Genomic DNA, 62,023 nt, shown 5'->3' with positions numbered 1-62,023 from the left:
TATATTTTGACTTATATATTTTGACTAAGGAACAACAACAACAACAACAACAACAACAACAACAACAACAGCCATTGCGTATAGAGCGAGGTCTCCCTGATTCAGCTGCACTGGGGCCACACACAATGAATTGAGGCTGAAGCCAGCATTCTCGTCGCCCGAGAGTCCGCTGCGCCTTAACATCGCTGATGGGGAACTACTGTCAGCGTTGCCGTTGCTGTTGCACAGGTGCACCAGGGCCGACAGCGTACGATGTGTCCTCTCGCCGAGGCGGGAGGGCTTGGAGTAGCTGCGCTTTGTATGCCTTCCGCGCAACGCGCACGGAACGTGGAAGCCAGCTGTGCCCGGTCCTCCGCCGCGCTCGTTTTGATCTGTAGCTGTTGTTTCTTCCGTTAATATCAGTGCCTGAATAGCGCGCTTGAATGCTGTCGCTATATAGTGGCTGTGAGATTTGCGCCTTGTGAACGGACAGAGAATGCCCGAATAAAGGCTACTTTATTTTTCATCCTATATTATCAAGCGAAAACGCGTAGCCGTTGCCAGTAAATGGCGACAACTCCTCTGCCTATTTTATCTTAAAACAAGAGTTGAAGTGCTGTTACTGAAGCTTTATTGCATGAGCATGCGAATGCTTTTGGTGTTGTTGGCTTAACGTCCGCCTGCGCATTCTCAAAACAAGTACCCTCAACTCCGCCGCCACAATACTACTCAGATTATTTCAGCTTAAATTTTTCTCGACTTATAGCTCCGCCAATATTCCATACAAAACTAATTTCTGGTGTTTTACGTGCCAAAACCAGGATATTATTATGAGGCACGCCGTAGTAAGGGGCACCCGGTTAATTCTGATCACCCGGGGTTCTTTAACGTGCGCCGTACACGGGCGTTTTATATAGCTGCGAGTCTCATCAACCCATCACTTGGAATCCATGACGCCATTTTCTGCCTGCGTAGTAGCCGCCATGCACATTTTTAGAAAAAGGAAATACATAGGTACCAACGAAGGATAGTCTTACTTTCTCGAACGTGCCTTGCGAATATTTCATGGATGCGCTGTTGAAAAAGACGCATACGCATCGAAGATACGGCTTTCGGTGTAACGATGAAACTTCCGTGGACTTGTAAGGTATGCACGTACTGTGTTTGCTGAAAAATTAATGGCAACACCACACCTGAACAGAAACTTGGTGTTTGCGACGGCTATCGTTTCGTTGACAAGTTGAAAATTGACAACGGCATGTCCAGATTCGTATACCGTATGGGCTATTTCTTTCTTTTCCATCACCACACTGGCTTTGGCCTTGCTGATGAGGAAAAAGATATTTCTTTTCCATCACCACACTGGCTTTGGCCTTGCTGATGAGGAAAAAGATATTGAAAAAAAGAAAGTTGAAGGGCGAAACACACACACACACACACGCACGCACACACGCGCCCACGCAGACGCGCACAGACACACGCGTACACGCACACGCACGCACACACGCGCACACGCACGCACACGCACGCGCAGACGCACACACACACACACGCACACGGGCGCACAAAGAAAATAAAACACAAAGTTAACTTCAGCCGAAATTGTTTACAACCAAAGATCTCTGGCCATCACATCGTTTCCGCGTGTGGAATTTTTTTTTTTGATGGATTGATGTGTATGTCTGTAGAGCTACACGTATAGAAGCAGAGGAATATCTTAATGAAGGACCGCGGCTTCGATTACCTCGTACCGGCTTTCCTCACGATACACCGAGATCACGGTGCATGTATTTTGCAATCTCTATCGAAATTCGGCACCCGCTGCCGGGGATGAAATTTTTGACCTATGTGCTCAGTATAGCAGAACACCGGAATGGCTGAACCAATGCGACGGGTACGTGCCTTCTTTAATTTTTTTTTCGAAACTAGCGTATTATCGCGATAGAAGCGACTAGCGCGACGGAAAGGGTTAGCGTGAGGGAAGAAGCCAGACTGGGACCGCTGTTCGGGCCTTCATGTTTGTTCTTTCCCGCAGGGATTTCGCTGTGCTTCGGGTCACAGCCGTAGACGCTGAAGAAGGCCGACGAAAGTTTCTTCGCAGTATCGACGTCGGGTTGACAGAGCTTGCGGCTTTTCTCGAAGCATTCGTTGACTGAAGAAATTGAGGCTCTAACGGGAAGAAAAAGAGAAGAGGACAAATATGTTGAAAACAATTGGACAAGTCACCGGCTATTGTGTGGTGATTATTTTTCAGTTTTACGGAATTAAAAAAAATCGCCGGTGGCAGATAGCTTAATTCTTCTCCTTGAGCGCTAATATTCGAAGAGGCGGACATTACTAGCACGAGAAATTGAAACAAATATTCAAGTAATTAACGATAATTCACTAATTACATTCCCAATTAGTTACGTTACGGAACATGTTGCAAATTAGAAATTGCAGCCCGTGAGTTTGCAAGGCGTATGCACGTGAAATTAATTTCCAGGATTATACCAGTTTCGGGATATTATTTCTCAAAGTGGGGACGAAATACATGGGCGGTCCAATTACTTTTGTGTTTTAATGCACAAAAGAGCATTTTGCTAAAAAAGTAAGTGGAACATTGCGTTTTTACGGCGAGTTTACGGCACATATCTACAAACTGGTCTCATACTGGAAATTCTTTCCAAGTGGATACGCCTTGCAAACTCACCGGCTACAATTCGTAACTTGCCATATGTGCCATCAAGCAATCAGTTAGGAAGTTAATCAATGATTCTTTGTTAATTAGTCGAACATGTGTTTCGATTTCTCGCCCGAGTAATGTCCGTCTCTCTGAATGCTCTCCAGCTCAATGACTAGAATTAAGTTATCTGCAACAGGCAATTATTAATAATTCCATAAAAGTTACAAATTATCACCCTGTAGCTATATCTATACGTGTTGGCAGAGAGTGGGACTTCGAATGTTCGCAGGCGGCCCGCGGGAAGTGGGCCGGGCGAGAGGCAGAGAATGACGCCAACAAGGGTTATTTGCCCCTCCACTATATAATTTTGCGGAAATCTGAAGTGAAGGCATCGTTGCCAGGGCTATTTAGAGGCTGCACGCTACTTGAATGGGGAAGGGGAGGCGTAATGTGTTTATGCACAGGACATTGCATAGCGAAATATAGCCGCAACGGCTTCCGGTACTGCATCATTCTTAATTTACTGCCGCAATAGCGCATTGAAGGAGGAAAGCTTTTAATCTTCTTCGGCTCTCTTATTTGAACGTGCGTACACACGGAAAACGCGGATCTGCACGCTTAACCAGTTGAGGTGATGCCTGTTGCGCTCAACGTAAACGAAAGATCAAGGAAAATAATAATAAAAAAATAAAGAAAGCTGAGGGAGTCATCAGTTGCGAAATTTCGACGTATGGACTTTTAGTCCATTGAAAATGAAAGTGGACTTAGTACGTCATGAAAAATTAATATTTAGACTTAGGAACTTAGGTTAGAAACATTAATATCGTGGATTGCTGCGTATATATGTCACGAATCGCAAGTAGCTCTTTGAGAGAGACGGGCAACTTTGGAAACGTCTTCCAGTGACATATCTGGGCTAGTTTGGATAGTATCCTTGGTCCCGCCCTTCTGTTCCTAGTGTATGATAATGATATCGTAAAGCGTTGTGGAGTCTAGTATCAATCTATATGCAGTTTTCTATCAATGAATGCGTTTTGTAGAGCGAGATTTTTTTTGCCAGCAATGACCAAATTGCACAACAGCGTACTGTATTGGTGCGCATGGCGAGTAGTCATAGACAAAGAAAATTATTTCTTCATTTCAAGCGGAAAGAGTTAAGCATGTCTTTGCCCTCACAGTCGATGGGATCTTCACCTTTGCAGGAAGTTTCAATCTACATTTAATATCTGGAGGATACTGACACTTATAAACCACCGTAATTATTTTAATGAAATAATTATTTATTTAATTCTGGTGCTTTGCGCCCCACGACCTCATTATGAGGCATGCCATGGTGGGGGACTCCGGATCAACTTTGACCGCTTGGGGTTCTTTAACCAGCACTGTTTGGCAGCACGCGAGTGTCATTCCATTCCGCACGCGGCCTCCGCGACCCGAATCGAAACCAGCACCTCGTGGGTTGCAATGTGGGCTTGTTGGTAATGCATCTTCAAGGGGAGTACGGTAGCGCGATTAAAAGACGGGACAAAAGAAGACACATAGGGACACACACAGCGCTGTGTGTGTCCCTATGTGTCTTCTTTTGTCCCGTCCTTTAATCGCGCTACCGTACTCCCCTTGAACAGCACCTCGTGTTCGGAAGCGCAACTCCATAGCCAGAAGGGCTACCGCGGCTTGTTAACACACCTTGGAGCGTGCACACTAACAACATCTGCGCGTCAGCCTTTCTAATTTGCCAAGGCATAAACTACGCAACGCCTCTCCGCGCGCTCAACTAATCAGTTACGCTACTATGATTAGACCCATGCTTGAACACGCTTGCGTCGTCTGGGACCTGTATACCGATGACGGCATCAATGAATTTCTATGAGTACAGAGAAAAGCCACAAGGGGCGGCTTGCACGAACATTTGATAACGAAAATAATAACGAGTTTAAGAACGCGTTCTTACATGTTCCCTAGACAACTCCTAGTCCGCACTAGAACGCGTTATTAAATTCGTTATTATTTTCGTTATTAAATGTTCGCGCGAGCTGCCCCTGGTTAAGTTGCCCTAAGTATTTGCGACAAGACTTCTCTTCCCAACTAATGAAGCTGATGCTATAGCCAATGTTACTCTTCACGTAGCAAATGTCAGCGGTCACAATTTTTACCTTTACTCCTAATTACCAACTTTTCTCGACACCAGTCAGCACCTGTAACCCGCTAACAACGAGATACACCCGCCACACGCATTAAGTCGCACTCCCTGGTACTGTGTTTCGCTCGAACCAGTACGTTCAAGCACTTTTTTTTCTTTCCAAGAAGTACATAACGGAATGAAATAAGTTTACCAAATGTTCGCATTGTGCACCCTGCCTGCAACATTCGCTATGTTTTCTTTCGTTGTCTACCCTGCTTGGATACTCGCAGGGTAATCTGTACGTAATATAAATAAAAGAGCAAACAAATTGCCAAATAAAAATAAAAATTCAGACGTGTTTTTGGCCGCTCTGTATATCCGTGACGAAAAGATAGTAATGTGGCCTACACATGCTAAGATTGGATAATTCGAACGAAATTGACGTTTTAAACTTGGCTACGTGTTATTATTACTTTATATATCCCCCCCTCTTCCTCCCAAATTCCTGCATTAGTTATGTTAGTTCGAACACGAACGGGCACCGGATAGCGAACGCTCATTATCGTGTAGCTAAGGCGGCCGGTCGGTGGCAGACATTTTCTTTAAAATACGAACTGCTTTGTGAATTCTGCGTCAGGCGCTTTGGATACTGACCTGCACTCCTGTTCAGTGAGCATGGTTTTGCTGATGTCGATGTGAGATCCGTTCACACAGCGCTTAAACTCCTCCACGTTCCAACAGGAGGCCGTGCGGCGGATGGCTGGGGAGAAAACGGCAGGCAACAAATTTCACTAATTGTGTCTCGCTATCGCCGGCTTAATATTCAAGCGTACGCCTCTTCTACATCCAGCTTACCAAATTTACCCAAGTAAAAATAAAGCACGAAAAAAAGGTGTTTCATAAACCATACAGTAATTCATATACTAAGCGCACTTTGTGCGATTTCTTAGCAAAGCGACAAAACGATCCTTTATGGCCCCACCTACACTCCTCCTCCTACTCTCTTTATTGCTGACAAGTAGTGGGCTTGCCTAATACAAATGACAACCATATCATGGCAACTCGTATAAATAACAAGTTGGATCTTGTTCTAATGTCCGCGCCTGAGAGGGTTAACACTATCACTTTTTGCGGATGGGTTCGGTGACCACCGATTATTACAGTTCACGGTTCATACAGCTTCATGCTCACGTCACCTGAAGACTAAACAAGTATTGGATTACAAAAAAAGACGTCAGCGTTATTAACAATGGTTTGAAAACCTTCATGTCGTCATTCTTGGCAACTTTTTCTGAGCGGACAGGGAACGAGAATTTTGCCTTTAGAAGGAAACGTTAATGGAGCTATAGCACATGCGCATAGACCAAAGGTTTCATTTCGCGTAAACGAATCAAAACCGTGGTTCAGTAAGACACTTCGTCCTCTAAAAAAATAATAAGAAGCGTCGCTACAGGACTGCCAAACGTGAAGACACACCTGAATCTTGCAGAAAACACAGAACTTGTGATAGAGCCTACTGCAATGCTCCGCGTCAAGCTAAGCATATACTTCTCTTGCGATCTGCAATCTCTGCTTCAAGATAACCCCAAAACACTTTGGAAAGCGATCTCCCCTGCCGAACATTCCGACATTTCACCACTGCTTGATAGTTCTGCCTCGCCGATGGCGCGATTGCTTTCTGCATCTGTTTTTAACAATTACTTCAGGGCCGTATCTACAAAAGAAAACAATTCGCTAATACCAACACCAATCTAACTCGACTATACATACATGACCCCTATCAGTGTAATAAGCACTGTTGTTGCTGAATTGATTAACAACCTCAAGATGTCAACTTCAAACGGCATGGATAGGATAAACTCAAAAATCTTGAAATATGCTGTAGTACACTATAGCACAATCCTTTCTCGCTTGTTTCATAGTTGCGTATGACTGGGAGGTCGGTAAAGTTATACCCTTTTTTAAGACCGGTGATAAGATTGCTGTTAACAATTGCCGCCTAATATCACTAAAAGCGTTCCCGGTAAACTACTAGAACACATAATCTTTTAAAATGTAGCACATCACTTGGACACTAACAACTTCTTCAAACATCAGCATGGTTCCAGAAAAGGACTATCGTGTGAAACACAAATAATGGAATTTACTACAGATATTTTTATAAACATGAAATCGGGCCCACAGATAGACCCATTTTTCATTTATTTCGTTAATGCTTCTCATCGCGTTGCTCATTGCCGTCTCATAGCTAATCTTTCAGGCTTAAACATCGATTCCCTAACGGTACCTTGCATAAGAAATTTTTGTTATTCCCTAAGCAATTCACCGTCGTCGATAAGTGCATTTCCACTGTTAGCGATGTAACATTTGGCATACCACAAGGAAGAATACTCGGACCATTACGTTTTTCTGATTTATATTAACGACCTGCCATCCGAAATAACTTCATTAATTCGATCATTTGCAGACGACAGCGGGTCTATCGTCAAATCTGCTCATCTTCCAGTTATATCGCTCTTCAACGAGACCTTGAGCGTATTACTCACTGGGTCTGCTCTTGGAAGATGACCTTAAACGCTGATAAATGCAAACTAATAACGTTCGTTCACAAAATAGACATTTGCCGCTTTCGATTACTTACTGGATAACAACCCCGTTACACGAACCAACTCCATACAGGTACCTCGAGATTCTCCTTACACCGAACCTGTTAAGGTCTGCGCACGTCGAAAAAATGACTGCTAATGCTTCAAGTACGCTCGGTTATCTTAAACGTAACATTCGCGGCACTCCTGCCCTCACCAGACAAATCGCCTATCAGACATTCGTGAGGCCTCAACTCGAATTTGCGGCCCCTTTATGGTCACCTCATCAAGCTTACCTAACCGCGACTCTCGATTCAGTTCAATACAGCGCCGCCCACTCTATTGTCCGAGATTATCACCACGACTCTAGCGTGACAAGCATTAACTCATCTGTGTCCCTCTCATTTCTTGAATTACGAAGAACCACAGCATTGCTTTGCCTGCTTCGCAAGATATTCCGTAGCACGCGCCCGTCCACCCTGCCGCTCACTCGTCGTCTCGGCGTCCGCATAATCATCTCAGCTTCCATCTTTGGCCCAACCAATGCTTTCAATTCATCCGCGTTGCCACGTACCATTCAGCACTGGAATAACCTACCAAACCACATAGTTGACCTTCTTGAACCTGTATCGTTCTGAGCAAGCTTAAACATATTATTCTTATAATTCATCACAACTAACCCTTGTACGGCACACCTAAGTTATCTCAAGCGAAGTTGTATACGGCCTTTTTTGCTTCATTTATTGCCTTATTTCAATTTAAAATAATTATCCACTAGCAGTGGATAATTTCATTGTACTCCATTTTGCGATTTCATAGCCTTTTTAATGCGAAAGCGTTATATGTCCCATGAGGCAAAAGAGCCGGCGTTGTCCGCAACGAGGGGAACCAAATATCAATCTGAGGTCATCAGCGTCTTACGACGTCATTAGTAATACAAAAGATAATAAATGGTATAAAAACGTTAATCAGTAGTAAGTATGGGTAATTAATATGAATTAAAGTGAATCAAGGTGAATTAGAGTGAAGTGAATTAAACCTAGAACCAGTTAAAGTAAGGTGGCTTATGGTGGAGCAAAGTGAATTAAGGTGAATTAAGGTTGGTACAAATTAGAGGAAGGTGGATTAAGATGGATTAAGTTTAGTACAAATTAGAGCAGGGTGGATTAAGGTAGAGTTGTGAAGGACACGTGACAATGTATGAGATCACGTATCGTGGACGTAACCAATGAATTAGAGAAGTCATTATGCTTTCTCATTTAAATCACGTAAGGATACTCAAGTACCTGTCAATTTTGTTTCCTTCATTGCGTTATTTATATTTTTTACAGACTTGTTCTTTCATCTTTACCCGCTAACATTGTATGATTTTCTTGTACTCCTGGCGCAATTCAATCTAAATCTGACAAGGTCATGGTGGAGAACAGTACAACTTGGTCCGCACTACTAAAGCAACAGCAAAAGCCAGAAAAACTGCCGAAGTCACAATCCAAGCCGCAGCCGATGCCACAGCCGGAGCCAGAGCCAGGCCAATTGATACAGCTGCGCACCGCTGTAAAGTGCACAGCGCGGGTTCCTGACAAACTGCCCGAAGGAGAACGGCAAGTGGTTATGATACTCCGGTCTCTCATGAATACTTTTCGGATGCTCTTGAACAACCTGCGCACTCCGTCAGCGCGAAGTGCAATGCAAGTGCTGGATGCTCTCAATTCAGTACTTGCAAGTCTTGAGTAAGCATCATGGCTCAGCCGCAGCATTTTATTCGCACTGAAGTCAAAAAGGCTGGGGTTTAACTTAACAATATACTGTCACGTACTGCAACGTACTGCTTACGCCCACCGGCTCCTTGGTCTTCACTGGTGACTTCAGCGTGCATAAACAGCCATGGGGAAGCACCAAGATTAGCTTCCGACAGTAGAATGACGGCAGTCTAACGTAGCGGCTGAGCACTTGCTTGGACTTGACTTATTTCTAGGCGCTTTGCTCTGTGCACACACAGTGTTCCCTCTATCCCACTTTTCTTTTTCTATTTTCCCTTTCTCTTCCCCCAGCGTAGTGTAGCAAACCGGACGCTCGTCTGGTTGACCTACTTGACTTTCTTCTCCTTGCTCTCTCTCTCTCTCTTCGTACTCCTTTTTTTCTTTTGCTAATTCCCGTGTATCCTCTCCTTACGCAATACTTATTCGGGATCCTATGAGGTAACTGAATAAATAAATAAATAAATAAATAAATAAATAAATAAATAAATAAATAAATAAATAAATAAATAAATAAATGAATGAATAAATGAATGAATGAATGAATAAATAAATAAATAAATAAATATATAAATAAATAACGCCGTTATTGTCCGCAACAATATGGACTACGTTAGTTCAAGTAAAGTATCGACAATCGAGAGAGCCACTCGAGGCATCAACATCAGTTCCCCACGCAGCTGTTGAGGCCGTGCAGCACGAGGCGAAAACGAGCCTCGACGTGTCGCCACGACTAGCCGTTCCGGAAGTGTGGTCCTGCGTGGCCGACAGCTGCAGGTCGGCATATGAGAGAGAGAAAGAGAGAGAGAGAGGAATATAGGAAGGCAGGGATGTTAAGCCGTCAAGACTCTGGTTGGCTACCCTACGCTGGGGGAAGGGAGAAGGGCAAGAGAGAGAAGGGAAAGAGAAGGTGTAGAGACGTGTACGGACAGCACTTGAGTTAAAGCCGCTCACGCAAACCAGTCGTTCTGAGAAAGCACAAAGTGTCTTCACCGCTTTTTGAGCCGATGATCGGTAGGGATTGTTCTAGTACTGTCTGTTCACTCAAAGGACGATCATCTAGTTTCATCAATGTGTGGGACAAAGATTGTCTTTGTGCTTGAAGTTGAGGACAGTGGCACAATAATCGGTCAATGTTCTCCTCGCATCCGCAAACATCACGTGCAGGACTATCAGCCATTCCAATTAGTGCTAAGTAGGCATTAGTGAAGGCAACTCCAAGCCATAACCGACACAGAAGAGACGCTTCACGTCGGTGCCGACCGGCTGGAGGTCTGAGTTGAAGTGACGGGTTTAGTCTGCACAGTCTTGTGCGCCTTGTATGTGCGGTATTCCACTCTGCTAAGGAGATCGTGCGTGCTAGAATGCCAAGTTGTCCCGCGGCGTCGGTCCTTGAGAGAGGAATGGGGACGCCGCGGTCGTCTTGGTTCCACGTCCGAGCTGCCTTATCTGCGTCATCATTTCCTATGATACCGCAATGACCTGGTATCCATTGAAAAGAAATATCATGTCCTTTTCCTCTTAAGTGATGGACAAGTTCCACGATTTCGTACGTGAGCTGATCGTGAGTTCCATGTCAGAGAAAGGACTGCACACATTGCAAGGCCGGCCTTGAGTCACAGAAGACTGCCCATTTTCTATACTACGGAGCGTTTTCTAGGTATATGGGTTTTATCGCGGGCGCCGCAATATCAGTGAAGTTGCACCATGTGTTATCTGGCTTGGCTAAGAAAGAAAGAAAGAAAGAAAGAAAGAAAGAACAACTGCAAAAACACGTACGAATATGAGCAACGGCGCCGATAAACAGCGCTCTGTCTCCATTCTTTGGAGACTGAAGCAAAGGCTGCGACCTTGGCTTCTCCAGAGGCTGCGTATAGTACAACGATGCTCACTCATGTGCTAAGTGCGTCTCCTCGTTGTGTCGCGACGTGTTTTTCTGTAGAGTTAGACCTTCGTACTTATTTTCTCGCGTCTCGTTTTCAGCGCTGCTAATGTGATTGATGCGGAATAAAATAGCACTCGCAACCACGGCTATATACACCGACGGGCCTTTCTTTATACGTTCGTTACAAGGTCGATCTAAATAGGTCACGAAGCTTGGGACGAAAAGTGCCCCAAAACCTATATATGCGTTATATATATGAGTTAGTCGTACATGATTGAAGCGCGAATAGGAGATGAGGGGGGGGGGGTGGTGGTAAAATTAGTAAGTCGAATGTTTTCTAAATGATAATGCGGGGCAATAATGACTTGTCGGACAACTGTTGGATATGAACACATGTTGTCGCACGGAATTGTGAATGATTCTGTGAAAAGGGTTCGCATGTGTTGCTATACATTACGTCTGTGTGCTGGCCATAGTACTTTTCATCCAATGAAACGTGTTTTGCTTGGTCAGTTATATTGGTTGAATTATTCTAGATGAATAAAAGTGAAGTTGCTTTGGAACCCCTGTGGCACTGTAATTTATTTCCACCCTATTCGCTCGCCTTCTTAAGGAACCTACTGGAGCAATTTCCGTCAATAACACCCTAATTATGTTCACATTCCTATAGTTTAATGACATGCTGGCTCTTCAGCTGAGGCGAGTCGCAATGTCGCCTGATCCTCAAAAGAAATATAACTGTTGGCGTAGCGGTCGAAATGCCGGACGCTAAAGAAATTCAAACATTCGCACCCAGGAACATAAGATCTTGACGTCACTGCCATTTCCGGTTGTGACGTCAATTTTTTTTTTTGCTTGCTGTTAGTTGTCTCCCCGATACGTAGATGGCAACGGTTTTAATGGGTCGCCATCTTTTGACATGTGGGCTTCTGTGGAACCTTCGCTGCCAGTTTACATATACCTTGTTCGTTACGTACTGGCAGGTTAACTGTGGTTAACTTTGAACTTTCGGTATAGTCTATCACAGTTACAATAAGTTATAAAATTACCCAAATGCACTAGGTGAAATTTTAATGGTTTCAGTTGTCACTTATGAGAAATTCTGGCCCAATTTTACCGGTGTTTATCCAAAGAGAGAATTTTCGATTTCCTTCAACAAAAGTATTCTTCAACTGTGAGCTTGCTAATTTTTATTTTGAGCTGAAATTTTTTTCGCATGTGGGCCTACCGGTCTTTTACGCTGTTTATTTGTGTGTCAATTGGGCAGTTCAACAATTTCAGGCACATACTCCTTTAGCGAGATGTGCGATGGCTGTTCTGGGTGTCATGTAAAATTATCGTGGTTATTAAGAAACAAAACGAAATGAAGAATAGTGTAGCATTTAAGACAGAGACGTGAGCTAGCGGGAATTTAGACAGGTATGTTCAGGCGCGTAAGGAAAAAAAAGTGAAATTGTTTTTCCTACGCGTTGGAACATATCTCTGAAGAATAGCAAATTTGAGGTGACGCGGTCGTGAAGCATATATGCAACCGTCGTATACGAGCACCGGCCTTACAATTCGTCAGCGAATTTTTTAAAGATGCAATTCAATTCAATTCTTTTTATTTACCAGAAAATATCCTGGCTGGACTCCTGCCGTCAAGCTGCAAGAAAACAGCTTCACGGGGCCCAGGAGACCATATATGCATGGCGACATGTGACAGGTGAACTGATAACAGATGTTTAAAAGCATCACACACGAAAGTTATTTACACAGATAGTAGAATATCATTATACATTAATTAAGAACGTGCACTCTTACTCAAGGAAAAAGAAAACAATGCATTTGTGTTGCCGTGCACAATAAATATAAATTCAAGACACTAACAAAGCACAATTCTACCATAATACGTAACACTAATTTTACCAACAGAAGGAAATGGTTACACCACTAATACAAGAACTAAGCGCAATAGTATAAAATAACATCAGTTATATCGATACCAATTAGCAAAAATAAAACAATAATACATAAGGCATCGGAAACCAGAGTAACGAGTTTTGTAGAACACAGTCCATTACTAATGAAGACCTTATTTTAATAGACTATTGAATGAATAAAACAACTAGTAGTTCAGAAATATTTCACGTAATATATTTACTGTGGGTTTGTCTAAGTCATTATGTTTATTTAGAATAAATGGGAGCTTATGTTTCAAGGACTGGTGTCCATATATAGTCGGTAGGAAAACGGGATGTAAGCCACTCTCTCACGTTACGAGTATTGATATCATGACAGTTGCGCTGCAGAAATGCAGTAGTCTGAATAAAGTGTTTGAATGCAGAACAGCAGATGTAAAATGAACGCAGGACGCCAAACACATGCATATCTGGGATTCTAATTATTCTGTGTGCGCGAAAGTATGTGGAGGATGGAGATGAATAACCAATTTTAGCAATGTGACAGACAGCGTTCTTCTGTAAAAGCAGTATTCTACTTATATTACGCTGATTTGTAGTAAGCCATACCAAACTGCAGTAGTTTATGTGGGATTGAAATAGCCCATTATGTATTCTAACATTTATTTGTGTTCGGAGAACTTCTCGGCAACGCGATAAAACTCCCGTAGTTAAATAAAGTTTCTTACATAAGTTATTTATCTGAGAATTCCAACTTAGATGAGATGAACCTGTTACACCAAGAATCTTGTGTTCATCAATAATGTCGATTTTCTGTTCTGCGCACATAATATCTTGTTTAATGTTGAATATCTTGTTTCTAGCTCTCAAAATTATTACCTTCGTTTTGCTAGGGTTAATTGTAAGTTGATTTGATAGTGACCATGATTTAATGTTACCTTATGATCGACTACATGTTTCTGCCACCTCATCTGCATTTTCGTCAGACAGCAAGACTGTGGCACCATTCGCATATATGATAAATTTCACCGTCTTGTCAATGTTTACATTGTCATTTATAGAGACATTAAAAAGAAGGGGGCCTAATACGCTTCCCTGCGGGAAACCTCTACTAATCGGCGATCAAGATGAGCGATAGTTGCCCCGACACACGCATTGTGATCTATCTGTTAAATATGATTGAACTAAAGCCACAGGAGTGCCCCGGACACCATACATTTCTAGCTTACGCAACAATATACTGTGGTCAAGGGAATAAAAACCTTTAGTGAAATCCACGAACAAACCTAATGTATAGAGCTTGTGATCGATGTTTTGTAAAATGAGTTCCTTGAGCCTTAACAAAGCTAACTCGTCGACCTTCCTTTCCGAAAACCAAACTGGGAATGACTGATAATATAATCTTGAACCTGACTATTAGCATCCCATCACACTCACGAACTCTTACGCCTAAGCGCATCTTCAATTGTAAGAAAGCCGACTGCACTGCCATTAACTCTAGTCTTGAGACGTTCAGCGATACATTCATTCTTACGCTTTCCTCCCGTACTGTCGACGAAAACTGGGCGATTTTCAAATACAAGTTATAGACATTAATGCATACACATATACCTTTAATAATTTCATTGCGACTTAACATATCGAAACCGTGGTATCATAGATCTCTGCGAACTCTACAAAATAAAAAGAAACGCTTGTTCAAAATAGCTAAACGACTAAACACTCCTGCATCTTGGTTAAAACTAAAATTCTGCGAGACCGCATATTGCCGTGCTGTTCGTCAAACTAAGCATAAGTTCTTTTCGCATGGCTTACAGTCCCTAATGACTAAAGATCCCAAAACATTCTGGCGTACCATTTCCCCGGCTTTCTCTTCGACTAACTTAGCACTACAGGATGAAACCGGTAATTCAATTCAAGAAGAAAAATGCGCTGATGTTTTAAACAAGTACTTCACATCCGTAATTACGAATGAAGACTGCTCAGATATTTCTAGTATTGCTGACGTCAATTATAGGTATATGAACCGCATAGAGTTAACCGTAGAAGGGATCACTGCCGTATTAACGAAACTTAAAGCATCCGCAAGCTCCGGTATTGATGGAATTAACACTAAAATCCCCAAACTAACAATAATACCTTGCAGTTTAATCCCTTACCATATCTTCACTCAGTCATTATCTACTGGTACACTTCCACACGATTGGGAAATTGGCAAGGTAATACCCATTTTCAAATGTGGAAATAAAAGTAATGTAAATAACTAACGCCCCATATCCCTGACTAGCATCCCTTGCAAAATATTTGAACACATAATTGCATCTAACATTGTGCAACATCTAGAAAATATCCATTTCTTTTTTCACAAACAACATGGTTTTACGATATGCTTGTCATGTGAAACCCAGCTACTGGAATACACCCATGACCTATTTTCTAATATGGAAAGTAACATACAGACAGACTGCATTTATGACGATTTTTCTAAAGCTTTCGGTCGTGTAGCACATTGCCGTTTAATTACTAAACTGTCCTACCTTAACCTTGATTATTTAACTATATCATGGCTCGGTAACTTTTTATCCTTATGCAAGCAATTTACTTGGGTGAATGACAACTCATCTACATTATCTGACGTTACTTCTGGTGTTCCTCAAGGCAGCGTCCTGGGTCCTTTATTATTTCTTATCTACATTAATGACCTTCCATCTCATATAACATTTTGCTGACGATTGCATAATATACCGTAAAATTATGACTCACGCAGATCATCTGGTACTACAACGGGATCTTGACGAAATTACTCTTTGGTGCTCGCAGGGGCAAATGACAGTTAACACTGACAAATGCAAAGTAATGACGTTCAGCCGAAAGCAATTAAACTCGACTTACACGTACTCTCTTAACAATAATTCTATATTGGTAACGCCCAACTAGAGGTACCTTAGTACTAACTTCACTTCTAATCTTTCTTGGTCAACACACGTTAAAAAAATTACTGCCACGGCATCACGCACACTGGGATACTTGAAACGTAATCTTCATGCGCCACCTTCCATTACACGGAAACTAGCCTACCCGACATTTGTTCGTCCACAACTCGAATATGCATCATTCATCTGGTCACCTCATCAAGTCTGTCTAATCGACTTACTGGAATCTGAGTAAAACCACGCTGCACGTTTCATCGCTCGAGACTATAACCGACACTCTAGTGTGACGAACATGCAGATTTCATCATCACTATCAACCTTCGAATCACGTACACTCTAAAAACTGCAGGAAGATAGCCAATCTCTGATTATTGCATAAAATAGTCTGTAGCGCGCACGCAAATACCTTGCCACTATCAAAACCACATCGCATATCTCGCAGGCTTCATAACCACCATAGTTTTACTCGTCTTTTCGGCCGTACCTAATCCTTTAACACATCTACGCTTCCACGTGCAATTGGTCAATGGAATGACCTCCCTGATGATGTCTGTATTCATGACCATATGACATTTAGAAATAAAATACTAACCATCTATGATTGTTTTTGCTAACGACATAATCACTTGAAATCATGTTTATAGGTTTTATAGGGATATCATGTAGGCCCACTCAATTTTGTATAAAACCTACTAAGTATTCTATTATTGCAATGTTACACCATATCTACTACCTTTTACCATTGTATAATACCTGGTTCCTGAATTCTTTTGTTTGTTTTCGTGTTCTTCTTAAAAATTATTGTCTAGTCCCCCTCACATAACACTCCTACATGGAGCCTGTGAGGTATTTGTAAATAAATAAATCAGTTTTATTGAAAAAAATTGATTGATTGATTGAGAGAGAGGGATGCAAAGGAGAGAAAAGCAGGGAGATTAACCAGAGTTTAAACCTCCGGTTTGCTACCCTGCACTAGGGGAAGGGAAAGGGGAGGTAAAGACGGAAAGAAGGGCTTGACAAAAATAAAAGCGTGAAAAAAAATGAAAGGGGACGGAATGGGATCATTATAGTCTTTCTAATAAGCCCCTGTCACGTAAAAAGGTCAACAAAGCCTTGACCGACTTTCGCTGCGACGACAGTTCATGTCGGCATTCCAAGACTGACTGTTCTGAAAGTGGCCTGTCATCAAGCGGTGCGCGCTGTATCGAGGACAGTGGCAAAGTACGTGTTTGATAGTCTCCTCGCCGCCGCAGTGACTGCAAGCCGCGCTATTGATTGATTGAAAACTTTATTAAAAAAATTGATTTATTGAAAACTTTATTATTCCACCGAGTTGGGGTGCCCGCCTCTTAACCTACACGCAGGTAGGGGGGCAGGACGAAGCAGTCCCCGTGCGTTGAAAACGGTGAGTCTTCACGGCCTCAATTGAGAACCGGGAATGCAACATTTTCTCAAAACCTTTAGGAAATACTAGTATATTCGATATTGGGCGATAGTTTCCCAGCATGTTTCTGTCACCACCTTTATACAAAACGGATACGAGAGAACGCTTCATTTGACGTGGAAAATCCCCAGACTCCACTGCTAAATTAAATATATAAACAAGTACCGGGACCACATAATCTAAAACAAATTTTGTAGGTCTTATCTGAAGATTGTCTATTTCTAATGCACTACTGTTACTAAGACTCATAAATGTTCTATAAATTTCTGGTTCATCTGTGTGTTTAAGAAATATGCTTTCAGGGCGTCGAATAATTAAATCAGCTATGAGTGAGATATCAGTATCTTGCGTTATGCTGGAAGTGAAATGTTTATTGGAACAATCAGCAAGAATTACTCCGGTCAATAGGTGATGGTTTAGTGTAATTTCAACTGGCATGAGGTCTTTCATGCTCCGCCGCAGAACACTCAAGCCACCTGCTCGCCTTGCGGCGGAGAGCATAATACCACCAACTGTGATGCGTCTTCATTTAAATGTCCCAACTGCACTGGCTCTCACGAAGCGACTTCAAAGGAATGCCCAAAGGTGAAACAAGAAGTTCGTATTCTTCGAAAAATGGCAAGAGACCAATCTTCACGTAAAGAGGCTGCTCAACCTGCTCGCCAAAGTGACCACCGCTCGCGAAAGAAGCGCCACAAAGCCATTTCAGAAGTACATAGTGGGGCACAGGCTTCACGACCACCTCGGCCTGTGCGTGCATCGAGGACCGTAACGGCGCCTACTGCTAATTCAAGATCGATGAGAGCACGCGGCAAACATTCACCTCCACCGGCTGATACATACAGGGAATGGCCTTTGCTGCCCTCTAGGCCCACGGCCATGCCAGCGGGCCCTAGTGGTCCTCTGCGCCATGAAGCCAAGAATTATAGGGCCAATGAAACCGATGGCACTACGGGCAAGCAAGGAGATGGACACAACGAGAAGGAGAGCGCACAGGAAATGCTGAAGCACCTGGTGGAATCAATGCGCGTAATTCTCGGTGGTCTCCAGATTCCGGCCGCTAAATGTGCCCTGCAGGTGCTCGCCGTGCTGGAGCCGCTTATCGCAGCTCTTTCCATGCTATAAAGCTTTTGTTAGGTGCTTGTGCTGCTCACGCAGGGGAGGCCCACACACCAGCTTCGTCCTAGCGCCTTTAAGTTCACTTGAATTGGTGACTACTGACTAGATACGGAATCAGTTATTGGCTTCATGAATGAGCTTTCTGAATGCTTGTTATCAGAATGTTGAACTTGCTTTCACCGTTGCGCATCCCTCTTTCTATGTCATGATCATCCCTCATCACACTTTTATGTCCCCGTTACCTGTGCAGAGTAGCAGGCTAGAGCGCGTTAGCTCAGGCCGACCTCTCTGCCTTCATTCAAATAAATTATTATGATTATAGCTTTCCAAGTACATCTGGGTTTCTTGTACTGAAACTAGAAAACAAGTTCTCGTAATACGCTGCCTTTGCTTTTCGAAGGTCACTGTTCAGTTTATTTCTGAGTGCTTTATATTACTTTCTTAAATCTTCCGCCCGAGATCGCATGCAAGAATGCATGAAATATAGCTTATTTTTCTGGTTTATCATACGCCTAAGGGCAAATGTGACCCATGTTTTTCTGATTTTCTTTCACAATTTAAACCTTATAAAAAGAAAATGAAACATAGATATCTGCGAAAGTTTAGGTACGCTGTATAAACGTTTCTTATTTTATAAACGAAAGACCAGTCATGCATACTAATAGCATGCTTGAAAGCTTGCAGTGCCTCATAAGAGAAATGCTGAGCTGTGACAGTCTCATGCTGGCGTTTCTGCTGCATTTGTGAGGAACTACATTGCATGAACACTAGACAATGATCACTTATGCCTGATGAAATAGGACCGGCGTTAGAAACAAGTGTGTTAGCATTTGTAATCAGTAGATCTAATAACGATGAACTGGATACTGTGATATAAGTTGGCGTTGATATTACATTTGTGAAACCAGCTGAGTGAAGGGATGAGATAAAATCGCATGCCCTTGGAGTGTTTTCCAAAATGTTAAGGTTGAAATCGCCTCCACATACAAGACGAAATTTATTTGAGCAGACATGTTCCAAAAAAGGATAAGAAATAAGAATTTCCATGATGTCGCCAGCTGGAGGATGGTATGTAACAGTCACAACTTCGATTTTACTTTTAAGTACTAACAATTTGAAGTCATCAGTAATTAAAAAAAATTAGAAACAAGTTCACAGCTCCGACAACCTTTCACGAAGGTACAAACACCGCCACCTCATCGATTCTGACGATTGATAAATAAGGGTGTGTAACCGTCAAGACAAAGCATATCACAGACATCGCAGTACCAAGTCGCCTCAGTTATCATAATTATGTTGAACTTAAACAAGAACTGCTTAATTAAGGACATGATTGCATTTTTTTCCAACTGCGCAACGTGCATTAAAGTGCAAAACAGACTTACGTAATTGAGTCTGTGGGGGAACATCACGTGGTAGAGCGAGGCTATGGTAGTTCATCTTGACTGCATGTTTTACTTTGGTAGCTGTGCAACGCTGAAAGCTTCTATTAGTTAATTTTTCAAGGTCAGCTTCACGAGCGATCTATATAGCATCGGAATCGTCAGACTTCCGCGCGAATATTTTCCCATTGAAAGACCCAACCGATTTCCAGCGCATCTCGTGCTTGCGCTTCACCGCCATGCCAAGCAAGCGCTTCAGAGCAGGGCAGAGATGCTCATTTATGTAGATCTGCGCATCGTCTGAGAGTCCGATATCATTGTTGCGGATGCGCCTCTTTTTTGCTTTCTTTAGCATCAGATCTCACTTTGCCCTAGACTTAAACTGGACTATAACGTTGCTTCGACCAGGATTGCGGCTTGGAACGCGATGACATGCTTCTATGTCAGATTCTTGATCGGACTCGTTAACAGCATATGCGATCCTGGCCGTTGCCAAGCGATATGGCCGTTGCCAGCTAGCGACCTGATGATTGCTGCAGTGAGCAGTATGTTTAGACGTTCGTTAAACGCAAGAAAAAGCTAGGGCGAGCATTTGGCATCACCGGTATCAACAACAACAAAAAAGACTATAGCTACTCTTAATTTGTATTTTGACCGCAACTGATTGATACGTGTAATCAGCGAAGATATTAGTCCCTAGCAATATACTTCAGTGACAATCCTCTGCCGAATTTGTCTGCCCTGCTACCATGGCCTAACAATATAATATGACGACATTATTTATTTGTTTTTTCTGTGACATATTGCGTCGGAATGTACTGACATTTTTCGGTTAGGAAGGCTATTCCTGAAAACAAATTCGACGCGCGCACACATACACACGCACACGCACGCCCACACGCGCGCACGCACACGCGCACATGTACGAGCACACACACGCGCACACTCACGCACACGCGCACACATGCACGCACACGAGCCCACACACGCGCACACACATGCGCACATACACTCGTACGCGCACACACACACATGCGCACACACACGAGCATGCGCACACGCAGGCGCACACATACGCGCGCACACACACGCACACGCGTACACACAACGCATGCGCACATGCACGGGCACGCACACGCGCACATACACGCGTACACGCATGCGCACATTCCCGCGCACATAACACGCCCACACACGCGCACACACACGCGCACACGCACACACACCACGCGCACACACATGCGCGCACACACGCGCATGCGCACATGCACGCGCACATACACGCACACACGGACACGCAGACATGAACGTGCACATACACGCACACGCGTACACACAAGCGCATGCGCACATGCACGCGTACATACACACGCCCACACACCGCACGCACACACACACCCGCACACACATGCGCGCACACACACGTCCACGCACACGCACACATACACGCACACGCGTACACACAAGCGCATGCGCACATGCACGCGCACACACGCGCACATACACGCGCAAGCGCATGTGCACATGCACATGCACGCGTACATACACACGCCCACACACGCGCACGCGCACACACACGCGCACACACATACCCGCACACACGCGACACGTGCATGCACACGCACACACACACACGTACACGCGCACATGCACGCGCACACGCACACACATACCCGCACACACTCGCAAACGCGCACGCACACGCACGCACACACACGCACATGCACACGCGCACATACAATGCAGTGGTCAGACCGTAAGACCACTCAGAAAATAATTTTTGTTGAACAGCTTGGCTAACGTTAGCTGGGGCACTCTTATACCGTGTGTCCCAGCCACGGAGTTTTCGCAGCTAAAGTTAGTGAAGCTGTCCAAAAAATAAGAAGAAAAGAAGTTGTGGTGCAAGGTGGTGTAAATACGATCCTAAAAAACCGACCGTGTTCATCAGAGGTCTGACGACCGACCATCGTAGGTCTTATAATCGTATCTTGCATGGTGCTTTTTCGTTTTTGTTTCTTTAATTTTAGTAGCTTTTCTAACGTAATTTGAGACACCCTAAATAATAATAATAATAATAATAATAATAATAATAATAATAATAAATAATAATAATAATAATAAGTTTATTTGACCATCACATGAGACATGATGATGCAGGGGGACCGAAGTAAAAGCTGACTTTCAACAGAGCAACGGCCCCCCTTTTTTGGCAGTAGCATACAAAGTGACATAAAAAGAAGATACACAAAAAGAAGCACTGCTCACGGCGGTCACATTGCACTACAGAACAATATATAAACATGTTACATAAAGGCTGCATAAACGAGAAGAGAGGGGGTTAACCGAGGGTCCCGATTTTTATTAGTCATATCATAAGAAGCCAACAAACACTGACACCAAGGACAACATAGGGGAAATTACTTGTGCTTAATAAATGAAATAAAGAAACGATATCTAAATGGAAATTAAAGTGGATGAAAAAGCAACTTGCCGCAGGTGGGAACCGAACCCACAACCTTCGCATTTCGCGTGCGATGCTCTACCACTTGAGCTACCGCGGCGCTGTTTCCCCATCCATTTGTTTCCCCATCCAAGTGGATGGGGAAACAGCGCCGCGGTAGCTCAAGTGGTAGAGCATCGCACGCGAAATGCGAAGGTTGTGGGTTCGGTTCCCACCTGCGGCAAGTTGTTCTTTCATCCACTTTAATTTCCATTTAGATATCGTTTCTTTATTTCATTTATTAAGCACAAGTAATTTCCCCTATGTTGTCCTTGGTGTCAGTGTTTGTTGGCTTCTTATGATAAAGGCTGCATGTGGCACATAAGTTTAAAAAAAGAATTAAGCCATACACACATGGCAAAAGAAATGAAGGATTCTAATAGTTTACACAATCCAATAACATGGCAAAGACACTTTTAACAGAAAAACATAGGAATAACTTCGAGTAACACCATAATTCTATAAAGCGATGGAGCTTTCGTTGCATAAAGAAATAACCAAGAAAAGTTTAGGAAAGATAGTAAGCCAAGAGCGTCCAAAATGTGACACATGGGGATGTTATATCCTGTCTCAATAGGTCATTAAGAAGTCGTGGAAGCCGGTGTTCTAACGTTTGTAGACCATATGTTGTTCGAAATGTTTTAATTTCCCACATGTCCTTATTTCTTGTATTGTAGTTTTGTTCGCGCCTTCTTAGGCCTTAAAGAGTTTGAATAAAAGATGTTTTATTTGAATGTTCTTGTTTAAGTGTTCGGCTGAGGCGATAGTCATAGATTTTTGTTACTGGAACAATTTTATCTTCTAAAAATATTTCTCTTGTGTGATGTAACCTCGGTAATTTCTTGACAATCCGCATTGCTTTTTTTTTTGTAATACAATTTGTTCAGCTTTGCCTGGGTTGTAGTTCCCTAGATAAGGCTACAATAGCTAAGGCGAGAATGAAATAAAGAGTAATAAACTAACATCATAGCCCAAGACGGAAAGATTTCACAGTTGCGATAGAGCACACCAATTATTTGTGACAACTTGGAAGTAGTCTGGGCCAAATGATCGTCCCAGGACATCTGCTGGTTAAACACAACGCCCAGAGTTTTGAACTGTGGTACTATTTCCAGCGGACAAGATCTAAAGTAAATTTGTTTTGTCAAAGTAACTTGTTCATTCTTGGCCCGAAAAACAACTGCTTTTGTTTTGTTCACATTGATTTGCAATGCATAACGTATACTCACTCTTCAGGAGCGCTCGGTCGTTGCCACAGGCGGCCGATCGCACGGCTTCTATGGCAGCTTGGAGGACGGAGAGCTGCATGCTGTCGCTGTTGGAGCAGCCTTGAAGCCTTTGAGGCTCGAGGCACGATGCCGGCGTGGGACTGCGCAGAGCGAAAAACGTGGAGACGAACGCGTTGGTTACCAACTCTTAGGTATAAGGGATAAGGCATCCAGAATGAGACAAAATCGGGTCGTAAGCACAAAGGGTGCAGGTACAGACTGGAAAGGAAGGAGCAGAAGACCGGATGGACAATTTTTCTTGGCAGTGTTTCAGGACTTGCAGAGCGCAGAAAATAAACAAGAAGTACAGGACACAGTGGACAGGAAGCGGCACCCGGTCTTTTCTAGTTTTTTCCCTGCGCTTTATGCAGGATGCTGAAACACTGCAACGAACACCTCACCAACTATATAGCCTGCCGGCAAACATTATTGGATTGACAAAAATTCGCTTAGCCTCCTCGCTTTCCAGTGAGCGAACACGGCGACTTAGAACGTTTCGTATCGTGATTTCGCTCAAGTTTCGCGCAGGTCTGCGTGGAACCACCAAGGCGAAAGACGACGCAAGCTCTTGCGGGTGACGCTCTTCAATAAGTTCTGAACACTTCTGTTCGGCCCCACCAGAAGCTGTAATTGCTTACAGATGGCAACGTTTTCATGACGTAGGTTGTTTATCAACAATTATTCAACATTGATCATTTATCAACGTTTCAGCTTCAGCGATCGTCGTATACTTGCAAGCAAGGAACGCGTGCAAAGCACAAAAAAGAGCAAGCAGACTGTCGAAACATGCTAGCCCCGGACAGTTTTCGCATGTGGTTTTCGCATGTGTAGGCGAACGGGAAGTCCCGGTTCACCAATGCCTGCCATACCGCCTCCAAAGATGGTCGTGGAGCTGCAATAAATAAATAAATAAATAAATAAATAAATAAATAAATAAATAAATAAATAAATAAATAAATAAATGATTTATATACGCTCATGCGTTTATATTGGAAAAGCTTTCCAATAAATAAATCATATAAAATAAAAGTAAGCTTTTCCTTCCTGTGATCCTATAGCACGTGAATGGTCGCCGACGCAGTATATTGCGTGACCGAAACTAGCCCCTTTCATGCTTCCTTACGTGCAGCCATTCTGTTCAACCGCAGCTCCGCTGTTGTCGAAGCCCATGGAGTTTTCCAGGTTTCGGGCCGACATTTTGAGACAGCGAAACGCGTCGTCCTTGTTGCACTGCTGCTGTTCATCGTGACCTTCGGGGACAGGCGGCGCTGGCTGGGTTGCTGCGAAGAGGAATACCATGATGCACTAACAACAGTGGACAAGGATCGATGGCTGCAGAATACAGGCGAATAATTGAAGGTAACACGGTCTCTAACAAAAAACCAGACTTATTACATGTGCTCAACGTTTCTGGATCCCTTCTACGTCGGCAGCGGAAACAGTCGCCTTCGCGATGCTGTTCAACGGAACGGAGCCTTTTATTCGAGCTCAATGCAAACCTACGGTTGAAGTGGCTGAAAAAATTGGATGCAAGGTAACGGTGTCAAGTCCTCTAATCATTTACGGCAAACACGTGGATTTGTTTTCCACCCCGGCCCTCACTGAGCGCGTCTTCCACGTGATGCCAGCTGATGCAATAAGTGTTGCGCCAGCGCTATTTAAAGGGTCATTGCTTAGAGCAGAACGCTTTTGGATCTTACTTCTATACGGGAAACGTACTTCGAAATTTACACAAAGACCAGATGTGCAGGGTGTCTGGAAAATAACTGTGCTGCAGGGATAATGGTGTTGTTATAATTTGAAATTCCAGTGCAGTGATCACTACAGGAGATGCTGAAAATGTTCACCACTGGCTTAAATACATGTCTGCTCACGTCGCTGGATATTGGTAAGCACTCGGCGGAGGATTGCTGGAGTTATCTGCGCAGTGTGCTGGGTAATGACTGACTGTGGCTCTTTGAAGTGTGCAACGATTGTTCTCGTAAGTCCGTCCTTTGCGCGCACCCCACAGACGTTATCGGACGATCTACGGGTTTTGCGCTTTCTATACGGCACGTGAAACGGCGACGTCATTGAAAATTATTATAATATTTTTGTTCATTTTCTCGCTGCAGAGTTACGTTTCAGACATCCTATATGTACTGCTTAACAAATATAAAAATAAGCATATACACCGCGAAACTCGCGCTGAAAGTATGTGTTCACTGGCCGCCTCGTCAATGCCCGTCTTGTAAGACAGCAACCTTCAAGGTATGCTGATAATGAGTGAATCAAACATGAAATACTTATTGATGCGAAAGCGTCAAGTGGCCCATTGAGCGAAAAAGCCGGCGGCGTCTGTGGCAGCACGAAACGGCACCTAACTTCCCACTGGCTGCGACGCCACGTCACGAGAACGCCTTGCGTGTTCGTGACGCTGTCCTGCGCTTACTGGCTCGGACTTCGACAGAGCTGAGCCGGTGAAGGGGAAAACCCACTGGGGGCCGCGGTAATGGATGAGGGGGAGGACAACGCCGTGACGCCACGTGACCCTCGCTCTCGGAAACCTCTGTTATCCGTGCGTTCCTTGTCCGCGCAAGCTGTCGCCTGCGTTCTAACTGCGCCTCGGTAAGGCCAAATCAAAACGTGCACCAAGCTTTTCAACGCGCTCGCTTGCCCGCGAGGAGTTCCTAACTCGACGGACCACTCAGCGGCGTTCAATTGAGCATTAATGCTTTCGCATTTACAACTCATAAGAAGTGCTTAGGTGTCCTGGAATTTTTTATTTGTTTATTGATTGATTGATTGGTTCTTTGAGGGACTATTATGTCTCAAAGCTACGTAAGCACTACGAGTAACAAAAGGTCGCACAAGTTTGATTGGCGTAAAAGGCACGATTTTGTCTATATCGTCCAATAGGACTGCTAAGACCTGGGCCTGTATATTCACAAAACGTACTTACGCTGGAAGTGTTCGTAAGAGCAGGTGCCAACGAATCATGATGTTGGACACATCATTAGCGAAAGCATGCTAGTCAACGGCAAACAGCAATAACGAACGAAACATTTTGTGAATTCTGCCATGGGACATAACTAGTCGCGCATGCTTATAACAGTATCCGAAGGTAGCCGGAATGGTCTCATATTATAGCGGCGAGAAGGTTGTGGGACGATTTCTCGCCATAGACGACGCTGGGTGAGGTGCACACTTACTGGGAACAGGCTGCTCTTGTCTGCAGCCGAGGAGCTCCATACCAGGTTTCAGCACGTCGGTCTGCAAATGCCTCTGCGACACGCACTCGCCGAAAAGCTGCTCCACCGTTCTGAAAAATTAAACAAGAGCCGATGAATTGATAAGAAAAAAGAACTGAAATTACGGCTAGTTGGTACATATTCATCATGGTGGCCTAAGCGCCATGAAGAACACGAGAGAAGAGGCTAGACAACGGCGCTGGTCATTGTGTGAGCTGCGGCTGCTCGCCATTGTTTACCACCGCAGGTATATTTTGTTCAAGCGCCGTAGTAAGGAACAAGAAGTCGTGGAAACATGCCATATTTTCAAAAAATTGTTTTTCAGTTGTACGGCCCGCTAAGGAGATGTAACCTTTGGAAGGCACGTGCATAGCGTTTCTTCCTGCACCTTGGTCATTCTTTGGTTTACGGGCATGCGTGACTTGGGTGAGCGTTTCTCGGACCTCTTTATTCATCCGGCCTCTAATCTTGCACTCTGCTTGACACCTTAGACACCAAGATGGATTGCCAATGGAATGAGCAATGACCTTCGTTTGGGAGGAAGGCATCTGTTGATCGTGCTATTTGCCGCAATAAAATTCCAGGTCGTCATAGCTTGACTGCTGTAGAGGAGTTTTGAAATGCGCGGTCCATATAATACCACATGATTTTGCGCCATCAACGTTTCACGCTTCCTGACATGTCTGAGATAATCAAATAATTCGCAACTCTCACAGTGGACGAAATGGTGCGGGTCTTTTTAGGACAGTACAGGCGAGTAGTAGGTGGTGAGGCGTCACTGGTTTTGCGGTCATGTGATTCACACAGCACCTTCGCCCAACCGACTCAACGGTATTATTTCGTAACGGTAACTCTCCTTTGGACCAGTCACGTGTTCAAACAGCACTGGACCACTTTCACATATGGAGCACATCAACAAAACTATTTTTTTCCAGCCCAGACAATCAATCTCCGCGTTTAGTAGCATATTTACACTTGGTCATGAGGTATTCAAGTCACTAACGTTACTACACGAATAACAAGATGTGTGGGTATGCTTCCTAAATTCACATTATTCTTACTCATATTAATTATTGTAATATTATTTGGGGAAAAACAACGCTAACCAACTTAAACAAGATACATGTACTCCTGAAGAAAGGTGTCCACCATATAGCTTACAGCGAACCGTATATATATATATATATATATATCCCTCTATTGCATGAATTATGCAAAATGTGCTTTCAAAATTACTTTCTCAGCTTTTATTATAAATTGAAGGAACAAAAACATACTAAAATTTTCAGATTTATTACGACTGTATTAAAGACAGAGATTTGTGCCAAATATGGCGCGCCTTGAAAATGGCCAAGCGGTCTTGCTGCCATGGGCGAAAAACAAAGCCTCACTGACTGTTATTCTTAGCGCGTTGTCTGAAATTGAAATAAGCAATTGTTTCTTCACTCCTAAGACAGTTCTTCACTCTTAAGACAGTGTACATTTGTCCCACAACGATAATCGTCATCTGCTTTGGTTCCGTTTCCTTTCGTCAAAATGCTGCGCTCGCTACTTTCCTGTCGAGAATACTATGTCACGCTGATAACGCGCATGCCGTTGGTGACTTTGAAGTACCAGGTTCGCAGCGTTAAAGAAAGGAAATGCGGGCAAGACAGATGACGATTATCGTTGTGAGACAAGATACCACCCACAGGGTGTAAACTTTTTTTAAGAGTGCTGCGTTCCGGCATAGATGAACGTTGCACTTCCTGTATCTTACTGATGACTTCTTTGAGTAAGAAGGCCGCTTACACCTCGCTACATCAAATTTTAGCCAGTGGCCGACTCTGACAGATCGGACGTCTTTGGGCGGCATTGCGGCAACTGGTCCCCACGCTTTTTAACGCGAGAGCTGTAAGGCCTCAGTGTCGCAAAAAATCAGGCGTCGGCGTCCAGCGTCGGACGTTGCTTCTGCAAAAATGCTTTCGAACTACGCATACCCAATCACGCAGGCTCTCCATGTGGCACAAGGAAGTTACTGAACTAATTGAATTTCTCAAGGTAAAATACGTAGAAAAATAGTAAAGTACGGCTTACACACAGCCTACAGATGTGATAGCGTCGGATTGTAATTTGAATATACGAGAAAACGTAATTCTGTTAAGCGAAAACTAAAGAAAAAAGCCACAAACCTTTAATAGCGTTTCTACCATTCATAGAGCGGCCATGGCCTCTCGGATCTGCGCGCGCAAATATCAAAGGCCATAGAGCAACACGCCCGGTTCCTTGCAACACCTCCAGATGGCGCTCGCCTCCGCCGTATCGCGGCCCACGCGAGAGGCCGCATTTCTACTAGAAAGCTTGCCTTCGTGCATAGCGTTCGCCGCCAGCGTTTCCCGGTAAACATTACGGTTACATAAGCAGCAGTTGCCGGGAAGCGTGAGAAGCAGTTAGGGATCTTTGAACGCTGTCGCGTTCTTAAGCTTCTCCAATTTTTTTGGCTTGAATCTGGGATTCGATATTGTTGGAAGGCCTTCCTGGTCCCTTGTTGGGTAGGCACTTATGAGAGGCCAGACCTTTTACAATTTGTTTTAAATTGAACCTGCCCTAGTTGAGGCAGTACATTAAAGCTGTGCTGTACAATGACGGAGGTTACGCATTGTTTATCTTAGTTTGGTGTGCCACTGAACAGATCGCAGCACAATGCCCATTTTCCCGCTGAAATTCATATTGTGCCATATATGGCGCACACTGATTTCCGGTTCTCTGCCATAGTCGCAGAGGAAATTGAGAAAACTAATAACGGGCTTGAACTGATGAGATCGCAAGTTATGCAAAAATAATTTTTCCATGTTGCTGCGGCAAAAATGTTGCGACAAGAAAAATAGCAAATGCCCTTGTTCGCCCCCCCTCTACCGACTTTCGCATAAGTTCCAAAAATCTACTTTACCTGTGTTCACACCAGCTAAAAAAATGATAATCGGTATGTGCCAAATATGGGACGCCATGCAATAGAGGGATATATATATATATATATATATATATATATATATATATATATATATATATATATATATATATATATATATATATATATATATATATATATATATATATATATAACCTTTAATAACAGGTCGTGTGATCTCGAAGAATTGTTCACTAAAGTGACGGCCTTATATGAGCTCCGCATAGTAGGATATAGTGCAATTTCACAGCCTGAGTCCTCTCGCACCACCAAGAATCTGGTGTCTCTTGGTAGCGTAATCTTTCGTGAAATTGTTTTATACTTCCCTACCACTAAGCATCGCCTTTCGGGAAAAAGTGCAGCCTCTCTCTCTCTCTCTCTGTCTCTCTCTATGTTGCGCATGACTGCTGTTGATTCTGATTGCGAGTGAATCCGGCTTGGTTTCATTTCGGCTATTGAGAGAATTATATAGGGTGTCCTAATTATCATGCACCAAGAATTTAAAGAATAGAAATTGCGTCACTCCAAGAAACCTAGTGCGTATTGTTTCCGGTACGGTGGAGTAGCCGCGAGTAATTTTTTCGTTACTAATGTTTAATTGGGTAATTAGAATTAATTACCTAACCCGAGAAGTACTGTTTTAATTATCAAAGTGTCAATGAGGCATTTGTAGACACCCCTAAATGCCACCAAACTGTGTTGTTTTTAGCGACGTACTAATTGCGTGCAGTCTTTTCCGACTGGTAAAGAAACCCCACGAAAAATGAAAAATACCACGTGACTGCACCTCCCCCCCCCCCCCCCCCCGCATAATAAAGCAGCGCACTCAAATAAGCTGATTGAAAGCAACTGCTTTTCCTATCGCAAACCCGAAGAGACAGCGCATCATCTTGATATGGTACGGAAGGAGCACCTACCACAGGTTTCGCGGCATCGCAGCTATTCCTTCCTCTCATTTCTACGTCACACGTCTACGTATCCGTCTCTCAAGGCCGACTGATCACATTGATAAAGAAACTCCCCCTGATAACGCTGCCGAAGGGCCGCTCTGACCACGCACGAAGCGCGAAAAGCAATCCAATAGGCATAGAATGCCTCAACACCTCGGCTCTGCCCGCAACGCATCGAAAGAGGGCGCGCGCAGCTATATTTCGCGCCAGAAACTTGCGTCGGACCAAATTAAAGTGACTGTTTTATGTTTCATGAAAGTGTATACATGCTGCAAAAACAGGTTCGTGGCAAAAAATGAAAGCGAAACAAAGAGACCGAGAAGCAACCCATATGTAGAGAAAAGGCAAAACCGATGCGTTCAAGAAAGAAAATATACCACTTCGAAATGAGCCGAATTCGTAATCGAGACGTCAGCCCTCCCCCCCCCCAAAAAAAAAAAAAAAAAAAGAAATCCACCCAGAATCTTCTCTGAGCTTTATCTGAATGATGCGTAAGCATTTCGTACTACTGACGTGGTGTGTTGTGGTAGTATGCTGATGTGTTTCGAATAATTGCGAGAACGACCGTGAAAGAACCGTGAAATGGAGAATTGCGGTTGCAACACCGAACTGTTAAGTGAGACCTGCACGAGACGACGTAGAAGAGACGAGTAGAAGCAATGTTCACTGGTGTTATAGATACCCGCAGCGGATATGGACGCGGGATGAAATGAACAGGGAGATGTAGCAAATGAAGGAAATATATGCAACATTTATTAGGTACACTGAACCAACCCGCCGCGGTTGCTTAGTGGCTATGGTGTTGGGCTGCTAAGCACGAGGTCGCGGGATCAAATCCCGGCCTCGGCGGCCGCATATCGATGGCTGCGAAATGCGAAAACACTCATGTATTTAGATTTAGGTGCACGTTAAAGAACCCTTGGTGGTCCAAATCTACACGACGGCGTGCCTCATAATCATATGACATTTTGGCACGTAAAACCCCATAATTTAATTAATAATAAGCTACACTGAACCATTATGAACTGTGATCAACCGTGTTCCGGCGGTGGCGTGGCCCATATCTTGAAAGTGATCTGCGAAAGCGGCAGAGTGCGGCATGTGCTGAGAGCTCCACGAGCGCTGTGTTCTCGCCGCTTCGTTGGCGTTGAAGCGAGAGGCAGCACACAGGTGAATTCGCTCGCTGCTGCGGGCGCTATGCTGAAAGCGATCGTCTTACGGGACGGACGGTGGGACGGCTTTTCCGTTGGGTAAGGATGGAAGTGCTTACGCATTTAAAATCATCAGGTTTTAGTGCGGCCTTATTATCTATGAATTTGTAAGCGCCGTTGAACACCAGCTACTGCCTAGAGGACGTGCTCAAGTAGGTCTCCTTTTGCAGCTACGCAGTACTGAGTTCGCTTTATCACATCTTCTGTGGCTTTTTTGATGAACGACGCAGGAGTTCTACGGCAGACATCCGTTATCCTTGCCCTTGCCTTGAGATCATCTGACATCCGTCTCGATCATGTAAACGCGATCTTTCACTTAATCCCAACGAAAGAAATGTTGTGGTCAAGTGAACTAGCCGGCCAATTTACAGCCCGGTACGTTCCAATCTATTGCGCATAAAAAGTCGCATCCAGCGAGTTTCGTGCTCGGCTGTTGCTGTGTGCGGGCGTGCCATCTTGCTGATACCACAGAAGTGGAAGACGTGACAGCGGGACTTCGCTGAGAAACTCATTCACCCCTCTTTCAAATATTTCGTCCACATAATGCTGTCCAGTCAGTGTGTGATCGAAGAAGATGGGACCGATTGCAGCACCGGCATAAATTCCGCGCCCCACTTTGAACGACCACTGGTACTGATGCCGAGTGCGCTTTACCCAGCGTGGATTGGAGTCGCTGCTCAGTGTGCATTATGCAAATTTGCCTGGTCGTTTCTGCAAAAATTGGCTTCATCTGTGCACATGATGTTGCTCAAAAAGTCCGGTGACTCATCGGCTTTTGTGAGGACCCAATTCGAGAAATCTAGACGATTCCGCAGGTCCCTATCATCTTAGGCATTGGTGCAAGTTAAAGTGGTACGGCTGAAAGCCCGAGTCGTTTAGAATCCTCCATGCTAATGACTCGGAAACTGGTACCTGGGCGGCCACGTCCCGCACGCTAACATGAGCGTTTGAGGCATTAAATACTAGAACATTCGTGCGTAAGCTAGTACTGAAGCAGATGGATGACTCCGCCGCTGTTTCTGGAAGCTTCTGGTTTGCCTCAGGTTTTCATCATTTCTGACGCGTTTCGTCTGCCCCCACACTGCCATGACTGATATATATTTGCGGCCTTCCTCTTGTTGCTATTTGTAGTGCCCAAGGCAAAGATCATGTTTTCCTTCTGCTAATTGGAGAAATACATGGCGACTGGGACGAAACAAAACGCCCCCTTAAACCTTTGCACTGACGTTGTCAATTCGCTCTTGTGGTGATTGGTATTGTGGCAAAAAAAAAAAAAAGCCATCCGTGCACTTTATCTACGCTAAGACAACAGCTATCACAGCTTGTTTCCTACTAACACCAAACGCGACGTTCACACCCACTTAATATTGTTCCTTTCCAGTCTTTTGCAAATTGTTTTAAGTATTGGTTTTTTCCAAGCACTGTTGAAATTTGGAACAACCTAGCTGGTTCCTTGCGGGAAAAACCTAATGAAGAGTTTTTGAAGGAATCGTCTAACCACATTTTGTAATTACGTTTCAAATTCATTGTATGTTGTTTTGATCTAATCTCTGGTGTATCCACTCCTGCTATGTCTCATGTATTGAGACAGCAGTATCTGTAAATAAATAAATAAATAAATAAATAAATAATTGAGCCGGGGCATACAGATAAGGAACTAGCTCGATCACGATGTTTTTATTTCCTTTATTTCGTTCTGGCTAACTCAGAGGTAGCTTGCTCGAGGGCTCTGCTTTATGATGCGAGTGGGAGCGCAGTCACGTGTTATTTTTCATACTTCGCGGGGTTTGTTTATCAGTTGGAAGAAAATGGTGGGGAATTAGTACGTCGCTGAAAATACCGGAATTAGATGTCCCTCGGCTGTGCCTACAAATACATCATTGATACTTTGATAATTAGGACAGTACGTCTCGAGTTAGATAATTAATTACAATTACCTGATTAAATCTCAGTAATGAAAAGATTACTGGCAGTTACTCCACTGTACCGAAAACAATATGCACTAGGTTTTCTTCGAGTAACACAATTGCTCTATTTGTAAATCTGGGTACATGGTAGTTAATTTGGACAACCTGTATTTATTTATGACCTCTGCATGCAAGCGAAGATGTTTCCATCCATAATAAATGTTGTAAATTATTAGAAGTGTCTTTTTAATCAGTCGTTAGCTTTGCTTACTGGAAAGAGAAGCGATACTGAGACACATATAATTCACGTGCATTTCACAAGCCGTTGATAAGAGACTTTGCCGAAGGGTTGACTAAATTCTACAGGTTTTTTTCAGGGTCAAAAAAGCATGCCATGCATTTTGAAGCGAGGTGAACATACAGCAACATATTCATTCTCTAGGCATAAGCTATCCATACCTTTCTAAATAATTGTTAATTGGTGACCTCCTTCTCTTTAAAAATATAATAAACTTTTTCCTGTGTACATATTTAAATATATTATGTATGTGTATGGTGTCCACAGTGAAAATTTAAAAAAAGATGTTGAAGTGAGAAAATATGGATGAGGCAGCCGCCGCTGGTACTTCTAATGTGCTTGTTCTCCTATTGTGAGGATTTGGAGAAATAAAGTAAAGTATGAATTAAAATCTGTGCACTTCCGCGCCAACAATGATGCAGTAAGCTACTAGCCACAATAAAATTTTAAGTGAAAAGTTCGAGGCAAGTCAAAAGAAAGCTCAAATTATGTGAATGAGAAAACTTTGGTAATGACATTTTAGGTGTGTGTGGGGGGGGGGGGGTGTAGGCTTCGTCAGGAACACTGCGAAGGGAGTTCGGGCCCCGAAGACCCCCCGTAGTCTACACCTATGTCTACAGGTACGAGCCAGGCGTCAGCGGGCGGCAACCATGACGGCGTCTTATCTCCGAGAACAAGGCCTCAGTATGTCTCCCGAAAAGTGCGCATTGGTTAGCTTTAAGCGCAAACAAATGTGATTGTATACACTTTTTCAATCAATGGTCAAGCTGCGTCCTATGTTAAGACGCGGCGCTTTCTGGGTGTCATCAGACCGCAACCTCTCGTGGAGCCCTCACTGCGTCTATCTGAAGAAAAAAGTTAATTGCCATAGCTCAGGTCTTCAAATTTCTGTAAGGGAAAAACTAGGGTACACCAGTCCATTCTATGTTGCATCTGTACTGGGTACTGTTCCTGGGACTCCTGCGTTACAGTCTACCAGTATTGTCAAATACATGCAAGACGAACATTCGCGCTCTGGAGAACATACAAGGTCAAGCCCTACGCACGTGTTTAGGGCTGCCTCAGTGCACCTCAACAACAGCAACAATTGCCATCGCGAGAGACCACATGATCCAGACGCACGTAGCTGTCGACTCTGTCAGAGCGCACATTCGCCATCTGTCAAGGACCCCCGACCATCATTTCGCCTCCCTACCAGCCGAGAGACCTCAAGCGACCTTTTTGAAAATGATCAGCGCGCATCAATAGTGCATACCGTAATCTCATACACTGGCGGCGAAGCCTTCATGTCCCCTGTGGTGCCTGCGACAGCCTCAAGTGAATTTGGCTATTTCCAGTATCACAATGAAGACCAATCATCCGTCGCCGGCTCTGAAGCAAATGACGCCCCTATTACTGCTCCAGACATATCATGACCACATACATATATATACCGACGGTTTGATCTCAACTACCAGCTCAACTGCCGCATTCGTCGTTCCAGCTAAGCAGCTTATTTCAAATTGTAGCACATGACGGCATCTACGTCGGCAGAACTTGCAGCCCGCCATGCCGCTATGACCTACGTCACCGAAAAGCCAGCACAGAAATGGGTCATATTTTGTGATTATGAAGTATGAAGTGTGCCTTACATCCCAGAACTTACGAGCAGATGATAACTGACATCAGGGAAGTACACCACCATGCTTTGGAAATAGGGCACAACATAATCTTCCAACGGATCTCTGCTCACTGCAGCATCGTCGGCAACGACTTTGCTGACAGGGCTGCCCCGTCTGCCCGAGAAGATACTCAGACGCGTCCAATACCTTTAGCGAGGACAGACAAAGCCAGGGAACTTCGCCTGCTTGCACGTAAAAACTTACAAGCTTTCTGGAGTTCAAGTGCCTTCAGTTGCCGATTGCATAAGCTGGACCCCTTGCTACGGCTACAACTGCCATCTAGCCTTTCCTGCGGCGAAATAACTTTGCTAGCCCCTTGTGGTTTAGAGTGGCGTTCACGAACACTTACTCTTATCTTATAGGAATTAATTGCCGAGAGCCCGATGTACGGCTCCTGTAGGTGCGAGAAAACCACCCATCACCTATTGTGTACCTGTCCTCGCTATGACGTACAGCGCACATCTCTCAGGACAACTTTAAACCGATTGGACTCGAGGCCGTTCTCTGAGTCAAAGACTCGAACCGTGGCTGCACCCGTCACTGGCACAAAAAGCGATTCGTGCATTAGTACAGTACATGAAGTACACCGGCGTAAGAGACCGTTTATAGTATCCCTGTGCATCCTCCCACGTGCACTCATTGCTCCCTCTCTCCCTCTTTTCCTCTTTCTATTCCACCTGTCTCTTACCCCCAGCGTACGGTACCAAACCGGGGGCTGGTCTGGTTGACCTCCCTGCCTTTCCGCTCCTTGGTCTCTCTCTCTCTCTCTCTCTCTTTGCAATACTTATGGAGACCAAATAATTCGGCACTGTCTTCTAGTTTACTAAACCAATGCAAGTAAAATTGAAATTGAGAATCTAAGCTACACTCACCTAAAGTTTTTCTTTGTTACGCTTAATCGATCGTGTACATACTTCAATTTGGAGATGTAACATCCTTTCCTTTTTCTCTTTTTTAAACATTTTGTTGCAATGCCTATCATTCGTTTCTTTGTGTGTAATGATCTGTATATAATGCTACTATGCATTTCTGTTTTAACATAGTTCACAAGCTGGTGTAAATAAATACCTGTATGATTATATTGTTCTAAACCACTTATCAAATCAAGCGTTTTGTGTAAATAGCCCTATGATTGCGTGTTATGCGAGTTATAAATGTAAAACCGATGTTTCCTGTATCTGAACTGTCATGCGAACGGGGGCTCATACGCCTCTCAAGCCAATTTATTTTGCTTTTGCTTCGAGCCTCCCTCCGTTTTCTTGAAGGGAGAAATAAAAGTTGTTCTTGTTCAACGAAATGTAGCCTCATGGTAGATGCTTGAGTGCCCGAAATCGAAACGAGAACCAGTCAGTATCGAAGAAATACCCCGCCGAAAAACGGTGATTTCAGTAAGTGTTCATTGTTTTGCATAGATTAGCGCAGACGTCGCTAGTAAACGACGCAAAGACAAAAACGACGAAGTTTTGATGCCTCGCTTCTGTAGTCATTAGAATGTTGGCGTTCAGAGGAAGAAACGCGACACATACGTACCCGCATTTGTCTAAGTCGCCCTTAAGTACTTGTTTTGTTGCGTCCAAGGCGTTCTTGCATGGGTCATTGGTTTCAGAGAACAGGATACCCATGAAACCTGCAATAGAGTTGCGGCACCACCAGCTTGAATCAGTTCGGAAACTTTCGTTTTTCCACAATTCTGTTCTTTTAGAAAGGAGTTGCTGCGGAGAGATTCAGGTAGAAAACACCTCGGATGCTCCATTTCTCTCAGTCATGAAGCAAAACCAATTTGCGAGAAACGCCTCGGCAGGCTTAACGCAAATGAGCGAGCGGGCAAGAGGTGATTCAAGGTGTCTGCTATGTTGGAGAGGTCACGGACTGGTACGCCTTGGTGGCGCACAGGGTCGGTGTAAAGGGGTGCGAGGGAGCGAATTTAGCGCGCGCGCTTATTGGAAGAAGCCTACATGCAACCTGTGTCGCTAAGGAATGCCAAGAAAAGCTGCCTTTGTCCTCTCACGTATCCCTCTAGAGAAATGTCACATGATATATACCGAGATATGTTCAGTCTGCGCTCGGCATGCCTGTTGATTTTGAGTCGACATTAGAAACTGCTAACGAGTTTGTGTACTTTTTCATAAGCATTGTTTTACTTTGCATTGTTTCTACTGCTATACACACCATATATATATATATATATATATATATATATGTGTGTGTGTGTGTGTTGTATGTGTGTCTTAAGTGCTTTCACTATGTTATTTTTGCACCTTTAGGAATTTCAGGTGCAACTTCATGAGTTCATAAACAAGATGGAGGAATCATTTTCCATAATCATGTCAAGCGCACAAACACACGAACGGCGTAACGAAGACAAACACGAGACTAACACGTCTTCTTTTCGCATTCCGTGTCTTTGCGTGCTTGACCTGCCTTAAGGAAAATGATGCTGTGTACCAACTAGCTCGGATCCAGACCCTTGTTGAACAGGGAAGAATTTCTGAAGTTGTGCCAATTGCGAATAATACCTAATAATAATAATACCTAAGCGTAGTCCAGCATTAGTAAAGGTATTTACCTTTTCCACATTATGGACAACGAGGAAGCAACGTTTAGGACTCCGAAGGGGCCAAAAATTAGGGGGAGGGGCGACGCGGTAACTCATTGGACAGCCGCAATAGGCGCCACAAACCTTACATAATAGAGAGCCTTCTGCGCACGTCTGCTTGAATATATATGTGTGTGTGCGTGTTTCAGTATACAGAGCTCTCTATACTGAATGTACAAATTCTGACAAGTTTAAATCCAGTAGTGGATGTTGCGTTAATATTTTTTTTAGTGGCACGAGCATCGAATGACTCTTGTTTCTTGCGCAGCACTACCGGTTCACCTCCTAAGACGACCGGGGACGAAATTCAAAATAAATAAGAAAAAAAATAAAAAAAAATAGTACAGCACAAACTTCACGGGTTTCATTATAGATATGATATCAGAGCATAAGTTTAGTTACAAGTTGAGTTACAGAAGTCTCTGGAATAATTAGAATTAATTAGAAATCACTCTTTACGGCGCACCAAAGCATAGAATCGAAGACCCGCCACGTGCGCACGACTTTGTCGAAATTCCTGGAAACCCGGAGGTAGAAAGTGGAAGTAATGACGTCACCAATGGCGTGACACACAAGAAGTTGGCATGATATTTAACCAGCTAATTAATAGAATATGGTTGCCTGGCACAGACTGAACATCTGCCTAGCAAAGCGGTTATGACGTCACTCCTTCCTCTCTCACTTCTCCTCTCCCGGCGCTCACCTGCTCGCTTGCTCGCCACAGCTGCGCGCGCGCGCTCGTTACATGCTCTGATGTAAACACCGGAGGGGGCACGTGAGGTGCGCTTAGTGCGCCGCTCGCTAGGGGGCTGCACCCCGCCAGGTGGCGCGCGCTGCACTTCCTCCTCGCCCTCCGCCCTTTCGCTCCTCGCCCGCACATCGCACCAGGGGAAAGAAGTTCGCTCGCTTAACCGAAAGAGCGCCAGCGCCGAGGCGCGAGAGCCACTAAGAACCATTTTTTTTTCAAGTTTATGCCCATGCAAACGAAACTATTTGCAGAAGTTCTCCACAATACTCAAAGCACGCAAACAATCTATTTTTTTCTCGAACCCGATTGCATCCGAATGAACCGGTTCAGAAAGCAGCAAATCGGCTCAAACCGTAATAATAGTTCAATTAATCGTTATAATTTTGTACCCGAACCGAACCGAACGTGAATAAAAATTCACTTCTGCATCCTGATGTCAGACGCGTGCAAGGGTGCGTGTTTGGCATCGAAAATAAAATTACAATAATTTCATGGGTTTTACGTTCTAAAGCCACGATCTTGTTATGAGTCACGACATGGGGTTCTTTAGCTTGCACCTAAATCTAAGTACCTAAGAGTTTTTACATTTCGCCGCCATATAAATGCGGCCGCCGCGGCAGGGATCGAGCCCGTGACGTCGAGTTCAGCAGTGCAACGCCATGGCCACTGCGCTACCACGGCGGGTCACTGGAAAAGAGAAACGCCGAATCAAAATTTTACGGTATGCTTCGGGTCCTCCGGCCTGTGAGCTCAAAAGCGAGAAGCCAAGAGTGTATACATTGCAATAATGCTGAACACCGCGCATAACAGATTTTTGAGGCCACATCACTCTATGACCATTTTGTCCCCCCCCCCCCCCCCCCCCATTGCCTTTGTCTTTCTTCATATCGCCGGTATCGACCACTCGAAATTATGGATGACAAGAAAAGGAACAAATAGAACAAATAAGCGGCAGAGTCCCTTGATGGGGCATGACTCACGCGTCCAGGTCGCGTTGTCGCGGGCGCAGACGAACCCCCTTAGTTCACTGTAGACTTCTTCACGCACTTTGATTTCGGGGCGTTCGAGACATTCCTTGAAGTCTTTGATTCTGCCACACGGCGAGGGTGAGGGGGCCGCGAGGCTGTAAAAAAGTAAAGGAAAGAAACAGAGAGTTTCAGAGATTATCATTACTTGCCCGTCATGGTGGATAACGGACGGGCTTGCTGCGTATTATTGCTCTGGCGTAATTACTTTTATGAACATCTTGTACTTCTTAAGATATTGTTCATCAATTAATTAATTCTGGGGTTTTACGTGCCAAAACCACAGTATGATTACGAGGCACGCCGTAGTGGGGGTGTACGGATTAATTTTCACCACTTGGCGTTCTTTATTAACGTGCAGCGGGGCGTTTTTGCATTTCGGCTCCGAAACGCGGCCGCCGCTGCCGGGATTCGACCCCGCGACCTCCGGCTTAGCAGCGCAACGCCAAGGCCACTGTACGCCATCATCATTGCTGGTCATTAGGATATTCAGGAAGATATTCAAATTTTTATTGCTAGCAAACGGGCCACCGACCCGTCCGGCTTTTGCTAAGCTTCTGTATCTCGTAGTCCCGCTTCAGTATGCTGTATACAATCGTGTTTTCGCCGCCATCCTGGACTCGCAACCATGTGACGCCAGATAACGAAGCCGAGGAAAAGTAACTGCTGTTTGAATTCCATTTCCGTATTTTTTTACACTTCACTTAAAAAAATTATGCATTTAATTTCCCCAATACTTTCCTTAGTGGTTTCATTATTTGGTGACTTCATGTGGTTGTGAGCCCATGAGATGGCGACACCTACAAACTGATAATAAAACCGTTTGTACGGCTGTGGTTAGGCATGCCTCAAACGACGACCTACTCGCAGAAGTGCTTGTAGGAGGCCAGTTTTGCTTCTGTTGGTTCCGGACCTGGAAGAGCCTCCACCTTCTCTACAATCACCTTCCTCAGCTTCTCGTAGCACTCCACAGTTCTGCTGCAGTCCTGCTCTTGAGACGCTGAACGCCCTGCGAGTGGAGGGGCAGGAAAGCGGGAGGGCAAACCATTAGAACACCAAATTTCACTGCTGCGGGACACCCCTGTGCTCTCCCTGATTTACCCGCCTTTCTCTTTTTTTTTTCTTAGTATACCTAATGTGTGAAGTGCCGTACACAACGTCGTTTATGTTATGTACATGTGTTTCATTAAAGAAATACTTATCGAACGTTCACTACAATTTTTATTGAAATTAAAATAAAGGAAAGAGGTTTAGTCATCCTCGTATGATGTCGTGACTGTCGGCTACTCCTTTTCACGTAATAGTAATCAAATATTAATAACAAGAAATAAAAGGTGGTGAGATAAGAAGAAACGCCACAGGTTTGGAAAATGTAGAGCGGAGTCAGCTAAAGGGGATTCAATGATTTTCGCATATATAGTCCTGGACGCGCTGGAATGCCCATAGACAAAAGCGTAGGGCAACGCGCACCACACAGTATGCTGAGTTCGCAATACGTGAACAAACAAATCGCGTCATTCAGTGTATTACGCAGTATACGTGAACTGATAAGCTAGGCAGTCCATGTATACTGTGTAATACACTGGATGACGTGATGACACACACACACACACACACACACACACACGCGCACTCACACACACACACACACGCGCACTCACACACACACGCACATGCACACACGCGCACACGCACACGCACACGCACACACGCGCACACACGCGCACACACGCGCACTCACACACACACTCACACTCACACACACACACACACACACACACACACACACACACACACACACACACACACACACACACACACACACACACGCGCGCGCGCGCGCGCGCGCACACGCACACGCTCACGCGCACACACATACACACACAAACGCACGCGCTCATGCACACACGCACACGCACACACACACACACGCACACACATATACACATGGACGCACGTACACACGTACGCGCACGCGCGCACACACATAGGGTGTACCAGCTTACTTGGATCAAGATATTAAAGCCACCCAAGAGCTCTAGATAAATCGTACCGACTGCCTAGTAGCCATAGTCGTATGTACTTATGGCCAGCATTTTTTTCATCACGAAGTATTACTGAATTAATTACTTTTACTTAGTGACCTTTTTAATTATTGCTTGAATCACAAACTTATCAATTACAAAGTTGTTGGGCACCTCAAATAACCTTCGAATCAAGCATTTGTTTCGTGCTGAAGTGGTCCTGGTTATTTTTTCTACGAAAAAACAAAAACCCGCGGAATACGCGAAATACGAAATAGATGCGCACTCGCACGCTGCTACTCAAGCGCCTACAAGCAACCATTGAAAGATATGCGGCTGCATTATCTTATCGCCGCATCGTACAAGGCTCCGCAACGCTTATCAATGCGTCAGCGGCGTGTTCTCTTGATGCCGCGACCATCACATAGCGTGAAGCCCTGTATCGAGCTGCCGCCGCTAGTAAAGCCGTGTATCCGTGGCTATTCGCTTGGGAGCGCTTGAGTAGCGGCGCGCGAGCGCCTATTTCGTATTTTGGATGTTTCGCGCGCTTTTGTTTTTTCTCGGAAAAACCAACGAGTATAAACGGAAAAACCAATCAATACATATACACATTGTTACGGCTCTGATTGACACTGGCGCGCACGTATCTGTGACGAATGCTCAGCTTCGGAATAGTGTCAAGAAAGTCCTCCCTCCTGCCCCTTCGCCTGTGGTCCAAGTCGCCGACGATGGAACACCAGCCGTTATTGGCATGTGTCTGGCTCGCGTGAGTGTCGCCGGACATCATACTTCTGTTTTGTTATATGTACTAGAGCACTGCCTACTAGGTAACTACTAGGAGCACTACTAGGTAACAATATATATATATATACATATATATATATATATATATATATATATATATATATATATATATATATATATATATATATATATATATATATATATATATATGTATGTATATGTATATATATAAAGTTGCGTCTCATCAGCACGTTACGTCGCGCGTACTTAGTTTCTGTTTACGTTGACTATGACTAGTTATTGGCTGTGGACAGCGGATAACGGCAGAGTTAAGCGAAGCCGGTGAAGAAAAGTTGCACCGCGAGCGACTGGGCTCTTCTGCACGGTTTGTGTTTTGTATGCCGAGTGTAACGCCCTTTGATTGATTCATTCATTCGTTCATTCATTCATGGTGTTTAATGGGTCAAAGCAACACTGTGGGTATGATGGACGACATAGTGGAGAGCTTCGGATTAACTTTGAGCACTTCGAGTTCGTTAACGTGCACTCAAAGCAAGGCACACGCGTGTTTTTTTTTGTTTTTTTTGCATGCTGCTTCTGTATGAATGTGGCCACTGCGACAGGGAACCGAACCGGTGACCCCGTGCTCAAAAGCGCATTGTCATGGCTGACTGAGCCGCCGCAGCCTGCAAAGCGAACGCTGGCGCGTGTAAGTGTGCATGTGAGGCACAGAGGCGCTTGTTTATGCAGATGCGTTTTATGGGTCGCTTGCTTATGACGCTTGCTTTATGACGCGACTGCAGTTCACAGAGACCGCAGTGCATTACACGCATGCTTATCGCTGTACTATATAGGAATAATGTGTTTGTGCGCATAACTTGCTGGAACATTCCGCGGCTTTAGTGCGTCGACTCTGAACTCGTGGAGCACAACTGACGCAAACACTATATTATGGACACGTAAAAAAAAAAAAAGAGGAAACGAGCTATGCGTCATGTGATAAGCCTCTATGAGAAAATAGAAAGAGAACACTATCGGAACTTAAGGTGAGTCAGTTGAATGCAGGCAAACTCAAAGAGATGAGAAGCTTAGAATAGTTTACACGGATGTAGTAGATAGATGAAAATGCCAAAAAAAAGGCCGCAATTTTCCGTCTTGAATACTGGCTCACAGTGTCCAGAAATTTTTGCCTCTCCTAAAGCACTACACCACACTAAAGCGTCAGTATTGAAACCAGCTTCTGAATGGCTAATTTGATGAGGCAGAAACTGTAGTGCTCCCAAAAAGATCTGCCGAACGTTTAGACCCCCCGCCTCGTAACGAGTGTGTCCGATTCTAAGAGTGAGCCCAGAAAACAACAGCTCGAATGCAGGACCTGTTCGTTGAGAATACGTGCCAGCCAAAATCATCATAGTAAATCATATGGTTATGAGGGTGGCAGTCAGCGACAAATAGTTATTGCGAATGAAAAAAAAAAGTCGTGAATTTCGCCGAAGCTTCGAGCTTGTTCTTGTCGCGTTCCACGAAAGGCGTAACCGACCTCAGAGGCTGCTAATAGCAACGCGCGAGTTCGTTATGGTTATTAACACTTGGTAGCTCCTTACGCTGCTTTCTGAACTCTACTATATGCGTCGGCGCACAATGCTTTCTCTATAGAATTTAACTAAATATCCCTCAACAGAATGACGCTGCGTATAGTCCTCAAAACAACTAACAATATCACAGAAGCGTGTTGCTGTAACAATTGCGAGGTCTGTGCTGCCAGATCACCAGATGTAATCCTAAGCCGACTTTTCGGTTGTGTGGGTGAAACTTCGCAGCACAAGTTGTATCATCCGTGGACGCAGTGACAACGCAGTGCGACACCTCTGAAATCGCTGATTGTTGGTATAAAAGGCAGCGCAATTGTGGGCGCATGGACGAACACGAAAAGCAGACGTATACGAGCGCTGCTCTTGGTGTTCGTCCATGCGCCCACAAGTGTATGGACTGTCTTAACAACAACAGGGGCCAATCAACTACAGTCCACCAATATCTCCTGAGCTGGTTACCGACGTTTGGAGAAATCGTGACAATTGTTCGGACCAGACGTTCCCACCTGCAAACGCCAGAAGCAGCGAGACGATGATGACGGCTGGAACCATCTTTGCGTTCTGATGTGTGGGCCTTGCCTCGCCGCTCCCTGACCCCGCAACGTGTGCGCCGCCACTCCCAGCTCGTCGGCTTTTGTTCCCCGTGTAGTCCGACGAGCCGGCGGTGGGAGTACACCCGGAGCGCCCCGATAACGCGCCGGCACAGCGTCATACGCGAACGCGGCGGTCGATGAGGGGCGTCCGTCGCAACTGCGCCTCTGATATGGAGCTTCGCTTGAAATTGCGTGCGCACGTCATAGGTCACTGCTAACATGAGTGCGCGCAATGCACGAGCTCTCCCAATGCGACACCAGTGTCGCGCGCGGTATGTGAAGTGGCAGGTATACGCGTCAAGAGGTCGTAGCTGGAGTCGTTTTCTCACCTCTGTATTGGGTCATTCGAGAGCCGTCTTCGAGGCTGCTGCTGCTGCTGCTGCTGCTGTCGTTCCGTTTGTTTATCTACGACAACAAGGTGTAACTGGACCTGAAATGGAGTCCGATATTGCAAAACTACTGCTAAGAAAGAAACAAAACAAAACAAACCTCAAGGTATGTAGGTAGAGGTAGAGAAATGACAAGATGAAGCGACTCGCTGGCATTTAAACGTCTCATTTTTTTATCGCATACGCTGGGGATTTAGTGCATATTTTTGAGGCGACGGTTTGTGGGCGTCTTACATTTCAAATTCTGAATTTAAAATTTATTGAGCTTCACAAATATTCGCAGACGGTCGCATCCCTGTTTGGGTTAGTAATGGGTCAAGTTTGAAGTTAACTACACGCAGGCAAGGCAAAGTTTCACCGTCGGCGCCGCCGTGAGGTTCCGTATATATTTAGGCATATGTATGCTATATGCTACGCCGTTTATGCGGTTTACATTGCCACACCATTATATCGCTAAAGTTGCTCATACCAGGTCTTACATTCTTGACGAAATTATCTTGCAGTCAATATCTTCATTTCATCTTAACATACCGACACAGACGCTGTTTTTAAGATGCGAAACTAGAACAAATGCGCTTGTGTGTGCTGCTATTCATTTTCTGTATATACATGTACCGCTTCGAAAAATAAACCACGCGTTGGATGTTAGCACCGTGTCCACGTCTTTCAGTCCTGTGTTCTTTCCTGAGCGGTAAAATAAAGTCGTTGCTACGGGTTACCAATATTCCCAAGCATACGCTCTTTCAAGTCATATACTGAAAAATCCATATGCCCCTTAATAAATCCTATATCCAATAGCCCGATATGAAACACATAGGATCCCATATAAAAAACCGTTTTTTCCATATGTCATATGATGTTATTGGATAGAGGAGTTAAGGGAAATACGGTTTTTTTTTCAGCAGGGATATATTCCTCAGAATATTGAGAATGGAAGGCCACAAACAAATGTCATGAAACAAAACGCAGCCAGCGCGTGCTTTTATTTTAACTCTACTCAGACTTGATTATTAAAAGTGCGAAAGAATAACGGTGGTCAAGCCTGAAAATTACGTAATTTTATGTTCGCGGCTCTGCACTGCTTCCGTGGTGGGCCCAGGAAAGAGGTTTGAAACATACCCCATACAGAAAAGTGATATTCGCTAAGAAAGACGTTCGCTTTCATTAATAAACATAAAATAAATTGTCCGATGGCAGGATTCAAACAGAGGACTCTATAGCACAACAGCCTGTTTTTACTTACCTTACGTTTACTTCTATTCATGCTGCCACTACAGCTACAAGCCTTACAATTCGTGTAATATTCTAAAATGTTGCTATCGCATTCATTGCTTCGTCCTTATGGGGAAACTGTGGTATTTTTAGTGACTTTAATGAATAATTGGCAACACTTTAGCCCCTTTGTGGTTGGATCATTCCCCGTGAAACGTCCCAGACCCGAAAAGTGGTCATCGTCGATTCTCTTGGAAAAAATTTATCTAGTTGGTGATTGCGTGACTGCGGTTTCAGCAACGTATCTTTCTCGAAAAAAGAAATCGGTATAGCAATCCCGCACAGCCAAGCTGTTCGTTTCAAGCGTATATGGACTAAAAGAAAGACGACTTTACATCGAACTGGGCACAACTTACTGTAACGACTTACTACGCCAGCGTTATTTTCCCTCTCTAGTGAACGACGCGGTTCAAGAAGCAGACAACCTTGGTCGTCACGCGCTCGTCAACAGCAAACCAGCCCCACCAGATTCATGGACTAATATTATTCTCATATGTCCAGCATAAACTTCTAACATAAATCGTATCCTCCGGAAACATCGTACCATACTCCTACAGAGCGAGAAAATGCACCAAATTGTTCCTCAACCTCCGCGAGTGGTATACAGACGGGCCACCAATCTCAGAGATGTTGCCACGTCCTCCTCGGGTAATTTCAAAGCCTGCACACCATACGAAAAACTTTGATGCAATATCTACCCCATGATAAGAACCGCTAATGCTTCCAAGAGCGCCACATCTTCGTTTTCATTCAAAATCCAAGGTGATTACAAATGCGACACTTGTAACATCGTATATTTGCTCGAATGCACCATGTGTCGGAAAGAATACATCGGACAAACGGAAACCCCTTTTAGGCTACGCTTTAATAATCACAAATTACATGTAAAATCTCACCGGAGCTCCCCCTCGCCAAACATATGAACACACTAGACCACCCTTTGGAAAAACTTAAGGCCAGTATTTTGAAATCAGGATTCTCCACTCACTACGACCGAGAAGCTTGCGAATCAGTTCTATTACGCAAGTTCAGCCCACTTTCTAGAAGAATTAATGAAAGTATACGCAGGTTGACGTGTATGCCCATCTGGCAAGAGACATGTTTCCAAGACTGCCGACATGTCTGGTGCACCAACGAATATTTCTCCTGTCTTATTCATTTACTAACGGTTATATAGATGATACATAAAATATAGCACGTTTATGAAACCATCCATATATTTTCACATCATTTATTAAATATTCTTCTGGCCCTTCTCTTATGTTGATGTTTAGTACTTATCTTTGTCGCATAATTTTCAATCATTTTCTATTTGATTTTTTATGAACGCATACATTTTGTATCAAAAGCTCTTTTGCCCCCATAGGCGTATTACCGTGGGATAGGCAGGGGGGAGGACATCTTTCCCCCCACTGTCAGAAGTGGAGGCGCAAAGTATGCCATTTGACCCCCCCCCCCCCCCCCCGCACACACACACACTTTTGAAATCAGGCGCTTTTGGTTGGATGCTGGAAAATCCAACAAAACAAGAGCTAAGACCAAATTTTTTTCTGGAATGCATAAGCCACGTAAGTAAGACTTTTATTTATTACGTCTCCCCTGTTCGTGCAGTGAGCATTGTCTTTCGTGCCTCGCCGCGAATAGCAGTAGCACACGACGAACGGGGTGCACCATACATGCTGGCATTGCGGAGAAGGCTGACAATGGGCAGTTCTCGCCACAACAAATTTCACGTTGCGCGTCTTGCACCCTGCCCAGTTTTATGGAACCACATAATCATATCCCAAAACACAAAATTAGCTTGGTATATTAAGCCTTATCCGAGGGATCATAAAGTATTTTAATCATCCGCGTTACGGCATGAAATTGTCGGATTATCAAATACCGGAACTACTGAATCTATATATGGGCATCCCAGCTGGTCTATCTATATATGGGTAATTCAGCTGACATTAGCAAAGCAATTCCACAAAAATAAATGACATACTCCGACACGGTGCAGAATACGTTCTTAAGACGTTCGGGCTTCACAACTCTAGTGACCGATCACTGTAGGTTTTATAACTGTGTCTTGCACCGTTTATTTTGTGTTTTTTTATTGAAAAATTTGGCTTACGTTAGCTGGGACGCTGTCCAGAGGCTGGACGGATGTCCAGAGGCTGTCGAATTTCACTGTGTATTCACCGCTTATCCTAGATATGTTGGGAAAAACGACCTTGAGGAATGTCGACAGTTGGCCGAGTTGGTGACCAGTAAGTGTGGCAACGGTCGCCCTGCGCGGTATTTCTGCTTTTTTGTGTCGTGTTTTTGTTTTGTCCTTCATGCCTTAAGAAGAAAACAACACTGAATGCGGAGAGCCATTAAAATACCATTACAACAATATTTAGATTTTTTTTTCTATTGGCATGTGTCACTTCTGACGTTTTCTGTCCATTTTGTTTTTAGGCTGTTTCAACAAAAGAGTTGCACTAGCACACGTTTCCCGACACACGCAAGAAAAAAAAATGTAGAGATTTCATACTTTGAGGAAATGGGGGCCACATTTTTGGTGATTATATATATATATATATATATATCGAGAGCTTGAACGGTGTAGGTTACCTATGAGCATTGAAAATATTTACAAAAATATATCTACTAACTCCGAACTTCTACGCGTTATAAGAGTCATTTAGTTGGTTTTCCTGGTTTCTTCGGTAAACTATGCGAAGCACGGTGTTTATATTTCGTTGAAGTCGGAACCGTGTTTGTAGTGACGGGCGAGAGATGTTTAATCTGTGTGGGTTTCCTGAAGCTTTCCAAGATGTCATACTGCCGTTACTCCAAATGTTTCCCAAACTACTAAAGCAACTGCATGAGGTACCAACTTCTAATTCAGTGAAAATGGGGACATTTTTTAGCGTTAAGCGCTGAGAAGTTTTCACGTAGTTGCTTTAAATGTAACGTTGCAAATAATTACTGAACCATCCTTATTGCCCCTATTTTTGTTAGTCAAACGAGGCTCGCAGTTTGTTCCTCCGGTGCCTCCGTTGGACCAAATAAGGCACCTTGTTCACATTTGAGGAGAATTAGGAGCACGGTATGCTTAATGCTGCTGGGATACTGGGATGCTGGATACCGCTTGCTGGGATACTTACGCCGTAACTTTTCGCGTGCTCAATCTCCTTTAAATTTACTACTTTATAGAGCACTGTTGCAGCCAAAATTAGAATATGCTGCAGCTGTATGGGACCCCTTTCACGCAAACCTAATACAGTCCCTTTAACTAATCCAAAACAATGCAACTCGTTTTATTCTTTGGAACTACAACCGTGCTTGCTGCGAGCGTGTCGTCAATGAAATCAGTGTGTAGTGTGTTTTTATTGGAATGAAATCAAACCTGGGTCTTCAGCCAGCTAGCAACACGTCGAAGAATTTCCCGTTTTTCATTTTTGTGTAACCTGTGTCACCACCTTACTCTCATTTGAAATTCATTTCGCGACCATAAATGTTACTTATCTCACCGTACTGATCATCAGCATAAAGTTAGAATTGGTGCATGTAACAGGACATATTTTTTACACTCATTTTTGCCATGTGCGTCGAAAGATATTGGAATGAACTACCTTATGATATTATTTCCATTAATAACAACGATAATTTTCGAAAAGCACTAGCTAACACTGTGTAATAGCAAGCATTTGTACGAAGTACTGTTGGTTGTTTTCTTTTTTAATGTTACTTATATATGCCATGTTCTATTGTTCTATTTATGACAATTTTAGCTACCATTGCATAATTAGCAAATATTGTGCATGAGCTTGTAATATATTTCCTCCCTTATTTCTTGTATAAGCCCTTCCCTCTCCAATGCAGAAAGGTCCTGAGGGTAGATACGCAAATAAATAAATAAATAAATAAATAAATAAATAAATAAATAAATAAATGTGCTGGCAACGTTAGAAGTAGGGGGGGGGGTGAAATGCGCCTTTTTACAATAGATTACGTATGCAAGTGGACCGGAGCGCTATTGTGTGTTTTACGGGTGGCGTAAAACTCGTACCGCTGCCCTGGCATAATTACAATAACAACCGAGGTAAAATTTTGAAAACATAGAGGAAACGCTACGCGGAGTTTGTTTTCCATGTTAAATGCGTGTTGATCAAATACAGCTTTTGTAAAAAAAATATTAAAAATGAAAAAAAAATACAAGCAAGCATTCTAAAGTGTAAGCTACCATTATCAGTTACGTTACCCAAGATTTCAAGATAACTGTATTTCGCAAACTTTATATTTAGAAGAAATGTGAGCAGCTTAAGTAAAATGTGTTGCGAAGTTTTAACGTTTGTGGCTCACTTAGCAGCGTTACGAATAATTATTGAACCTTCCTCTTTTGAGGTTATTTTAATGCGTGATACGTATATTGGATTCGCCTGGTGTCCTCAGTGAACTAAACGAGGCAGCTTCTTTATGTTTCGTATCAGTAAGGCCGCGGTAATGGGTGATGTGCAGGCGAAGTTCAAAGCGTGTGGGTGATTGTGGCCGTGGTAACAAATTACGTATGCGTGTGCTCCAGACCATTGCGAGTGTCTAACGAACGGGACAGAATTTAACCCGTTCTCCTGGCAGGACTACAAATGCCACCGAGATCAAATTTAGCGAAAATGGGTGAAACGTTACGAAAATCTCTGTTCGAAGTTAAATGAGTTGGAGCAAACGCAGGTTTTCTCAAAAAATGTCTTAGTCAAGTTTTAGAACATGCAATATGGCCGCTATCAGCTATGCTTCCCATGGTCCCGACATAGCTGTAGATTACAACGTGCCTATATTTTGTGGAAATGGGAGGGTAGGTTATTGTAGGTTCCGTGTCTGACACGTTCCTGGTCGAGTTAGAAGTGTTGCAAATAATTACTCAACCCTTGTTTCTTTTTCCCATTTTCATGCGCCATAAGACGTTCGTAGTTGGTTTCTGCGAGGTCCTCTTTGAACTAATGAAGGCACCTTGAAATAAAGGGCACGTTATGGGCAATGTGCAGGCTAATTCAAAGTGAGGGGAGAAATTACGACATTTGCAGTAAATTACGCATGCAAGCGATCCGGAGCTTTTCGAATGTGATTTACGAACAAAATAGAATTTACATATTTGCTCTGGGAGAACTGGGAACGAAACAGAGATCAAATGTAGCAAAAATAGGGACGCTTGGTTGACGTTCTGGCGAAGTAAAATTACTGTTGATGAATTTGTGGCTTCGAAAAATTCCTAACAATAGGTGCTCGGAAGCGTTACATGCGGTCAAGGTTTCAAACGGAACCATCATAAACGACCAACCTTTTAAAGTGTAATTACAGGAAACTAAAAGTATTAATTCAACGGCGCGAAAAAAGCAGCTTCACTGCAAATTCGTTTCTAATTCTTCAAGGTGGCAAACATCTGCTGACGTTTCCTTTTTTTATTCTTGTGAATATTGTAGCTCTTTTATGTGAATGTACTTTGTTGCCTATAACCTTGATAATAATATTGCCTTGATTGGCAATAAATTTGTGCGCTATAGGTATAGCCTCATACACGAATAGCATCATTTATTTATTTATTTATTTATTTATTTATTTATTTATTTATTTATTAGTATACCTAGATTTCGCCCATTCGGGTATTACAGTAGGGGGGAATTACATAATAGAAACACACGAAGTACGCACCACATACATGAGTGAGCATTATATACATATAAAAAACTAACTACAAAAAGAGTACAATTAGCATAGGCGGAAGAATTAGTCGGCAGAACGCAGAAGCTATAAAATTCAATGACCGATGAAGACACGTGAAGGGAAAGTTAAACGTATCCTAGTGGTACACAACCAAACGAAGTGGTAACACAATAACAGCACTGGTAAGCTGCTATATACGCCAGAGCGCAACATACACTTTAGGGCATATAAAAATGGTAAACGAGTGTGAAGCAGATGAAAAAAAAAAGAAAAGAAAGAAAAAATGAAGAAATAATCAAAGAGAACACACGTAAAAAGAAAAATATTTATAGGCTAAACTGCGATCGACAAATGGCGAAGCCGAAGATCAGAAAACGTGTTGTCTGATTCTGCCTGGACGACCTCGGTGGGCAGCGAATTCCACAGCGGAATTCCACAGCGGAAAAAAATCATTGCTCGTTCGTAGATGTGCGTGCAAAAATTTCATTTACCTTAAAGGGGTGGTCGTTGCGTTTTGACGAGTGAGTTGGTGGCTGCAGATATTTATCTTTATCGAGGACCGATCGATTCAGTAAAATATTTCTAATGAAAGTCACGCGAAAACGTTTTCGAGATGTAGCGAGTTCATCCCAATTCAGGCTACATTTAATGTCAGTAATACTGCTTTGCATATAATATTTTCTAATCACGAAACGCGCCGCGAGATATCGAATGGCTTCGCTTCTGTTCATTAGTATTTGGGTGTGGGGGTCCCATGTAGTACACGCGTATTCCAGAATAGGGCGGACGTTAGTAAAGCGACTGCGTCACCGTGAGTGGTGCATGTTTAAAATTTCTTTTCATGAAATTAAGAGCGCGCCCTGCTTTAAGTGTTATGTCATGAATGTGTTCATTCCAGGTTAGATTTGACGAAAAAGTTACACCTAAGTACTTTGCTTTGCTTACTTCTTCGTTGACTCCGTTGTTTAAGCGAAAAAAATGTGCCAAGTGGCAAGCGTTTGCGAGTGAACCTGACATGTTTACATTTGCTAGCATTTAAGGGCAGCTTCCATTTTTGAGCAGGATAAAATTAAGTCCAAATCGTTTTGTAAAGCCGACTGGGCCGAGTGATCAGCGAATTCCCTGCATAAAACACAAGCATCTGCGTAAAGCTTCATTTTAGATGTGATACCGGTACCTATATGTCATTAATATAAATTAATAACAAAAGCGGACCAAGGACGGATCCCTGTGGTACCCCAGAGTTTACGGTCACCGTGGATGATTGCACACCATTTATTATTACCTTTTGTGGACGACCAGTTAAGTAGTTGCGAAGCCAATAAAAATGTTATCGGGCAAACAGAGCAAAGATAGTTTATAGAAAAGAAGATCGTGCGGTACTTTATCGAAGGCTTTTTGGAAGTCAAGTAGCAAACAGCCGATAATAATATAATTTTGGGATACCGTCAGGGCCAGGTGCAGAGTTTGTTCTTAATTTTATGAGAAGGTTCATAATGACGTAGTCGTCGATAGTAATGCTTCGCATGGGATTGAACTCGTTTAAACTATTCAGGCAGGTCGGGGAAGGATTGAGCGTATAGCGAGAAAAAACGGAAATAAAATAATCGTTGAAGCAGTTTGCTATGTCGCACTCATCGCATATAGTTAAGTTCTTTAGCGTTAAGGGCGGATTCGCAACTTCGTCTTTGCTGTTTGTTTTTACCAGTTTCCCTAACTGTTTGGGGAGCTCTTTGATACGTGACCCTAAGGTTTAAAAAAAAAAAAAATCTGTTCTTCGCCACTGCAATTTTCGCGCTGATTAGACCACCCAACTGTTTTAGATTGTCAATAATCAGTGGTTCTGGGCTGTGTTTGAGGTGCCGGTATAAGGGCTTTCTTCTCTTTATAAGTGTTTTAATTTCAGTTGTAAACGACGGTTTATTTCGCCTTTGTTTCTGGGAAAGAACCTTAGATGTAACGTGTAAGTCAGTAAGCGTTAGGATCTGCTTCAATATCCTCAGATACAGTAGCCGTAACGCTAAGCATCGAGAAACCGTCAAAATGTTGTCCAAGTGCATAACTACTTTCAAACTAGTCTCCCTTTAAAAAAAATAAACCTTTCTAGGCCTTGGAACTTCTACATACGGTCTACGACTTGACAATCACGCGACGACGCATTCGTGGTCGCTTAAAACAGGTGCGGTATGGACAGAGTAAATCACACTAAGGGAATTAGTATACAAAAGATCAAGTGGGGAAGCAGCGTTTCCGTGACAACGAGCAGGTAAATCAACAAACTGAAAGAGACAATGAGTAACAATGAGATCAAAAAATGCACACAGAGATGACTGCGAGGAAAGCACAAGTAACTTGCACAGGTGACCATTGCACTGCAGATAGATTAAAATCACCACCTGTCATGAATTAATCACTTGATATGTTAGATAATATGTCAGAAAGCACATGAAACGTCGAAGAACTATTAACATTGGGCGGACGGTAAAATGACCCAATCGTGTAATGCTAATTTCCAAGGGCTGTTTTACACCAGATGGATTCACATCTTGTATTGCCAAAATCAACCGAAAAGCTAGTAACAGTTGATTTTACAAGTAGAAACACGCCTCCTCTGTGCGTATTTCTGTCTGTTCGATAGGAGGTGTAGCCTGCGTGGAACACCGCTGAACTGAGGGTAGTGCTGTCCAACCAAGATTCCGTCTCGATTAGTTGATTTCTTGAAATTGTTGCAAATGTCTATTTTATATGCGCTGTACTGCTGCTACTCTGCGCGACTTCTGTCAGGTATTAATCGCCTTCTGCCACAGTATCATTCTGAGATTTTATAGGATTTCCGGGAATATATTCAAATTATTTTTATGCTCGACCACGGTTCATCATGTGTGATTAATAGTCACATATACGGTTAGTAATTATAAAACTAACTAACTATATATATATATATATATATTTTTTTTTTTTTTCAAGGAATATTTCGTACGGCTCTGGTTTGTCGGCACTCAGAAAAGATACCACCTGTGCAAAGAGTACAATGGAATGCAGTTCGTGTAACTCAGATGTTAGTCACAGTATGGGTGTCATACAACCAAGTGGGCACGTATTGACCGCCTTCGTGGTCCCACAAAAGCTGCACTAACTTGAAAAAAAAAAAAGAACAAGAGAAACAGCCTTCTAGCTGCGACCCCTCGCATACTCGATGCTAACATGCGATCCCTCTACCCTGCATTGCACTGGCTGTGTATTTCCATCTTATGTTTCTAATGCTGCTTCTTTGTGGACGCTAGTAAATGTACGCGTGTTTACATTCATAGTCTGCCTACGTTGTTTTTCAAGCGATGCTTGTATACGCTAGACCTCGCTGGAGATGTGACGCTAAAAATTCGAACTGCCCTCAGAGTTGCGCAGGTGCAGGGATTGCTATATATATATATATATATATATATATATATATATATATATATATATATATATATATATATATATATATATATATATATATATATATATATATATATATATATATATATATAACAAGTAATACACCCGTTGAACGGAGATGCCTGCTGCGCCACCGCGCTACTGACGTCATTTTCTCCGCCAATAGGAGTCGTGTATCCAGGTAACGTGAGAGGAACGAGTGTTTCTCGCGTCAGAACACTATCGGAGCTTCGATGGGTCGGCCGCGCGGCGTGCGTTCGACCGAAGAACAGGTGGCGTGTGATGAACGCCGCCGGGAACTCGCTCGAGAAAGGGCTCGTCATCGACGTGCCGACCTCGCCGTGAGGGAGCGGGAAGCCGAGGCGTTACGACAACGAAAAGTCGCTGATTCTGAGCTCAGGGAGCGCCAAGCCGACGCCAAACGTGATCGCCGTCTATAGCGGCAACTTTTCGAGAGCGGGAGGAGTCGGTGTTTACGTAAAGCGAAACGCATCAGCAACACCCTTTCAGTTACCGCTCAGTTCGTGTGTTTGTGGTAACGTCTGTGCCATCGCGACTTCCAAAGGTTACACTAAGCTTACACACATTAAAACACAAGCATTAAACGAGTCAACACAAGCTTCGCTTGCACCCCTCTTCACAGTAGTGGAAGGGCGGTCAATTTTTTAAAATATGCTTCACCTTCACAAAGAAAATCTATAAGTTGAGCTCGGGGTGCTTGCAATCGCACTCTTGATGAAGGCCGTACCCCGGCCGAAACGTCGTAATTAAATGTTTGTTCTTGCTTTTCTACATGTGCCTGCCCTTCTTTCAACTTGTTAAACACTGTATCCGAAGAATTACTTCCTTCATATATGTGTGACGTTAAAATAAGTTAAACGTTTGTTTTTGCTTTTCTATGTGCGTCTGCACTTAGAAAAGCAACCCCCCCCCTCGAGAAATCGTTGGTACGCCACTGTATGAGGGCGACTTTAAAGGGTCGCTTTGAGCAGGACACAAACACAAAGGAACTTCACTCCGTGCAGTAAGAAGCAAAGTAAAAAAGAAGGTTTCGTCTTCTGTTTTTTTTTTGCCAGAAGAGGCGTCATAGCGCATGGAGAACGCTTATTTCTTTTTGCTACAGAACAGACAGGAATCGTGTAGATGCATTTTTTTTCTATTTCGCTCTCTCCATAGCAGCCCATTTATAACCGAACAGAAGAGCCGGGTAAATAAAAAGTTGGAATGTGCACGCCAACAACAGCTGTGCGAATTCAAATTTACGCACTAAGTGCATAAATTGATTCGTCACTCGATGGAACCACAATGTGGATAGTATGGAAATTCGTACCATGATTGATATAGGGGAAATCGTGGGCCTTCAGTCGTTCGCGCAACGTAGGAACTGTAGGTAAACGCGTATTTTTTCTACGAGATGGCGTGTTTTCTTTGAGAAAGCACAGTGAGGCTTCTAGTGGTGTTCCTTTTGTATCAGATGTGCTGCTTGCTAGGTGCTTGTTTTTTTTTTAGAACAGTTGAGTGTCTTACCCCACAACTAATTCATTCTGACACGTAACTTCCAGCGCATTAATAAGTTTTGATATGATTTTAGTATGCGCGTTGCTAGATGACAGCATTCACACCAATAACGCTTTAACTGTTGGTTTTACTTTTTAATGCTGAGAAAGCGCTCGCCATCATCGTCACCCTATTTTGTGCCCCCTGCAGGACGAAGGCCTCTCCCGTCGATCTCCACTTGCCACTCTCTTGGGCTAGCTGACACCATCCTATGCCTGCGAATTTCCTAATTTCATCACGTCCTCTAATCCTCTGACATTCACGACTGGGCTGCCTTTCTCGCAGCACCCTTTCAGTAACTCTAGTAGACCAGTGGCTACTTGCTGTACACATTATGTGGCCTTCCCTGCTCCAATTAGCCCTCTTATAAGACTACTAACGCAATAATTTTTTATTCCGCTTTTTCTCCCTTTTTCTCCTTCTTTAAGTAGCTGCCGGCCTCCACAGTTACGGTACAACTGCCCAATTTCTCGAGAGCACCACAAGTAATTTATCAGAGCGCTTTTTGTAGGACCCATTCAAAACGGGCGTCAAGAGCAGCGCGGCTTCTGCGTGAGAAAGGAGACTCATCACGACACTGAAAGCGAAGTTGGCGGTTCCGTGCTATCGCAAACAAATGAAGAGCCCGCCAGTGCGCCCAGTGCGGTAATTGATGGCTATGGCGGTGTCGACGAAAGCAGGTAAAGTGGCTCTAGGCTTCTTCTCACGGCACGACGGTGCAAGAGCCCTGCCCTAGCGGATGCGTCGCGAAATCTTTCGGAAGGGTTGCGCGCACGACCCGATCTCGGAGGCAAGTCTCTCGAGAAAGAAAGAAGGGCGCACGGGCGCGCACTGCTGCAAACCCTTCTGCCAAGGGCCGCGTTGCGACTCCACCGGTAGCTCTACGTCGGTGCGGTGCCGAAAACGTGCTTAGCGCAAGGCTGCAACTCCATGTTTAAAACGGAAAGCGACCAGGGCTTCGTCCGTACTGCACCGTGAAACAAGTAGTAGCCGTCTTTCAATGACAGCCAGCAAAATTGTTGAAAAGCCCCGGCGTTGCATTGGGGCGACAGTTCAAAAACCTCACGTTGCTGACCAAGTCTTCTTACAGCATCGTCCCTCTCTTGTTGGTGGTGAAAGCGCGTGCCTGACTTTACGTACTCGTTTAAGGCGCGGTAACACTGGGTCGATACGAGACCGACAGTACGCTGACGCCAACGTTTGGCCGAATATTCAGCACAGTGTGTCGCTGAGACCATTTTATCACACTAGGCCGACAACGACGCAGCCGACGAGCGCGGGTTGTCGTACACGGACTTTCGTGTCGACGGCACCGACAAAATCGGCGAGCCGGCCATCGTTCGACCGATGCCCGCGCAATCGGCCGCCGAACCGACAACGCGATAGCCGCAGCGCCTTCGCTTGTTTATGTAATTAATCGCGCTCAAAACGAGTCGGAACGCGCTTTCGAAGTTGAAATGCACAAACTTCAGCACTCTCAAGCCGTGCACGTGAAGTTTTAGTCGATGTTAATCCTGTTCAGCGAAGGTCGTCGAGAGGGGCACCCGCTACCGGCGGACATGATCTGGAAAAAAATGAGCAGTTAGGACTAAGGAAACTGCTTTTATGGCTCAGTTACTTAGTGATTTCAAATCAGCTTTTCTTCACTTTGCTCGGCGCGCACGAAATAAGCGGTAAGCGGCGACACAGCGCTGTGCCAACATCTGCATAAAAAAAAAGGAAGTTTATTTACTGGAAAAGGCAGAGAGGTCGGCCGGAAAGTGGAGTATCTGGCCTGCTACTCTGCGCAAGGGAAGAGGCAGAGGAGAAGAAAGAGGGTCACAGGGTGGGGGGGGGGCGACGATGGACAAACGAGATGAAAAAACACATCGCATAAATGCTACCATCACAAGCCCGAGTACAGGCACGCGTGTCGCCTAAGAAACTTGAAAAAGCACGCATTGCTTCTATCGTCTCTCAACTTTCCGGACATGCGCCTAGCAGGAGGTCCTCCGATAGTGGTCTGCTGTCTAAATGCCTCAAGGTAGCTGCCAGTGTCAGTCTTTCGCGCGCATACACAGGGCGCACCACGATCACATGGTCCATAGTCTCAACAACGCCACACGCTGAACAGTTCGGGGAGTCCGTCAGTCCAATGATTTCCAAGTACCTGCGCGTAAGAGCGACGCCTAGACGTAGTCTGTGTATCACGCAGGCATGAGAGCGCGGAATTCCACGCGGAACAGAAAAAAGCATAGCGGGATTCAGCCTTTTAAGGCGGACGTGGCGAGCGTGTGGCTGGGCCCAGTATCTTCTCGTCGCACTCCTCATTAATTCCGACATGACTCACGTGATGACCGGTCTACAGAACGGCACAACAGTTCGCAGGCCATTGCTGAGGGCGCGCCTTGCCTCAGCATCGGCCGTCTCATTACCATTGAGCTCAGTGTCCCGGGATCCATTGTAACACTATTCGGTGGTCTTAAGCGCATGAAAGGCGCTCGGTGATCTGCAGCGCCAGAGCCTGATAGGCGGTGGGGCGCAGGAAGCACCCCAAAGTTTGCAGCGAGGGTTTCGAGTCCGTGAGGATGCGCCACTCCTGAGGTCGTTCCGCGCAGATGTGGCGAATCGCTTCCCGAATGGCCACAAGCTCTGCAGCGGTTGATGTAGCATTATGGTCTAAAACGAAACTTCGAGTCGTCCGCTGGGCGGGTATCACTACAGCTGCTGTCGATGCCTTTGGTGACGTGGATCCGTCTGTGTACACATGAACATAGGCCTGATATTCCGACCCGATGTATGTACATCAAAGTTCCCGAAGGCTGCCAGTCGCATTCGTTGCGTAGACAGGTGGGCCTGTACGTGTTGTTTTGCTGACACATTTCTTAATTCTCGATATAAGCTGTTTACCGCTACACTAGACGGGAAATAAGAGATCGTGCATTCGGTACAGCGGCATATACGTCCTTCAGTTGCCAACGTTGTCAGTGATGGCACCCGCATTTTTGTGAGACAATTGTGCTAATAATACTTTATGAAACGCGCAAGCTGTAAATGTGATGAACTTAAAGAAAAGCGAGAATCAGTATAATCGCAGCCCGTAATATATTTCCCAGTCGCCGCTGTTTAAGGAGCTCGGCCGCTCATAGTGACTCCTCTCAGGGCAGAACATATGGGCAGATATGTATGTTTTGCTACGTTTTGGCTTTATTTTACATCAGGGATGCGCTGTTTTCACACTATTTGAAGCTAGCAACGATCCGTGTCTGTAGAAAGGAGTGGTGCCTCGTAGACAGGGGTTGTCCCGCTTGACGCAAGCTGGCGCGTATTCGTTCCTGCGATGACCCCGCAGCTATAGGTGCCGCGTCTGTCAAACGACCGTGACGGTTACCGGAGGCGGTGAGAAAACGCCTTAGAACACCCGTTTCCAGGAATTTTCTTGCTCCCATTGGTACGTGAAGGCAACCGTGAATCAACAAACAATGCTCGGTCCGCCAAACGTGTCTCGCCTTGGTGGCGCTGCAAGTCTGTCCGAGGGGTGCGCATTGTTGGCGGGCTAGAAGAGGTTAGTAGGTCACTACCTACGTTTGCCGCTCGTAACAGCTTCTCCATGGCCCGGAAAATCTCGACTGGGCAGTGCTGATAACCGCTGGGCATGAAGAAAATGACTGGTGGCAAGGGGGGTGACTTGGCTTGCAGCAACCACCTGATAAATGCTGACATACACCTCAAAACATCTCACAATGGCAGGCAGCAGCAAAGCGAACCCCACAACACGGCTCTGCGCAGCGCCGAAGTATCTTGGATCTCACTTAAGACCCGCCACGCTTCAAAGAAAACATGAGTGCAGAAACAACAAATGCTGCCTTTCGCTGCGTAAATTTCGAAGAAATTTCGTGCTGACAAAGTTAGCAATCAGGGAGGGAGTCCTGCTAAATTAGAGGGGATCTTCTTGGCTTAACAAAATAAAAAAACAAAAACAGCATAAAGTAGTCGGTATCCCTAAACGCATAACGAGTTTCACATTCACCTGCTCAAGCCATCCGCATTGCTATGCAACCTTCCCTTCTTATATCTAACGGAGAAGTTGTACTGATGGAGGACGAGGCTCCATCGGAGCAAACGATCATTTTTTTGTGACATATGATTGAGTCATGTCAGAGGGCAGTGGTCGGTCTCGTAGATGAATCTTGCTCCATACAAGTAACACGACAACTTCTGGGCTGCCCAAACCAAGCAGGCACATTTCTTCTCTGAAGGGCTAGATGATTCTTCTCTTACAGTGAGTTTACGGCTGGAATAGAGAATAGGATGTTCTTCATTATCATCGCCTATACCAGACTAAGTACCACGTCCATTCCCTTGTCGCTTGCGGGGAAGACGACGAAGTGTCCTCTTGACAGAACGCTTGTTTCTGTGCTCTCTGCATTTTTGGTGAACTCTTTGCCTTTCGGGGTGCCTCACCTTCCCGTCTTGCGACCATGGACGCGGAGCATGCCACAGGCCCGCCTGGCCAGAAGTCATCACGGCTGTCAACCGCAAGGAAGCGAGTTGGCTCCCCCAGCGACACCGAGGACACCGAGCTGTACTCTGTGTCGGAAGACGACTCATCCGACGACGGCTTCATACCC

At 44.3% G+C, this 62,023-nt stretch overlaps 1 protein-coding gene across 1 annotated transcript; it reads right to left on the bottom strand.

Annotated features, from left to right (window-relative positions):
* Window positions 1-1,565: 1,565 nt before the first annotated feature.
* Window positions 1,566-45,168, bottom strand: LOC126548587 (uncharacterized). Its single transcript, XM_050196842.3, has 9 exons — window positions 44,980-45,168; window positions 40,978-41,122; window positions 40,069-40,211; window positions 37,275-37,371; window positions 26,732-26,841; window positions 24,664-24,820; window positions 23,502-23,641; window positions 5,421-5,526; window positions 1,566-2,148 (listed from the first exon to the last, which is right to left on the bottom strand). The coding sequence occupies exons 1-9, from the start codon at window positions 45,023-45,025 to the stop codon at window positions 1,905-1,907; spliced, it is 1,188 nt and encodes a 395-aa protein (XP_050052799.1). The 5' UTR covers window positions 45,026-45,168; the 3' UTR covers window positions 1,566-1,904.
* Between the last annotated feature and the right edge of the window lie 16,855 nt (window positions 45,169-62,023).

Source organism: Dermacentor andersoni, chromosome 1 (assembly GCF_023375885.2).
Source record: "Dermacentor andersoni chromosome 1, qqDerAnde1_hic_scaffold, whole genome shotgun sequence".
Lineage (NCBI taxonomy): Eukaryota > Metazoa > Arthropoda > Arachnida > Ixodida > Ixodidae > Dermacentor > Dermacentor andersoni.
This window is presented reverse-complemented; position numbering and strand designations above follow the sequence as displayed.

Excerpts from the sequence above, each read along its gene's own strand:
- LOC126548587 (XM_050196842.3), bottom strand. The coding sequence starts at position 45,025 with ATGGTTCCAGCCGTCATCATCGTCTCGCTGCTTCTGGCGTTTGCAG. Across the intron at positions 5,527-23,501 it reads CGACCGAGCGCTCCTGAAGA|CCATCCGCCGCACGGCCTCC; the intron begins GTGAGTATACGT and ends TTTTCTCCCCAG. Across the intron at positions 2,149-5,420 it reads CTCACTGAACAGGAGTGCAG|AGCCTCAATTTCTTCAGTCA; the intron begins GTCAGTATCCAA and ends TCTTCCCGTTAG.